This window comes from Pollachius pollachius (assembly GCF_949987615.1).
Source record: "Pollachius pollachius genome assembly, chromosome: 17".
Taxonomy (NCBI): Eukaryota; Metazoa; Chordata; class Actinopteri; order Gadiformes; family Gadidae; genus Pollachius; species Pollachius pollachius.
In genome coordinates, this window is record NC_136950.1 from 9399679 (window position 1) to 9468428 (window position 68750).

The 68750-nt window shown below is 46.0% G+C and overlaps 7 protein-coding genes across 7 annotated transcripts in view; 3 read left to right on the plus strand and 4 right to left on the minus strand.

Moving 5' to 3' along the window:
* Positions 1–12818: 12818 nt before the first annotated feature.
* mrpl15 (mitochondrial ribosomal protein L15) lies at positions 12819–17884 on the minus strand. Its single transcript, XM_079754344.1, has 5 exons — positions 17747–17884; positions 17444–17601; positions 14622–14787; positions 14009–14132; positions 12819–13485 (listed from the first exon to the last, which is right to left on the minus strand). The coding sequence occupies exons 1-5, from the start codon at positions 17849–17851 to the stop codon at positions 13148–13150; spliced, it is 891 nt and encodes a 296-aa protein (XP_079610470.1). The 5' UTR covers positions 17852–17884; the 3' UTR covers positions 12819–13147.
* A 362-nt stretch (positions 17885–18246) lies between these two features.
* LOC307088483 (acyl-protein thioesterase 1-like) lies at positions 18247–21879 on the plus strand. Its single transcript, XM_079754384.1, has 9 exons — positions 18247–18476; positions 18591–18622; positions 18741–18806; positions 18903–18950; positions 19111–19181; positions 19275–19348; positions 19683–19784; positions 20240–20416; positions 20671–21879. Exons 1-9 carry the CDS (start codon positions 18408–18410, stop codon positions 20719–20721), a joined length of 690 nt encoding a protein of 229 aa, XP_079610510.1. The 5' UTR covers positions 18247–18407; the 3' UTR covers positions 20722–21879.
* A 1475-nt stretch (positions 21880–23354) lies between these two features.
* LOC307089016 (regulator of G-protein signaling 20-like) lies at positions 23355–27321 on the minus strand (the record flags this gene model as incomplete). Its single annotated transcript, XM_079755101.1, has 5 exons — positions 27296–27321; positions 25786–25947; positions 24226–24306; positions 23687–23921; positions 23355–23543 (listed from the first exon to the last, which is right to left on the minus strand). The coding sequence occupies exons 1-5, from the start codon at positions 27304–27306 to the stop codon at positions 23355–23357; spliced, it is 678 nt and encodes a 225-aa protein (XP_079611227.1). The 5' UTR covers positions 27307–27321.
* Positions 27322–29557: 2236 nt separating this feature from the next.
* Positions 29558–33366, plus strand: chmp5b (charged multivesicular body protein 5b). The gene is made up of 8 exons (XM_079754323.1): positions 29558–29736; positions 30358–30462; positions 30553–30599; positions 30851–30944; positions 31134–31205; positions 31325–31433; positions 32491–32606; positions 33047–33366. The coding sequence occupies exons 1-8, from the start codon at positions 29668–29670 to the stop codon at positions 33095–33097; spliced, it is 663 nt and encodes a 220-aa protein (XP_079610449.1). The 5' UTR covers positions 29558–29667; the 3' UTR covers positions 33098–33366.
* Positions 33367–33428: 62 nt separating this feature from the next.
* On the minus strand, positions 33429–37335 carry fastkd3 (FAST kinase domains 3). Its single transcript, XM_079754322.1, has 7 exons — positions 37310–37335; positions 35423–36862; positions 35046–35131; positions 34595–34769; positions 34246–34315; positions 33987–34101; positions 33429–33553 (listed from the first exon to the last, which is right to left on the minus strand). The coding sequence occupies exons 2-7, from the start codon at positions 36840–36842 to the stop codon at positions 33455–33457; spliced, it is 1965 nt and encodes a 654-aa protein (XP_079610448.1). The 5' UTR covers positions 36843–36862; positions 37310–37335; the 3' UTR covers positions 33429–33454.
* Positions 37336–38109: 774 nt separating this feature from the next.
* On the minus strand, positions 38110–41098 carry myl12.1 (myosin, light chain 12-1). The gene is made up of 4 exons (XM_079755226.1): positions 40989–41098; positions 39649–39849; positions 39298–39459; positions 38110–38579 (listed from the first exon to the last, which is right to left on the minus strand). Exons 2-4 carry the CDS (start codon positions 39830–39832, stop codon positions 38407–38409), a joined length of 519 nt encoding a protein of 172 aa, XP_079611352.1. The 5' UTR covers positions 39833–39849; positions 40989–41098; the 3' UTR covers positions 38110–38406.
* Positions 41099–44438: 3340 nt separating this feature from the next.
* myom1b (myomesin 1b) overlaps positions 44439–68750 on the plus strand; it is a gene marked incomplete at both ends in the record, with an annotated part of 28070 nt that continues 3758 nt past the window's right edge. Inside the window, 35 exons of the mRNA XM_079754659.1 lie at positions 44439–44677; positions 46434–46562; positions 47671–47845; positions 48739–48896; positions 49378–49470; positions 50739–50827; positions 51297–51338; positions 52498–52512; positions 53286–53447; positions 53867–54028; positions 55529–55670; positions 56721–56920; positions 57079–57132; positions 57457–57581; positions 57726–57909; positions 58225–58399; positions 58863–58984; positions 60190–60711; positions 62140–62336; positions 62639–62765; positions 62907–63091; positions 63183–63297; positions 63963–64119; positions 64234–64340; positions 64584–64628; positions 64952–65088; positions 65288–65432; positions 66008–66067; positions 66169–66236; positions 66905–67018; positions 67611–67685; positions 67899–67986; positions 68120–68158; positions 68240–68345; positions 68632–68750. The exon at positions 68632–68750 is cut by the window's right edge and continues 45 nt beyond it. Coding sequence (XP_079610785.1) covers positions 44439–44677; positions 46434–46562; positions 47671–47845; positions 48739–48896; positions 49378–49470; positions 50739–50827; positions 51297–51338; positions 52498–52512; positions 53286–53447; positions 53867–54028; positions 55529–55670; positions 56721–56920; positions 57079–57132; positions 57457–57581; positions 57726–57909; positions 58225–58399; positions 58863–58984; positions 60190–60711; positions 62140–62336; positions 62639–62765; positions 62907–63091; positions 63183–63297; positions 63963–64119; positions 64234–64340; positions 64584–64628; positions 64952–65088; positions 65288–65432; positions 66008–66067; positions 66169–66236; positions 66905–67018; positions 67611–67685; positions 67899–67986; positions 68120–68158; positions 68240–68345; positions 68632–68750 — 4672 coding nt within the window. The remainder of the gene's footprint in view (positions 44678–46433; positions 46563–47670; positions 47846–48738; positions 48897–49377; positions 49471–50738; positions 50828–51296; positions 51339–52497; positions 52513–53285; positions 53448–53866; positions 54029–55528; positions 55671–56720; positions 56921–57078; positions 57133–57456; positions 57582–57725; positions 57910–58224; positions 58400–58862; positions 58985–60189; positions 60712–62139; positions 62337–62638; positions 62766–62906; positions 63092–63182; positions 63298–63962; positions 64120–64233; positions 64341–64583; positions 64629–64951; positions 65089–65287; positions 65433–66007; positions 66068–66168; positions 66237–66904; positions 67019–67610; positions 67686–67898; positions 67987–68119; positions 68159–68239; positions 68346–68631) is intronic.

Below are 68750 nucleotides of genomic sequence, written 5' to 3' on the forward strand. Positions count from 1 at the left end.
CCCCTGCCCCCCACCCCTCTCCACCCCCTCACATCCCATAATCAGCGATGACAAACATGAAGTACTTTTCCAGATCGTTCTTCCGGAGCTCCAGCTGCGACTGGAACAGGATGAATAACACAAGCAGGGAATGTGGCGCGACATCCCCCCCTCCTCCACCTCTAGTACCTCCACCTCTAGGACCTCCACCTCTAGGACCTCCACCTCTAGGACCTCCACCCCCTCCTCCACCTCTAGTACCTCCACCTCTAGGACCTCCACCTCTAGTACCTCCACCTCTAGGACCTCCACCTCTAGGACCTCCACCCCCTCCTCCACCTCTAGTACCTCCACCTCTAGTACCTCCACCTCTAGGACCTCCACCTCTAGGACCTCCACCCCCTCCTCCACCTCTAGTACCTCCACCCCCTCCTCCACACCACCACCACCTTCACTATCGGCATATCCTCCAACGTCTCCTCCAACGTCACGCCAACACACCTCCAGCACCACCCACCACCTCCACCACCCCAACAGCACCTCCACCCACCACCTCCACCACCCCAACAGCACCTCCACCCACCACCTCCACCACCCCAACAGCACCTCCACCTGCTCCTCCACCACCCCAACAGCACCTCCACCTGCTCCTCCACCACCCCAACAGCACCTCCACCTGCTCCTCCTCCACCCCAACAGCACCTCCACCTGCTCCTCCACCACCCCAACAGCACCTCCACCTGCTCCTCCACCACCCCAACAGCACCTCCACCTGCTCCTCCACCACCCCAACAGCACCTCCACCTGCTCCTCCACCACCCCAACAGCACCTCCACCTGCTCCTCCACACCATCCCTACTTTCACTACAATCATATCCTCCAACACCACCCCGACACCAATGCAACACCACCTCTACCTCCTCCACCTGTCCACCATTAACAACCCAACAACACCAGCATCACCCCTCCACCTCTACCGTCACCTCCACCTCCACCAACATGGCCACCACCACCCTCAAAACCATCATATTTTCCCACTTCTCCAACATCTGTACAAAACCGCCTCTGCATCCTCCACCACCTCCACCTCCACCATCTCCAGCCCTTCCAGAAGCCTTGTGACACGGAGGGAAGTGAGTCTACGTCATGCGACCACCCACACACGCTCACACTCACGCACACGCAGACGCACACACGCACACACACACACACACACACACACACACACACACACACTAATCCCACAATACCACCAACAATGAAACGCTGTTTGCCCTGAGTCATAGCACCTGCCAATGGCAAACAAACACACACACATGCACACACACACACACACACACACACACACACACACACACACACACACACACACACACACACACACACACACATACACACACACACATATGCGTACACACACAAACACAAGCACACATGTGCACACCACACACACACACATGCACACACACACACACGCACACACACACACACACTCACACACACACACACACACACGCACACACACACACACACTCACACACACACACACACACACAACACAACAGAATAACCCCCACAATATCTTGGAAACATGTGTTGTCGCTTTTCGCAGCTAGAAGGAAGCTCCACATATAGACGGTGGATTCTATGCATACTAGCAGAATGTTGTCATTAGCACACAGTATATCAGTACAGAGATGCTAACTCTCAGAGCTTCCCCTTGTGCAGGCTCTCTGCACCGCTGATGTACTGTATGCTAATGCTAGCATACAGTGCATCAGTGGTGTGGAGAAATGCTAACTAGCTCCTTGGGTCCCAGCAGGTGTTAAAGAGACAGCTTTAACCTTTAGGACCGGAGAAGGAGAGGTAGAAGAGGTGAAGGATAGAGAGGAAAAAGTGCAGGAGGAAGAGAGATGAAGAAAAAGGAGGAGGGATGAGGAGAGAGGAATGAAGGAGATATCAGGGGATGGGAGGAGACAGAGAGGTGAGGAGAGGGAGAGAGAGAGAGAGAGAGAGAGAGAGAGAGAGGTAAAGAGGCTGATTAAGTCATTGAGAGAGAAAGGGGAGAGAGGAGCGGTGGTGAGGGGAGGGGAGTGAAGAGAGGTGTAGAGAGCGGAGGTGTGAGATAGCAGTACCTCCTCTCTCCTCCTCTCCTGATGTTACATACATTAGCTATTGGCGCTGCAACTGTATGGAAATACACACACACACACACACACACACACACACATACTTCTTAATTCTTAATATAACAAACCAAACCCTGAACTGCGTGTTGATTACTCTTTCTGTTGTCTGTGTGGATTACTCTTTCTGTTCACCTGGGTTCATGTTATTAAAGTTGCCCAGTAGTTTCTGCCCCTTACTGGTGGTTCTATACAAGGACCCCACATCAACTGCTTCTACCAGTTACCCATTGCTTGTTTTGCTTCATATATTCATAAACCCTTGTGTTAACATGCCTCGACTGAACGGCTGGCGAGGTGTCAACGTCACAGTGCTTTAATCCAAAGAAGAAAAAAAAAAGTCTCCCCTGTTCACTAGGGTTCCTTCTCCGGCCTTACTTGGCCTCTCCAATATGAGGGCGACGTTGACTTGTGATCTAAAGGCGAATGCAGTGTCTTATGTATATGTCTATGGTTTGAGCTAACCAACTAAAGCTTTGTTGCCTGGTAGTCCTCTGAATAACGTCCATGTATACCCTTTGCAGAATGAAATCAACCTGTGTGTGTGTGTGTGTGTGCGTGTGTGTGTGTGTGTGTGTGTGTGTGTGTGTGTGTGTGTGTGTGTGTGTGTGTGTGTGTGTGTGTGTGTGTGTAAACATGTTTGTGTTTGTGTGTGTAAGGGGGCGGAGGAGAATTGTGTGTGAAGGTTGGTGTGTGTAAGGGGGGCAGAGAAGGCAGGTTTGTGTGTTTGTCTGTGTGTGTGTTCTGGGGTCAAATTCTGGGGTCACACCCGGCTGTTCAGCAATATAATATAGATATAATGTAATAGGATAGAATATAATAGAATTACACATAATATAACATAATAATATTATAGATCTATAATATAAATGTAATGTATATAAATAACTTAGGGTTTATGATAAAAATGTTATTTGTTATATTTAATATGTCTGTAATATGGTATATTTGATAAGTTATATCCATATGTTAAATACGATACATACAACTATAACTATAAATGTATTATATATATAAATAACTGAAGCTTTATTTTCATTAGAGCCTGTTTGAGGGCGGGGGGACAGGAAGTCCTCAGAGTGACTTTCCAGACTACTTCCTGTTTGGCCTCCAGTCAGGGAAGATGTTCCTTCATTATCTACACACCACACATTTACCCAGCATGCACCTGGGGCAGGAAACCCTGCACGACCTTCATGTTTGAGTTAAGAGAAGATGATCTAATTATAGCCCAGGCCATCTGAGGAATGTCCCTATGTGCCTTTAGGTGGAATTATATACCTCAGCTATTCGCGTGTCAGTATCCTAAATATTGACATATTTAATCCCTAACAGAGAAGCGATGTACTTCCTGAAGAATGTGCCCTCATCTCTTACGACATGGGGGACTTGAATTCCACAGATTCTTCGCAGCTGATAACATGCCCAAATGTCTCAAAGAGGTTGTTCTTGACTATCAATAAGTTACACATCTTGATATGATCGCATAACTGTTGCCTAATCTATAAAATAATAGTATACTGATGCATGAAGGATGGCTCAGTAATCTTGTTCTTCATCCATCGGTATGTCATACATATTACAAAACTCAAGTAGCACACGACCACTTATTTCTACTCTGCTGAATGACAACATGTAATGTAAACGTGAACGTGATCTTCTCACACAAGCTCACGAGATGCTCCTCAAGGAGCTGTGTCCACACACACGTCTGACCTCTGACCTCTGACCTCTTGACAAGCAGGACACACGAGTAACCCCTGGGCTGGTCCAGGGCCGCCGCTTCACGCCCAGAGAGGACATAAATGTCTGGTTTAAGTAAACGTTTCTCGTAATGAGTAAACATTTGTCCGGCTTGGAGTGCTTGCTGGATATGGTTTGTATTTATAGAGCCTTTGTCAGATGTTTTCACATGAAGCAGGAAGTGTGGAGGCTTTTATGGCGCTGGCGCCAACACGACTCCACCCCTCCCCTCCCTCCCCTCCCAGCGGCGAATGACATGGCAGAACAGATAAAGACTTCTGTCTACTTCCTGGTGTCCGCCCAGAGCCGACCAATCCCAAGCCACAGATTGGAAAAATCTTCTCAATAACCAATCAGTATTGACAACGGAGCGTGTCGCGGTGTCAACAGATCTGACCGATGGTGCGTCAATAAGAACACCGAGGTTGGTTAATTTTGTTTCATTCGATTTATTTATCTATTATTGCACAATAATTACACCGGAACACCGCACGGGCTGATCCCATCCACTGACATATAAACAGACAAAATGTACAGATTGCAACGAGAAAACAAGGTAACAGACAGCAGGGATACAGACAGGCCAAGACACACAGCGTCCAATCACAGGCGGGGGGGTTTGGTCGGTCTTCATGACAAGGAGCGGTCCTCCCTGTAGCCGCCGCTGTGCTGGTGCTCCCGGTAGCCACAGGGGTCCACGAGCTCTGCGGTGTGGCCCTGGCCGGGCCCCAGGTACTGCTCGAACTCGCTGCGGTCCAGGTCGTACAGCATGTCCAGCTGCACCTGCTCCAGGTACTGCTCCATGCAGGGCAGGGCGGGGTACAGCTGGCCGTTGTACAGCCAGTACTGCTCCTCCTCCCCCGGGGCCACGGGCCGGTCGTACCGCTGGCCGGGGTTGCCGTGGTGACCGTACGCATGGCCGTCGGCCGGGTAGGGGGCGGGCCGCTGGTACACGGGGGGCTTGTTGTTGTAGAAGCAGTCGGCTGTGCTGGGGCACTGCGGCAGGGTCTGGTGGGCGTAGCCGGCGGCGGGGGCGGGGTGGCTGGCCGGGTTAGCGTAGGAGGGGCCGGGGCTCGTCTGCTGCTGGTGCGGGGGGAGCGGCCGGATGTAGCTCAGGTCGTAGGGCCCGGCGGGGTAGCAGGAGGCGGGGAGGGGCTGGGCCTCAGGGGAGGGCGCCTTGGGGGTCTTCTTGACCTGCTTGCGGCGGCGGGGGCGGTATTTGTAGGTGGGGTGGTCGACGGTGTGCTGCACCCGCAGCCGCTCCGCCTCCTGCATGTAGGGCCGCTTCTCCGCCAGAGACATGGCCTTCCACGAGCGGCCTGCAGGGACACACGCACGTTAATAACCTGCTGCACAGTGGTACCACGGTCATCCTCCTCATCATCGTGATCATCATCCTCATCCTGAGGATGGTTATAACGTTTGTGTCCTTTTCCTCTATTTTTAAAATCAATTGGTTAATAAATTATTTATAGAAATAGAAATATCCCAAATAATCATTCAATAGATAAACCGTTCATGAACAAATAAAAGATATTCAACAAAAAAAGGACATATATCACATATATAAATAAATATATAAATATCATCATCATCCTCGTAATGATCTAAAAACCAGGAGGAATGTGAATTATTGATAATTACATCGTATACATAGGTTTAAAGACTATTAAAATAACTAACGGAGAGCCGTACCGAGCATTTTGCTGAGGTCCGTGTTCTCCAGGTCGGGGTTGAGCTGCGCCAGGCGCCTGCGCTCCTCTTTGGTCCAGATGATGAAGGCGTTCAGTGGCCTCCGCACCCTCTGCTGCGCCGCCAGCGCCGCGGCGGAACACCTCTTGACGTCGGGGCTGGAGCAGCTGGTGTCCGAGTGCTCCGACAGCGGGCTGCAGGGCCCGGAGCTCGGAGACTGCATCTCCAGTATCGGTTCGGTGTCGGCAGGTCGCAACTCAAACGTCATGCTCTTGTTCTTGGCGCAAAGTTCGTACGTGTCGGGGTAATGCATGGCGTTGGACGCTGCTTGACGTTTTGTTTTCCCTGAAGGTCCCTGTCACTCTCTTGGTGCTGGTACTGGTGGTGGGGTAAGGGACGGCTATATGAGGGCCCTCCACCAATGGGATGCCGGGAGGGGGACCCGAGGTGTGAACGTCCAGGTATCTCCCCCAGCTCCTAGCCATCATGGCCCCCCAATCAACGAGTCTCAAATTTAACTTAATCTAAAAAGGGTTAGAGTCCTCAAAGGGGTTACATTTAAACCAGGATTACTGGGGTTTATATCTGTAGCCTATATATGATTGGGACTTTTATAATTATATTTTTTTATAGGCCTGCTGTACATTTCTGTCGTCATCTCCAAACGTAGTTTCCTGCTCATTCATTTATTTAAGACAATATTTGATGACATTGTATTTCCCCTCCTGTTTAGCCCCCAGTTGAATTAAATAATGTGACGTACTGCTAGGATTACCCCTGCAGGCCTACAGTTTATATTTCAAGTTTCTAATTAACGATGAAATTATTTTCCATCCTGATGTACTTATAAGGCCTTTATCAGGTGACTTTGTCTCTCGATTTTTCGATGTGTGATTGGTGGACTTTAATCAATGTTGTGCTGATGGGTCAGATATTGATAGTTCAACATCAAAGTTTTGAGGAGTACATTCCACGGATCACGTGGTCTTATCTGCTCTCATTGTCTCCATCCCAGACCGTTTACAGGACTGAAGCAAACATGATCAAGGCGCCTTTATTGCGGGCTACAGCACACAAATATTTGTTCGACAAAAAAAGGATAGCCATAAATATCACGTTTGGATAAGAGCTCGAGGCCCTCTGACCTTCTTATTAGGGTCAGAAACCTGTGTTTAAATAATAATGGAAGTACTTATAATTAGAATAAAAAGCCCATGCCTCACGCCAAGGAAGGTCTGTGTCCTAAACATAGTTCAAGTAACGAAACGCATACATTTTTATTTTGGAAGTCCATTGCGGTAGCCTACTTCATCATGATAGTTCTGACAAGGATGATTCTGCGAAAGTAATGCCATTTTGTGGTGAATAAACTTCTGCCATTATTCCACAGGCACTTCATTCACACCCATTCTCTTTAACAGGCTGTCGACAATACACGTGCAGGCTTGACATGCACAAGTTTCAATGCATATGAGTCCTTTCCATCCTGGAAAGGATGGCCAACAATAGACGTGATTAGGTTGGAATACACGGAGCTGCACCTGCGGTCCACACATGCCCCAAGGCATGTTCCACAAAGACCATGCCTTAGGGCGTTTTACATTAGGACACCGATTTGCGTTAATACACACCCAGATTTAAGGTAACTCGATCCATTTCGTATACACATTCATTGGTAAGCTACACACACACACACACACACACACACACACACACACACACACACACACACACACACACACACACACACGCACACACACGGGCCACCAGGTGTCTAGAATGGGAGTTGACACCTTGTCAGCAGACGGCTGGATGGTCTATGGATGGATAATTGAATAAGGGTCTAACCAAGGTCCAGTTCAGACTGCTGCGTAGACAATAAAACACTTAATCTCTTTAAGATAAACTGAAACGTCGCGAGGTTTTGTGTGTTCGTAAACCTGCAGCGATAGTAAAATCCCATAAATAAATCGCACTTTGACAAGTTACCTTTGCCTAAAAAGTTTTTTTTATCACAAAAAACTTTTTGGAGAAATACAAATGGCCAGACTTTTTTGTTTTTTGTGTGGTTTAAAGTTGTTTACAGCACGTTGTGTTGCATTACGTTACGTGAAATTGGCTTAAATATCCTATTCTTAATATTTGTAAACATTTAGGCCTATATAAAATATGATTTACCCAAATATCATGGAGGTATATCTATCTTCCGTAGCTATACGTTTCATACGTGTCATAAAAGCCTCCGATGTCCACCAAAGGAGCCGTGTTAGTTGGCTCTGTTTGGACACGTCGTTGAGACGGTGAATCCACATCGACGGGGGCCGCGGAGAGCACGCGTCCCCGGGGTGAGACCACTAATGGATTGAATCAATCACGTTGAATGACTCAGCGTGAATAGAATAATGTTAGTTTCGACTGAACACCGCGCCGACAGAGGCCCACACCTCGCGAAGGAAAAATAAAACCCATTAATAATCATTAATGATCCACGTTGCTCATATTGATAACTTAATAATAATGTATTTAGATCAATAATATAACATGTCTGAGATCAGATTATTTAATCTAAAATGAATACCACAAAGCATCGAAAATAGAATAGTAGATAGCCAACTTAGATAGATAGTTAAGTCTAATAATATCATATAGACCTTAATATAATCAAAATAAAAGTACGATTCTGTGATGATCGGTTTGATTATGTAATCTTAAGCCGCTTATTGGGATGGTTTGCAGGACATTGTGTGTGCGTGTGTGAGTGTATGTGTATGTGTGTGTGTATGTGTGTGTGTATGCATATGTGTAAGTGTGTGTGTTTGTGTGTGTGTATGTGTGTTTGTTTCTGTTTGTGTGTGTGTATGTGTGTGTGTGTGTGTGTGTGTGTGTGTGTGTGTGCGTGCGTGTGTGTGTGTGTGTGTGTGTGTGAATAGGCTCTGTGCTGCGTGAATGGGGATTGTTCTTGGGGTCTATGATCACAATGTTCCATTGTATCGGACACCACTCATATAGGGGCCCTCTTCCGCGGGGCCCTCACTCCTGGGCCGACCGGCACAGGTGCAGCTGCTCATCCAGTGCTCACCTGGGACTTCCAGGGGTTCTCACCAAGGGGCCCCTTCTGGCATCAGAGTGGCGCCCGATTCGGGCCCCTGGCTCCTGGGATAGAGTTGACAGGTGCCACAGTCCCAGACTTTTCTCCTTCAGAAGTTGGACTCCTGGTCCACTCTTTAGCTCCAACACACACACACACACACACACACACACACACACACACACACACACACACACACACACACACACACACACACGCCTAACCCACACACACACACACACACGCTTCCAGCAGAACTGTCTCAATGGAATGATAACCGGTCGGATGTCGTGTTCTAGCTCAGGTCGGAGGATCCCAAGGGATGAAGCGATGGAGGTTTACCTTACGGATCATCTCCGAGATGCCCCCCCCGACGCCGAGACAAGCTGGACTTAAACCCTGTTTAATTTAACGTACCGGACCCTGAGAAGACTCCTTGTGGGAATATTGACCGTTAGGATTTATAGTCTGGGGGTCCGACCCGGATCGCACCTGGATCCACACCACCCAACCCGCCAGCCCCCTATCCCCACCACCACCGGACCCCTACCAGACAGGACATTCACAGGGACGAGGAATGCAGGTTATTTCTGCAGGGACGCCTTCATCTAACGACGCACTGTCTCTTAATCTTCGGCCTTTACGATTCTCCCACGCATTGCCCCGGAGCTCCCCGTCCGCAGCCCCAACACTGTGGGGCTCCAACTGGGGCCTTTTACTGCCGCTCTGCATTCAATTCCACATTGTATTCCGTGGTGGGCTTTGCATTGTATCCTGTATTGTATTCTGCATTCTGTAGTGTATGCTGGATTGTATGTGCACCGCAGGCTAGCATCAACTACCCAGGCAGGGGGGGGGGGATTCAGACTGGGCTGTGATCAGGTGTGTTGTCGAGTTGATGTGTGAGGCCCCACACTGTTGTGCAAACAGGGGCCCGGCCCCGGCTGACGTCGGGGCCGGCGGAGAGGATTACGTGCCCCCCCCCCCGGGAGGCCTGGCTTAATGGGGCCTCATTAGGCTGACGCAGTGGGGCCCCCACCTCTGAGCACGGATAAACAATCAGACTTCAAACATCTCCTCCCCCCGCCCCCCCCCCACCCGACCAAACCAGGTCCCCGGCTAATACCTGGAGCACAGGCCAGAGAGATACATGTTGTTCTAATGCAAATGGAGAAGGTTTCTATTACGGTTACAACAAGGAAGAAGTAATCCAATAACACTTTGTAATAAATCACACTTAGTAAGCCCTTAGTAAAATCAAACCGGTAAGCTTTGCCAAGCTCTGCCACAACGAGTTTTAATAACTTTTCAGTAAGTGAGTAAAAAGTTGTAAATTATCACTTTAAATAACGTTATGGTCCCCTCAGAGCAAGCTCTCCTGCTAATGAACAATAATCCTATTCATTTGGCCACTGCTCTGTATGTAAAACTCTTTCTTATAAACAGTCATCCCATTCATTGTAGAGGAGGAACTGTACTCTGATAAGACTCTTATCTGAACAATTGAATCACTTGGCCGCGTCTTGACTCCGTGGCACAGCATGTAAATTCATTACATCCTTCAGGCCAAGTCCACACTGGGCATCGAACAGTGGTATCATTTCCGTTCCCTTAAGAGTCCTCTGTATGTAATTTCCCTCGGTTGCCCCCCCCCCACCTCCCAACTTGTCACCTGGGCAGACAAAGTGCCTACCCTGCCCCTAATTAACCTTCATTATGAATTAGATATGAAGGGCTGCGAGACTAGCTGATATCAGCTCTCTACTGTTAAACGACTCTCTCAATTCCAGTAGATAACCCACAATAACTAACAACACGCCGACGCAGCTGACACACTGAAAACACACACAGCGACCTCGCTCTGCCTGCCAGCGCTGTAGAGTCTGGAAGGGGAGTGGTGTGAAGGGGAGAGACCCAGACATTAGATTAATAGCTGATAAACCACAACAAACCGTTGAGTCTGAGCAGAAGATCCCTTTCTTAACGGGAGATACAGAGACAGCTTCCAATCGTGTATGCTTCACAGTTTAGTCATCATTTAGTTTATCCAAAGCGGCTTACAGGGAGTTCAGATACATGTCGTTGAGGAACAGCTAGCGGCCAGGGCCTCATCTTACATGTTGCGGACCTAAGGAGTTTGAACCCAGTACCTTCTGCATGGAGTCGAATGACCTGACTTATCACACTATCCTGCCCCTATGAGGTTCTGTGCATACACACCGTAATAAGCAGCTAGTTGGCTGTGGTTGTGTATCCTACACTGAGGGCTCAGTGTTGGGCTGTATGTTCCCAAGTGTCTATGAGACCTGGGCCCTGTACAAAAGGATCTGTTTCTTTGAAGATAAGGCCTGCTGTGCAGCCCTAAACAATCACTGTTCTGGTTCTTTCCTGTGCCCTGATTTATTTTAAGTATTATGCGTAAGGATCTGTGGCTGGTCCTTCCTGAGCGGCCTGGTGGGTGAACTATCCACTGCTGCTGTACTTTATGAGCTTATTATGGGCTGCATGTGCTGGATGTGCTGGAGGGATACACTCTGGGGAATATCGTGTTATATAAGTTACCACATACACTGGCACAGTGGAGTGGAGTCTGATACTGGAAATCATGCTTTATGATTGTAAAACGGTTTCCTATCTCAAACGTATCAATGTTTAGGGCCAGGATTGTCTTGTGTGTGGTCAGGTTTTAGGGTGAGGTTAAGGGTTACGGTAAGGATTAGAGACCAGAACAAGTCCCCAGACCATGACATGGACACCACAGTGTGATGAGACTTTGGTGCAACAGTTGCCGGTGACAACAGAACAGCAAATTAACATCAGCACCACTGGAGTACCACATTTGCCAATGTATAGCAATACTTCCAACAATGATACATTATTTGCTTTCATCTATAAGGTTATATGCTTTCTTTGTCAACTTAATGGGCTTATGTTAAAACATTCTTACACCGTGCTTTCAGCATTTTGTTTTTGTGTTCGAACAATAGTTTGGATAGCTCTATTTGGCCATTGTTGTTAATGTTGGATATGTTATCTTTGTTAGAATTGTTCAAAGGCCGAGGTGTCCCATTATTGAAAAATTATGCCCACCCTTGGAACGTTATTGAACAATCAGGATCAAGTATTAAAAAATGATGTGGTTTAACAGTGAAATATACAAATAGAAAGGGGTTATATTTAATGAATTCATTAATTATGTATTTAGAGTCACCCGAACAGTTCACAGAAATAGCACATAGACACACACACACACATACCACACAGTATACGCACACACACTGTATACGCACAACCACACACACACAAAAACACACACACAAACACACACACAAACATATGCTTCCTACGATAGTGTTTTTATATCTGCAGCATTTCTATGGCCGCGTTGCTTAAGACAATATCAGCGTAAAATACCAAGTTATTTATAGTGACTGTGCCAGTTAGGGAAAATAAACACAAGCGTGATGGAGAAAGTTGAAATAGAAGGGGCCCATTATCTGGACTTGGTATTGCAGTCCTTTTGTACTAATGCAACAACTCTCTTTGTAAACATGACCGGCAGGCCTGCAGCTTAAGAATGCTCCATTGGCTTGTTTGGTTTTTTTACTGGTTGTCTGCCAAACAAAAACAACAAGTGGGTCGAACTTTAGGAATGTCGTGGAGGTTTCTGTTGGAAAACTGTGTGTATTGCGGACGTCATTAAGTGCACTCATAATTATTTTCACTGCGCATCAAAGCTCCTCATGACATATTATTGCAGTGCATCCTCACATGCACGCAGCAAAGAGTGTGTGTGTGTGTGTGTACGTTGAGTCGTAGAGAGGGGGGTTCCTAGCCAGGATACAGCTGCCTGTGACTAACACTAAGCTGCCCTTCTCACACGTAACACACATCTGCTTCCTGTTTTCATTCTTTGAGTTATCTTCTCCTGCTTATTTCCCGCTCACCTGTTGCACTGGACATTACTTCCACCGTGGTGACCACGCCAGTGACTCACCGACGGTAGCTATCCCGGCTACTGTAGCGAGTTATAAGGTGCTGATACGCGTCAATCGGTAGGATGGATAGAACGCAACGTGGGATTATTGCTACTGGGGCCCCTGACTTAAGTCTTCAGCAAAACAAACAAAGCGTGTATAACAATGATATTTATTCAAACAACAAAACTTTACAGAGAAGCTGGATTATTATCTTTACATTGCATGAGTTCAGCTACGTCATCATGTGTTTTGACCAACTTTGTTTTCGGGCAGAATGACGATTGCCGGAGCAGACCAGTTTTCACAAAATAACGAAATAATTCCTCAAAGAGATTATCAGGGAACTGTGACAAGTTTATAACAGTATTCCATAAAGGTTTCGTTAGAACTTCATGTTGGTCTGTTAGGCAAAATGTTCATATTTCCACAAGGTTTCCATAATAGAAAAGCCAAGCGCACATTCGCCCAGCCTCTCCCTCCTAGGAGCCGTAGTACTGGAGGAGTTTCTCGTCGGTGGGCTTGAGGATCTTCCTGTCGGCCATGTTGACCACCCAGCCGGGGGACAGGCCGAAGAAGATCTGCCTGGGGTCCTTCCTGGAGCTCAGCATGTGGACCAGCTCGTCCCTGGAGAGGTCAGGGAGGACGTAGCCGTACTTCTTGGCAAGGGCCAGCCGGGCCTCCTGGACCCGCTCGGGGGGGGCCAGGTAGCCGCGGGCGCAGGGGTCCATGTAGAACGGGACCATCTCCTCCCCCGGGAGCATGCGCTTGGGGATAGGCTGCCCCCGCTGGAAGAACGGCACGGGCTTGATGAGGATCGCTGGGAACCAGAACACGGATTAGACTCCAGGAATAACCACCAAACACCTTTCATTAAATATACTGAACACCTTTAATTACAGCACTGAACACTCCCAAGATAATTTATCTACAAAACACAAAAACAAAATTTATTATCCTTTTAAGCACCATGAAAAATACCTTTTATTAAAATTACTAATCACTATCAAAAATGCATTTCATTAAACAAAAGAAACAAAACCACAAATGAATAAAAATACATTCAACTACTTATTGGTCTGACATTTATGAAACAATTACCTTATTTCAGAACGTATACAGATTGTTTTTGGAGGCAGTCAAACTCCAGTCATATACATCACGGTATCAATACTATCCCACAGTGAACTTTGACCCCTGCAGCATATATCCTGCGAGATTGGAGGTAGTATAGTCTAGTGGTGGCGGAGAGGTTTGTTAGATCCCCAACGTCAAACATACTTCAGCAAGAAGCCCACCTAGCCCTACCTGCTCAGTTAAATGAGTGAATGGTGACTAGTTACCGAGGCTGATGGGGTCATAGAAGCTGTTGGTGAGGACCCCGCCATTGCGCTCCACGGCAGCGATCGCTGCCTCCGAGGCACGCTGGACCTCGATGTTGATCTTGGCTGAAAAGAGCTCAGCGCCCTGAGGAGGAAGCAAAACAACTGACCCGGGGAACCTCAGGAAGAACACAACATAAATAACAGGAGATCACAATGAGCAGGTCAGTGTGGGATGTGGCGGCGCTGATCTTAACCGTGTGATGCAGTGACACCTAGTGGCACGGCAGTGCAACTGAAACTAGTCTAGTTACACGCAACACATTATCGTACTGTAGAATAGGGTGTTTAGAAAGAAGACAATACAAATACATTGTCACTTCTACATCAGTTCAGCCCTAATAGTATGTTCCGAAGAAAACCAGGACTTCTGTACGTAGACTACCTGTAGGACGGCTTTAGTACAATGGGGTTTGAACCCAGAACCTTACCCACATTAAAACATCTGAACTTATATCAGACTGTCAACAGACGGTTTTTGTGTTGTAACGGTCGATATTCTAATTACTATGAAATAAGTGAAATAGTTAAATGAATGTGTTGCATTAGTAGAAGGGCTTTGATCGGCAGTCACCTCGTCTACGAGCTGGACCCCGAAGTCCCTCTTCTGGGGCTGGATGGTGACCCCCCGGGCATTGACCAGCTGGGTCAGGTCTATGGGCTGGGACGGGTCCAGGCGGCCCACGTCGATCAGGTACTGCAGACGCTTCAGAGACAGGGGCTGGTACTGGGGCCGGCGGCTGGCAAATACAATGAGGAAACATTAATGATAATGGGTTATGATAATACAATTAGATAAATAACTAGAAAATGCATTTCCTGCAGAAAATGCGGTGAGTGCTGTAGTACAAAGTGAGGTTGAAAATATTTTTTAATAAAGCCACATAGATTAAGTTATAAAGAAACGTTTAATGGCTTAAATCAAGTGAAGGGATTTGAACAAAATTTCAAAAGCCTAAATGGAGTAAACAATGTAAACATGCACACCATTTTAGAAAATGTAAATGGTTGGAAACAAATAAAGTGACAGCTGAATGAAAAGCGCAAAGCATTGCTAAAAATGCAGAAATGTAAAATGAATTGAACTGAAGAATCTGAAAGGTCAAATGTATTGCCCTGCACTGGTGTGTGTGTGTGTGTGTGTGTGTGTGTGTGTGTGTGTGTGTGTGTGTGTGTGTGTGTGTGTGTGTGTGTGTGTGTGTGTGTGTGTGTGTGTGTGTGTGTCTTTAAGAGAATAGCGAGCCGGTGCATTACTAAAAGTAGCCTGGGAGCGGGAAGAAACGCCCAATCTGGCAACACTGCCTGAACGTCCTCCAAAATCAGCCCAATCTGCCGGGAACAACCGCCCAATCTGGCAAAACTGCTGAACGTCCTCACGCTCCAGCGTCACGTAAATCAATGAGACCAACTGAAAACAAATCCGGTATGAAATTAAAACTGTGATTCTGAATGAAGTATAAATGATATTGAAATTCCGTTTTGATATTATTGAAGATACAAGTGTTACGATTTGTTAAATGGTTTGAACAAAGGTAAACGGTTGAAAATGATTGAGTTACGATCAGTGTTGGGCAAGTTACTTCTTCTAATTACTTTAGAGTAATGCATTATTTATTACTTGTTACTGTCATTTCAAAGTAATTAGTTACATAACCATATTTCTGTCTTTGAATTGTAAGGCATTACACTTCTTTAACATTACTTTTGCATTACTTTCACCAAAATAACAGGAAAAATGGATTTGGTGTTCTCAATAGATCTTCTTGTGTTCAATGCAGCTCATTACACAGCAGGAGGTGATGTGGTATGGCATAATGACTGAGCTAGGCTTAAGGCTAACAAAATTACAATATAATGGTCGCAATTATGGCTCATGGTGCAAAACATTTTATAATAGAAATACTGTAACTTTAGGTATTCATATTGAAATCAATAGAGCTAGAGCCTACTACAGTAGATTGTAAAAAAACAAACATTGAGCCCCCTTTTTTGGTTTGTCTAGGATGAAATAGAGTGGTTGACACCGAAATTTTGACTATTGGTCCTGTCTCGGGTATTTGGCTCATTTCGAATCGCCTCTGCCTGCTTCACAATAGCTGGCTATCGGTATTCACAAAACTGTCCTTAAATCAACCCTTAACGTTCGTTTTCAGAAATGTGCAACTCACTGAGTGGTTAGTGATGTTCGTTGATGTTCCAAATCAAGTAGGTGTTTTATTTGGCATTTTATAAATCCATTGATTTCGGTTGGAAGACTCATTGCTCCTTGACCGGAAACGGAAAGGCGGGCTGGTTGTAGTCTTTTCGCTCCGTACTAGCCCTACTGTTGATACGGAGAACTGGGCGAAAAGACTACAACCAGCCCCCCTGGACTCTGCTGCTGCCGTGATCTTCTCCTCTAGCAGTAAGAGGAAGTAAACATTTGTGCAGATTTATTTCTCCTCTGCGAATCTCGCGGTGTTGGCAAATTTGTATAAAAACAACACAAGTAAATTTCAGGTTTAAAATGCATTGTAACGCGCGTTACTGAGATTTGAACCGAGTAAAATATTGCCTTTTTTTTGTAATGCCTTACATTACCACGTTACAACAAAGTAATGCATTACAGTAATGCATTATTTTTGTAACGTGCAACTCCTAACACTGATTACGATGTCATAAGAAGTAGGAGTGTCAGAATCGGCAGACGTCTTAAATGAAAACAGCTGAAAACGAAGCCGGTATGAAACTAAAACTGCGATTCTGAAGAAAGTATAAATAATATCGAAATACCGTTTAGATATTATTGAAGATACAATTGTGTAGATTTGTTTATTTGTTTAGAATATCTTAAAAAGTATGAAATATTAAAATAATCTGAAAAAAAGCACGCGATTCCAAGCTATTCTGAAAATTTGGATGGAGTCTCTAGGTGAAAAATTGAGGAAGGAGATTGGTCCCAAAGTTTGTAGAGAATAAGAAAGAAAGAAAGAAAGAAAGAAAGAAAGAAAGAAAGAAAGAATAAAACTTAAGAAGAACAATAGTTGAGTGCTGCATGCAGCAACCACCTAATAATACCACTAATAATGTGTTACAGTACATTGGGCACTGGGACATTACAAACCAGCTGTTAGGTCAATATAAGTATAGTAATTTACCACTTTAGTAAGGGTTTGACATAACTAATTCCCGAAAAGAAATATACAGAGGGAATTGTTGAAGGTCAATACAGCAGACATTCATTCATTGTGTATCGTTAGAGATTGTTTTGTACACATGTGCGCTTAAAGGGCTACATTTTGGTCCGTTTTGTTGAGATCACCTGTTACCAGATCGTTTGTGCTGGACCAGACTTCATTGTCACACACAAACATTGTATAATGTTTAATAATAATATAGAAAGACAGGTTTGGGTACCTGTGCCCTTCGTTGTATCCATATTTTGGGATAATCAGGTAGAAGGGAGTCGCTCCTCCTTCGAACCCCAGGCGAGGACGAGTTCCCCTCTGGCGTTCTCCCTTATGGCCGCGGCCGCTCCGATTGCCTCCATACTGACCCCTGCCTCGCCGTGTCTCCTGAAGACACAAACCAGACAAGTCACACAGGTTACCCCTTGTCCAGTCGCCGTTGTTAGCATCAGTCCATTGACTTCAACTGGACTCGGCTAACATTAGCTCAGTCTGAATGCTGCTGCATTAGTGACATATAACAAAAGCTCACCTTTTGCTTTGACCCCGGCTCGGGTCGCAAGTTTGCTAAAGTGATGCGAGGTAAATTCTGTAAAACATCCAAAGCTTTTCCGCCAGGCTTTTTGATAAGAGACATGTTTATGCAGCTCACATGTCACAGGGAACAGAACCAAGGACACATTGGTCACGTGACAATTGCCCCCGGAAACCCACCGACATATTCCTTAGAAATAAAAACAAAGATATTATACATTTCAGACGAAATACCTAATTTCATTCATCTTTATTGATAAAAAATTATATAAACTGATTTACTAAACTATAACTTGATTAATTCTTAGTATGATCGTGATTTACCAGGAACCAATGTCTGCGTGCTTGGAACAGGAAATCACACGACCTCCAATCATGTCGCAATGTGGGCGGGACTACGGAGTGTTTTGCTAAACCAATCGTGAGTGTGGTTCAAGGCCAGCAGCAAACCGGTGCTTTGGTTGTTATTTTCTCAGGTAATAATTCAAATAACGGCAATAATCCTACCCGTCCCAAGGATTAAAGTCTGTCGTTTCCGTCTCATCTTCTTATATTCATCATTAGTCCACCTGTCAGTGAAACCGACACATTCGGCGGTCACTTTGGCAGCTCGTCGCTCCCTGAAGGATAACGTCACATGACAGCAACTCCAGCTCTGCATGTGCGGTAACAGCATGTCAGCTCCTCTACCTGCCGTCGTGCCTGCCGCGCGGAAAGCCACCGCCGCGGTAAGACGCGTCCATGTGTAATACTCTTTGTTTACATGGTCATACTGTTGATTTGTTGATATGGAGCAATACTGTGCATTATCAATTCCTTTGTGTATTATGTATTTATCACAGGTTATATTTCTACATGGTCTTGGTGATACGGGGTATGTTCTTCTGGTGTTGGCATATTGATATATTATACCAGAAATGATTATACCAAAAATAATAATGTGTGGACATATTGCTGTATTACATGTATGTGCATTCTTTCTCCTTAACCAGACATGGGTGGGCAAGTGCTTTCACAGGCATCAAAACACCCCATGTGAAGTACATCTGTCCGCATGCGTAAGTACAGTACCCTGGACACCATTCATATACAACTTAGCATAACTATGTTGTTCTGGACTGTTCTGGTTTTAATGACGCTCTCTTCTTCTGCAGTCCAACGATACCAGTTACCTTGAACATGAGAATGTCCATGCCCGCATGGTGAGTCAATTAAGACTGTTTTTCCCATGAATAATTCTTGAATTCTCTCCCAGGATTGATAGTGTGAAGTGTTTGTCTTATAGGTGTCTTTGAATAGTCAGACTGCAGGAGGCTCATTCTTTTGTAAATATGTAGGGATTTTTACTTGCTCTGTTGGCAGGTTCGACATTTATAGCTTGAACCACGACGCGGACGAGGACACATCGGGTATCAAACGAGCGTCAGAAAATTGTAAGCCTCGTCTGAATATAGTCACAGTGTTCTCAGTTACATAAAAACCATTGCAGTCACACTGTTTAAGATAAACCATTTCCCCCTTCACAGTGAAAGCCCTAATAGACCATGAAGTGAAAAATGGAATTCCCTCTCATAGGATAATGCTGGGTGGTTTCTCTCAGGTACCATCTCACACCTTGCTCTGTCAAACTTTTATCTCAAATTACAAATTGTATAAGGAGCTTTAGTTATGACCATGCTGTCATATAATTATCCAGATATCTTCTTACAGACAAAGACATTTCTTAGTCAAATCAGATGTTATGGCGGAACTAGATTTAGGAATAATGTGATTGGTTTATTAATGATTTGATTTGCGGTAGTGGGTGAGTGTAGGAACCTCATACCAGGCTTCAGCTGTCTTACTATTGGTTGGGATGCTGTGAATCCCCTCCTTGTAGAGTTCTGTAGAGCTCTGTGAGACAGATCACAAGCCTGTGTTGTTTTTGTTGGCAGGGTGGAGCGCTGTCTCTCTACACCGCTCTGACTTCTCAGCACAAGCTAGCCGGTGTGATCGCTCTGAGCTGCTGGCTGCCTCTACGGAACTCCTTCCCTCAGGTAAGGCCACGCCCACTCACCTGGACCACACCTGGTCCTGCCCTAGCCCTCATTAGGAACAGCAGTTGAAACTCTCTCCATTGATCAAAAGAACTCCCTCATTAGCTCTACATAGGACGAAGGTGGATAGTTTATTGGTCAGGGTCCGGGTTCGATCCCAAATGTCTGCAGTGTAACCTGTAAGCATCCTAGAGAAAGTCAACCCCTAACCCCTACATGCTCCTTGAGGACCTGTGCCCGAATTAACTGTAAGCATCTGCTGATTGAATACTTAGGAAATAATGAGGATAAGTGATTAGATCAGAACCTTGGGATGGACTTTAACTCCCAGAATCTGCTCTTCCCTCCTTACTGCCCCGTCCAAACAAAAGACGGTTCAGGGAAAGCCCCCTGGTCCGCAGCACTGTACATTGTAATCTGGTGCTGATCCTAATCCTAATCTCTCGTGTTGTCAGGCCTCGGCCTGCGGCGCCAACGCAGACGTGCCTCTGCTGCAGTGCCACGGGGAGGCGGACGGCATCGTCCCCGTGCACTTCGGTCGCCAGAGCGTGGAGAAGATGAAGAGTCTCATCAACCCGGCCAACATCACCTTCAAAACGTACCGCGGCCTGGCTCACGACGCCTGCCCAGAGGTCAGCCCGGGGACGACCCTCAGGACTGGGCACGACAGGACGACATATTGATGGATGTTTTGTTGCTTCAGCAGGCATGATTTTTACTTTTTTTTTTTTTTTCTCTTTCCCTCTCTCTCTGTCCGTCTTTCTTGGTTTCTTTCTGTATTTGTTACATTCTATCCCTCTCCTTTTCTTTCTCACTTGATTCGTCTCTCCCTCTCTCTCGCTGTCCATCTGTCCGTCTGTCTCTGTCTCTCTCTCTGTCTCTCTAGGAAATGGTGGAGGTTAAGAGGTTCATAGAGAAACAGCTCCCGCCCATCTGAGTTGAGCCTGTCTGATTGGCTGAGCACTCCCCACGACCGCTGTCCACCAGTCTATGCTACCGCTACCTGAAGAACCCACACTGACTCAACGCGCAAACCTCCGCTGCTACCGCTACATAGAGCCATACTGGACCGGGGCTAACGGTTAGCCTGGATGTTAGCCTGGACATTCGCCTCTACATTAGCCTTAGAATTAACCTTGAAGTTAGCTTGGGCGTTAGCATCCAGATTAATCTGCCAGCCTGGATGGTACTCCTAACTGGGATGACCAGAAGTACGCCCACCTCAAGTGTTAGGACACAGGAAGTAGAACTACCACAGCAGAGTGCAGACGCCTGCTGATGAGAGCACAGGCTATCTGCTGGATTACCTTAGGCAATATCTGATCAATACTTTTTAGTATTATAATACTACTGCACCATCTAGTATAAGTATACTTATGATGATGCTACCAGCTATTTTGAGTGATACTAAGTAGTAATATACTACTTGATATAGGTCAAAATATACAAGCGGTATGTTCATTTATATAGTATTATAATGCTTTGAGTCATCTCAATCATTGTATTTTGTAATGATGTGATTAAGTGAAACACGAAGCATTGACAAAAGAAACACAGTTTACGAATTTACATAGGTTTTTATAATATTCAGATTGATATGCATACATATATACATGCACACAACCCACATACAAAATCTGTAGGAAGATGTAGTATTATATTAGAAAGAATAGACTATTCCATTAATATCCATGCAAAACAAGGGCAAAGTGTGTTCAACATAAACATTACAACTGTGCTTTATTCAAGTTGTGAGAAAGGTCAGCACTGTTTCACACAAACGTTTTTATAAATACACAGATAATATCAGTGGTTATGGTCATGGACTCACCCCCGTGCTAAACCTCACAGTATTCCAACGTACAACACGCGCTCCACTTCCACCTCTCGCCCATCCCTTTCTCTGAGGAACTTATCTTTGACCAGAGCTGAGAGCACCAAACGTATGATGTCATAGTGTCACCATTCAGATCCACGGCGGAAGTGCGTGAGAGAGCTTTGTTCCAAGGCACTTAAATAAAAGAAGAATAAATCAAATTTATTTTCTACCAGGAGTAGTTTTACGTGGTGTGATGTGTCCTAACACAAGGGTGCATGCTGTCCTTCAGAGAACAACATAGAAAAGTGCAATATCAAGCGCTTATATATATATATATATATATGTATATATATATAAAAATATAGGAGGTTCTTTTGTAACAGGTTTGAACTGGTTCTAGCCGGGCACCTCAAGTGGTTTGGTGAGCTGTCAGAAGTTACCTCTGGATAAAGAGTGTAATTAGGGTGGATTCTCTTTTCTCCCATCTATTTAGATAAAACCAGACAGACTTATCTGGTGGTTAATCTCCCATGATGCATTGCTCTCTCCTGACTTTAACCTTACCCAAACCATAAACTCAAACCTACACTAAACCATCACTACTGTAATCTCAACCTTGATTACAAACTTCAAGATGTCCTGAAACTGAAATATAGTTCTACCTTGACGGCCCTAAAACTGACACGTGATGATTTTCCGACACATAATGTTAATATGCACTGTTGGACTATCCTTTTGTAACTCCTGTTTTCACAAATCAAACTGAAAGAAACCGTAAACATCAGTTTAGTCTGATATCCTACATGCATTGTATCACAAGTGCATGTTTATGTCTATTTACTATTTCACGTTTAAGTCATTAATCAGGCTCTTTTATCTAAAGCTACTTCAGATACATGCCGTTAAGGAGCAGGTAGGGGTTAGAAATTACAGAGACAGGTCATTACGGAGCAGGTAGGGGTTAGACAGTACAGAAACATGTCATTAATCTGCAGGGAGGGGTTAAACAAAACAGAGACAGGTCGTTTAGGAGCAGGTAGGGGTTAGACAGTACAGAAACATGTCATTAATCTGCAGGGAGGGGTTAAACAGAACAGAGACAGATCGTTTAGGAGCAGGTAGGGGTTAGACAGTACAGAAACATGTCATTAATCTGCAGGGAGGGGTTAAACAGAACAGAGACAGGTCGTTTAGGAGCAGGTAGGGGTCAGGGGGTATGTCGCTCTCAGAGACCTACAGGTAGAGGCTTGGAGTCAAATACCCTGATCACTAGATTATCCTGTATCCAGTCTTTCTGACCCCTTTACCGTATCCATCCTGTGTCTGTTGAGCGTTCTGTCAGCTTTTTTATCGACTTGTCATATTCATTTTTGGAAGGTGCCAGAAACAGTGTGTCTGAAAGCTCCATCCATATGAAAGAATTGCCGGGTTCAACTCAACTTCACCTCAACTTACCACTTTGACTCATAAAAGTTGACCTCATTCTTTGTACATGGATTGTTTTCAATTAACCAAGGATCGTTTGCCGAGGCTCCCTTTGGAGCACAATTAGCGGTTAGTTGGCCCAGCCCTGATGAGAAAACAACACAGCGTTTTCTGCGGAGCCCTAGGTTTGGAATATCCTGATCTATTGAATGAACCCATCTCTAGTGCATCATGGGAGTTAACCAGTAGAGTGCTAGCTATTGTTCTACCCGTCTACTCACAACATAAGGGGGTGCGGGGGACTAGGTGCCCTAACCTGGGACCCCCTAGGGCTCAGTCTTGGGCTCCTCCAGGTCCTTGAGCAGGTCTGTGTAGGCGGAGGAGTTCATGTAGCGTGGGTACGAGTCCCGCTGCATCAGGGTGTAGATCTGCTTCTGGGCGTCCTCGAAGGTATGGGAGGTGGGCTCCAGCATGTTGCGGTTGATCACCTCTCGGACCCGTGAGTCAAGACTCACCTGAGGAAGAGGAAGAGGAGGAGGAGTCTTACAACACGAGCCACTAGGGGCTGCTAATGGAACAACGTACATAGTGCAGGTTTAGCTATCTCCCTCTTTTGACACGGCGGCGAGAGTGAAGATGACAACGCTTCCAGTCTCACCTCTTTAGGGGACAGGATTGAGATGAAGTCCTCGTAGACCTGCCGCACCTTCTCCTCCACCACCGTCTTGTTGGTCTCCTTCTTCAGCTCCTCGCAGGCCAGCCAGAACATCATGTTCTCCTCGCTGAACTCCGTCCGCAAGAACTGCCGGAAACATCCTCGCCCAGCCGCGCTCTTCATCAGACGCTCGAAGGACATGGACCATGAGCGAGCATCCTCCAGGGTGGGCTTAGGGCTGGGGACAGGAGAAGAGGAAGAAGAAGATGGTGAATAACGATGGAGGAGATGAACAGAGAGAAGATGGATGGAGCGAAATGAAGATGATGGTGATGGCTTTGATTGTCGCCTCACTTGAAAGTCACTTCAGACCTAAATACATACTGCACAATGCTAATGAAGTTCTTGAACTCAAGAAAATACATTCTTACAACCAGTCTTGTTTTAAACTGTTCAGCTTCCACTAGGTGAACGTCCTCTTTTTGAACTGGAAGGTATATGGTGAAGCCGCCAGCCACGTTTGTGTTGAGGCGTGTCCTTACCTGTCGTCACACACGGCCAAGGCGTCTGTTCTCCGCTCGATACCTCTCGGGACCGTCTCCTCATCGCTGCGAACTGTCAGACTGGAAGAGACAAGGAAGGGAATAGAGTGTATTTTAAAACTTCTCTAGAAGACAAGGAACAAAAGAGAACGTCTCCAAAGGGAGAATAAAACAAAGTCACATGCACGTTCCAATAACGACTCAATATCTTTCACAATGGTTACATCTTGATCTGCAGCAAGTAGAGCATGTTAGTATGTCTAAATAGCATGTTGTATAGTACGTTAGCTTATAGCATGTATATCATGTTATAAACCATATGTAGCATGCTGTATGGGTTACGTAGCACATGTTACGTGGTGCCTGAATTCCAGATCACATAGTGATACTGTGTTTCAATGGAACTCAGTAGGCTTTGGAAAGTACGTTGTTAGTGCTATGCTCAAGATAGTAGCCGGGACTACGGCTATCCTACAGGGACCCTGTGGCCTCTCGGTAGAAGCCAGCCCAGTGTGTGTAATTGAATTGTTGTGCACACCTGGTGTTGCCTTCGCCTATAGACTAATTAAGGCCAGGTGTGCGTGATGTCAGCTGAGCCCCCTGGACCCGTGGCTCTTTGTGACTCTGGAGCAATTAGGTGAAAATAATTGAGGCAGAGGTGGCAACAGAAGTCAAAGTTGACCCCCAAGGGCCCAGCAAGCACCAAAGTCAGGTAAAACCCCAGAGGCTGGGGCCGGGAATCAGGGAGCCAGAGGAAGAAACACATATAGTCCAGACATGAATGGGAACACGGAGGAGGCTTCAAAACACACAACCATCCCTTGCGGTTCAGGCTGTGGGCTGTTGTTTTGGTGGTGAGGTGACCTGAGCAGTGAGCGGAGACTTTGGTTTTGTTTTCGCATTTTTATTCACTTTATCAGGCAGGACTGTATATCGAGGGAGGTGTGGGGGGGGGGGGGGGGGGGGGGGGGGGGGGGGGGGGGGGGTAAATCTGGCAGTTCTCAATCTGAATTTGGGGCTGAAGACTTGTGAGATCAGATAATAATATTAGATACATTTTGCAATTCGTAGATTCCCCGCATTACTAAATTGGACAGGACTAGTGTTGTCAAAAGTATCGATTTTTCAATACAGTTTCAATACTCATTTCCCGCAGTATCGATACAACAGTACCGGCTGCGCTTTCTCGCTCTCTCTCCTCTTCGCCATCGAGTTGACAGACACACACGAAGCCCCGCCTCCTCTCATGCACTCGCGGTGCTGTCTCTCACACTAATTGGTCACTTTTACAGTCATTCTAATGTCGTACCTCGTAATCTCGTTAACAGTCTTGTTATAGTGATCTTATTAATAAAAATAATAAATTAATGTCATTTAATAAAAAAAATAATAAAATACAATCTCACAATGTTATGTACATTTGTCCCCCTTGGTATCGAAACTGGTATTGAGCATCGATATTTTCAAGGTATTGTAGGTTGTATCAGAGTTAGAAAAATCCAGCATCGTGACAACACTAGTCCCGGACCCGATGGCCTCGTGCATAGTAACGTGCGTTACCAGGAGCAGCTGCAGCAGCAGCACCAGCAGAAGCAGCACGCGTTGGACGCGTTGTTGGGAGGCGTCTTGCGCATGGCGTCGCGTGCATGCAGGACGGTGGCGGCCGCCTCTTGGTGAACCTGCATCTGCCTCTTCCTCTTCTCCAGCCACTCCGAACCCATAAACCACAGAGGAAGAGCTGTACGGGAGAAGGGGGCGGGGGGGGGGGGGGGGGGGGGGGGGGTGCAGAGTGTATACTGTTGTTACCAAAAAACTCTTAAAGGGGTACCATCATGGCTCTTTGCTAATATGAGGACCTACTGTTTACAACTTGCGGTCTGCAACATCAACTTTGTGTTTGTAAGAAAGAAAAAAAAAGAAAGCACAGAAACGTTGGAGCATTGACGTCACTGGTCCGTGAGTGGAGTTCTCCCTTTGTACGATCTGGAAAAGTGACGTAAATGGACCAACTTCCCACTATTTAGCTCATGACAAGCGATGCTTGTGTGATTATTGTGTGACAGATCCCCAAACATTAAGCCAGTGGCAGCCAACATTTCTGACCCAATTTCAGGCGACCACACTCCACGTTCAGCAGTCATTGTAGGCTACATGTTGCACACTTATTACGACAACACAGAATGAAGGATACACAGAACAGGGTCTGGGAGTCGTGCGCAGACTCCTTGAGACTAAGTGGACTGTGGGAGCACATTGAATGACAGTGGGTGAATATCAATAATGATTTCACAAAGACTAGTTTCTGATAACGTTCAGCCGGACGCAGCGTTGCTGCATTTCAAGATGAAGATGAATCGGGCTTGCAGAAGATGCTAATCAACATTAAGCCAAAAAATTAAGTATTGCCATTTTTTTTAATAATTAGCATCTCTCTCTCTCTCTCTCTCTCTCTCTCTCTCACTCACTCACTCACTCTCTCTCTCTCTCTCTCTCTCTCTCTCTCTCTCTCTCTCTCTCTCTCTCTCTCTCTCTGAGCCTCTCTCTCACTCTGTCCCTCTCTCTCTCCCACCCACCACAGGGTTGACACTAATGGAAGCGACAAGGCGTTACATTTGCACCGCAGCCTCCATCAACACCATCATCATCTCAAACTGTGGTTAACCGACACCATCCGCCTCATCAAGGAAACTAATACATCCCGTCCTGGTTATTGTTTTGAATAGCCATATTTCCCCCCCTCATAATTGTTCCTCGGAATGCAGATTGATTGGAATGCAAACAGAAAAATTATCCGAATGCAGCCATACATCGAGCTAATCCACAGATATTCTACAATTAGAAGGCTACACAAACTATCAACAAATAAGCAAAAGATCAGGTATATTCAGTATGCAAATAACGTTGACATGCAGTATTTTATAATAGGCATCCTATCGGTAACATGTCGTTCAGTGACCAATGCTGATGTTCTGGTCCAAATGAAGGCGAATGCTCGTGTGCTTTTTTAATCGTATACGCATCACTGATAATCAATAATCAATGTAAATGATGGAGACAGACATGTACTCACTGTGTCACCATGAATGCCAGAATCCAGGTGATATTTGTCTCGAGCACATCTGACTGCTTCTCCTTGGCTTCGCAAAGCAGTGGGGTACCCCTCTGCGCATGCGTTTAATTCCAAGCGTAAAATATGTTTCTGCGCCTTGTCCAGGAGCCCAACATCGCGTGCCTCATCACCGCAACGCAACAGATACGCGATCAACAGGTTAATTAGCCAGGTTATGGACGTGGAACACAAACGGGTTTATAAAGTGGTTTAAAACGGATAACATTGTTCTAAAATGGGATGTGAAACAGTGTGGGTCTATATCTGGTGCTTGTGTCCTCAGTGCGTGTTGAGCGCATCCGGTGGAGATACAGCGGTGCCGCAGCTGGCTGGTGGGACCGCTAGAGGGCAATGTCGGACTAATAGGTTTCAGATGGTTGTGTAAACTCTTGCGTCGGACGTTAGGGTTCATATGGTTGGTGAGACTCTCGTGTAGGACGTTTGGTTTCAGATAGTTGGTAACAGATAACTGTTTACATGGAATCATATTACCAACTCCTCTCTCCTCCAGGATGATAATGCTGCTCATTGGCTCACCAGAACCATGTAATTTGACCCATCTTAAATGGGTGAATAAGCAAATAATCCTTTCTCTATTAGTGTGTGTGTGTGTGTGTGTGTGTGTGTGTGTGTGTGTGTGCGCGTGTGCGTGCGTGTGTGTGCGTGTGCGTGTGTGTGTGTGTGTGTAGTGTGATCTGAGGCGTGACTCAGAGGTGAGGCCTGAGGAGTCATTCTCCTCACCTCAACTCTTGACTCGTTCACTGGTCTCTGATCAGCAGGCAGAGTCCTTCAGCTCCGCCCTGTAGGGCCTCGAGAACCCAGACCGCCCGTCTGTTCCCAGATGATGAACGTTTGTTAATTTAAAGAAAACTTAATGGGCAGTTTACCATCTACGTTTAAAGACGTTTTAATTGACTAATTATGAGGCGATTATGAAAATATAATGCCGAATTCTTCGTTCAAGACTGACCCATCCCGTCGTCAGGTTTATTTTTGTGGTAATTTTTTATACTTTAGCTTAAGAAACCGTTTCTCTAATTATAATGGAGAACATAGATATTGGCTTAAGGGTCGAGCAATGGAACAAACAGCTAATCTAATAGGATCAGGAGAGAGCTATCTTCCGAATCGTTCCCATTGCGTCATCAGCAGTCGGCCTGATTAGTTTCTGCTGAACCCATTGGCCAGTTCACCATCAACTCTCAACACTGTCGATTTGGGACGTCCCTTATCTGCGATCAGAGCCGTAATCAAATGACCAGACATGGACAAGAGACCAATTTCCTTTTATAGGCAAATTAAAGTTATTTTATTTAATTGGAGCGAGAGTTAGATTTAGTCAAATATTTATTTGATAGGTATACATATTTGTTTACATTGTGAGGATTACAAATCCCATTTACTGTATGCATTTTTCTTCGTTTTCATGAAATATATTGCGTGTTGAATATGTTGTTATACTGATTCAATCACATCTTCCAACCGCTCCTCCTCTGAATTAATGAAAGTGATGCTCCAATCGCATCTTCTCTCCTTGATGACGCGCAGCAGATACTCCAGTGTGACGTCACAAGGAAGACCACAGCTTTTTACTTTAAGCCAGAACCATCGTCTTGAATGTCAGAAAAACACATCTCACTTATGCACCATTAACTTGGTTATTCTAAATTTAAAACATGCGTCTCTCTGACTCAGGGGGCCACTAGATAGTAGGCAAATTATGCAACCGACCCATAATAAGCACGACTTTCCGTAGAGACTGTAAAGGTCTAATTGAGGTAGAATTCATCGCGCAGTCACTGCAGGTCAACAGCGCCGTCGCATGGCCATGGCGGGAATTAAAAATAATGTATTTAATCAATGTTGCATAGTGATTTCAGTACAACGGTTTAGAGCAGACACATTAACACTATATACTCAAACAAAATATGAAATTCACAAATATTGCAATCATTTGCATAATAGGTTCTTTCAAACACTCCATGACAAACATGTACAAACTAGAATTAATATGTGAGAGTGGTGTATGTTAATAATTAACTATGTTAAATTACTAAACAAATAAACAATAAAAAAAACTTCTGGGATGACACAAATAAACGGAAAATCCTGATTAATAATAGTCCAAATACATTGGGTTCAATTGTGGAAAACAACTGTTCTCTACTGTTCTGTACAGGCTGGACGACGCAGGGCGTGGACGCATGCGCGGTCCAGACAAGTTACTGCAGTGACGTAAACACAACTTTTCTTCCGGGTGTATTCTTTCTCGTCGGTCAGTGAGCGTTCTTAACTAGGTTATTTTCGCTGTTGTTAAACATTTTTCAGCAATAATGAATCGTATATTTGGCAGTGGGAAGCCTAAAGCCCCCCCGCCCAACCTGACGGACTGCATCGGCACTGTGAGTATCAACCTTAACTTGTTGAACGCTGCCATCGCAAAGTAAACAAGGAGGCTTTTGGTTGGTTCGTGTAATCAGCTATTCGTGGTTTAAAACACATTTTTACCCATTTTTTAATGTCATCTGTGTACTGCGTTTACAATTCTAACACTATCATGTAAAGAGTGTGTCCATGTAGTATTGGTGGTAATGCGCTAAACCCTGGAAAGAGATGGGGAGAGAATAGGATCCCCTCTCACAAGCTTCATCATGTGAGATTAAACAAGGAGACGATTTAAAAACAATTCTTGTTTTAGACAAAATCCTTACATCTGAAACTAAAAATAAAAACACAGCCATCTTCCTGCTTGGATCTTGTGTTGAACTGGTTGGACAGGTTTCAGGGCCAACTAACCCCTTAGCTATGCCATTCACACCAGGGGGTAACCCATTATGAATCTAACGTCTCGTCACTTCTGTCAGCTTGTATTAGTTTTAAGACCTACAGTCGTATGTGTTTTATTTTTCGTAGCGTTCAGTCACTCTGCAACGGGTCTACTCAGGGGGTTTAACCTATACATCCCCACGTTAAGTTGTCCCTATACCCGGTGACATATAAAGCATCGCTCTGTCTCTGGTCAGGTCGATTCTCGGTCAGAGTCTATTGAGAAGAAGGTGGCCCGGCTAGATGCTGAGCTGGTGAAGTACAAGGACCAGATGAAGAAGATGAGGGACGGGCCCTCAAAGGTAGCTCATCAAGGCTTGACTGGTTAATACTTTGGAACATAGCTGTAGTGTTGTGTTCTAACACGGCGGCCTGTCTCTCCCCCCTGCTAGAACATGGTGAAACAGAAGGCCATGAGAGTTTTAAAGCAGAAGAGAATGTAAGTCATCACAGTTAAAGAGCCTGTATTCTATCTCCAGCTGTGATGTTGGAGTGGCTTGGATTGGCTAATAAACATCACACTTCAAATCCGCTGTCTCTATCATTCAAATGTAATGTTATTTAAACCCTGTCACACAGCACTGTTGATCACATGCTTTAAGTGTTTGCTAAGGGAAAAGTGGCCAAGCGAAATCGATAAATCTAATCTTTCAGCGTGCACCAGTCTCAGTGTTTGATTTGGTCTTCCAGGTATGAGGGTCAGAGAGACCAGCTCATGCAGCAGTCGTTTAACATGGAGCAGGCAAACTACACCATTCAGTCCCTCAAAGACACCAAGACAACCGTAAGACCCTCTAGATACTCACCAGCTGACACTCCTTCATCACCGCTACAGTCTGAAGGGCAGAGAGGCTGAACAGGAGGAGAACTTGAAAGGAACCTTCATCTTAGGGATGGCTGTAGAGTCCTCCTCAACATACTCGTACATTCTGTGGTTTATGGACTTTGTGTTTGACCATTATTTTCCCTCCAGGTGGATGCCATGAAGGTTGGAGCCAAGGAGATGAAGAAGGCCTACAAGAACATAAAGATTGACAAGATCGAGGTATTGATCTTTGATTATTTAAAGCTCCCTTCTCCCTAAATGTGGTCAAACTAAAAGCCCAGTTCTCTTTTAAACATGCATCCAAATGATGTCTGTGTCCCCCCCCTCCCCTCCTCCAGGACCTCCAAGACCAGCTGGAGGACATGATGGAGGACGCCAACGACGTGCAGGAGGCCATGAGCCGCAGCTACGGCACGCCCGACATCGACGAGGACGACCTGGAAGCAGGTGAGCGGAGCCCACCAGTCACCAGGAGGGAAGGCGGCAAACGGCCCCGTTTTAAATCCTGTCCGTTAGTGACATCACCAGGGGGCGAGTCCACTCAGGAGTATAATGGATTGGTCAGCCAACCAGTTGGTACAGTCCACTGAGTAAGCTGCTCTGTCATACTGGGTGGACACTTCCACTTATGATGTCACTTCTGGATAGATTTTGTAATGGCTAATCAGCATCACACCTGGCCCTTTTAAATGTGATTATGTTATTCATTGTGTGTCTTTCAGTCTGGATTATAATTGACAGCTGGGATTTCCCCTGATTTGTGAAATGGCATTCAGATTCAGATTCAGACAACCATATTGATCTCAAAAACGGCAACTTATTTACAGTTTACCAAGTCCATACCAACAACTTAAAAGACATAAAAACTCACAGAAAAGACAAGATAGTGACATGTCGGTGGCAACATATCATGTTCATAGGTCAGTACAACGAGCAACAGTAAAAAAAAACAACTTTGATTTAGTTGGTATAAATAACCACGTTTAGTCATTTAAAATCAACACTGTCAGGATGTAATACAATGATGGCAGAGGGAATGAAGGACTTAGTGTAGTGGTTTGTTCTCCTAAGGGGCTCCTAACAACGCCCGCCTGAGTGAATTCACAGGACAGAGCATGGTCCGATTGGCTGATAATTCACGACCATGGTCATGTGATTGAGCTGTGAACTACATTCATTCCTTAGCTGGTCCGCTGATTAAACCAGCCTGCAGCTACCCTCCTCCATGTATTCAGGACCTCTGGTGTGTGTGTGTGAGTGTGTGCGTCTGGTTCGGTTGATTCTAACAGTCATTTGTTCCCGTTTTAATGTCTACAACTCAACCCAGACGGATTCCCGTATTTGTCGTTGTATGGGGTATTAAAGTATTGCTTCTGCTGCTGTGTTTGGTCCACAGAACCGATGTTTGTGTGTGTGTGGTGTCTAGGTCCCCAGAACTGATGTGTGTGTGGTGTCTGGGTCCAGAGAACTGGATAATGATTATTTGTGGTTTCTGGGTCCACAGAACTGGACGCACTGGGAGATGAGATGATGTTTGACGAGGACAGCTCCTACTTGGACGATGCCTCCACCGCCCCCTCCATCCCAGAAGGTCTGCCTGGGGACAAGTCCACCAGCCGGGTAAGGAGCCACGGGTCCTCCACCGTCTCATTAGATACTGCTCATACGGGGCCATCGACTTCTTATTTACCATTAGGGCCCCTATGTTACATTTTCACTCATGAAGTCCCAAGTGGGAGAGTTCACCCAGATGCATGATGGTTGGACTTCAGCCTAGCAGTTGGTAGAGGCCACCAACCACACTTCTGGGTGGAACCTCCCACTTGTGAGGTCACAATTGGAGATGCGGGCTCTGGAGAGCTCTTTTATATTTACTGTTTTTTTTAGGACTGGTGATCTCACAAAACTTAAGTTTTGTGAGATCACCAGTTGGGAGTGTTGAGCCAGAGGTTCGTCAACTCATGTCTGGGTGGACCCTTCCATTTCTAGGTCACAAAGCGGGGATCTGGAGCCATTCATCATTGTGCCATAATCCTGATATTCCTATTGTCTTGTTTCAGGACGGTGTGCTGGTGGATGAGTTCGGCCTCCCCCAGATCCCAGCCACATAGGACGGCCTGCTGGGATTTGACATGTACCAAAGCCTTGTATTTAACACTCCTGTCTTTCACCGCCAGCCCACAGGCGCCTTAATGCTAATGTTAATTTAGCATGCAATATATTATATTGAGAAATCATTTAGTAATAATGTGATTGTCTTTCTGAAGAACAAATGTTCTGGCTAAAGTGATTCTTGGAAGAAAAAAACGCCTTCTGTAAACTTTCTACTGCAATCCAATAAATTATATTTTCGGACAACCCAACTCTTGCTCAACTAAAAGAGTCTTGGACTTTTATACAAAATCAACTTTATTGTACAGTGAAGCGTGGATGATTAAATAACTTAAGAGGGAGGGGTGATGTGGGCATCACCAGCTGAGGCGGTAGCTTTTGGGGAAGATCTTGTTGTGGAGGTACTCCACCACCTCACTCTGGTTCTTCAGTTTCTCAAACTCGTGGAACGGAATCTGGAACAGAATGAACCATTGATTAAACCTTGGTTGTGCAACCACAAGTCAGAGTTACTCACATCAGACAAACAAGGAGACCGTACTGTCGGTTTAAATGGTATCAACGCCCATGTTAAATGAGGTCTACGTCTGCTATTATTATTGCTAGCAAAAATACCTCCAAGAAAAACATTATGGTGAAAGGATTCTCGGTACAATCTTGACGCCTACCTCAAGACCCATGAGCAAGATGCCCCTACCAACTCCATAATGACATCCTGTACTATATTTGAGACACCATTTAATCTTTTATCCAAAACAGATTTAATGAGATGTAATTAAGGAACATGCAGGGGTTAAATCAAACCCTACAAAACAATGTCTTCCTCTTTAGAAATCAGCACTTTTCCCTATGAATAGATGCCATATTGAGGAGAGGAAGTGACCTCACCTGAACAACTTTGTATCCCAGCAGCCTCAGGTGCCTCTGCTTGGTGGCTTCCCTCCCCAGCAGCTTGCGGCTGCTCAGAGTGAACCTCTTGTGTCCGTCGATGCACAGCGCCACCCTGGAAACGCGCAAACACACTTAGCTCGGGTTCTGTCTAGTGGGCGGGGCAACCAGAAAACAACCTACGGCATTATTATGATTTGCCTTCTGTAATGGACATTAAGGAAATGGTAAATATGTTATACACAAATCGAGTGTTTACCTCTTGTGGACGTAGTCGTTATGACTGGCGGGGAGAACATAACCTTCCTCATCCAGTTTAATCTCCACATCTGGAGGAGAAGAAACACAGGTGGACTTCAGAAGATGTAGAGACAATGGAGGAGGCTAGCTGCTTGCTTCCTGGGGTTTATCACAGTTAGACGAGTAGAACTGGCTAATTTAGCTACAGCACTGCAGTACATAGTGAGGAAAGTGAAGCTAACAGTTAGCTCCCTATCGTTTAACAGTACAAAGTGAGGGGAGTCAAGCTGGCCGACCCTCACTTAGCATTTAGCCATATAGTAATGTTAGCCGACAGGCTAGAGCTATACAGTGAGATAAATAGCTACCTAGGGTGTAGCAGTAGGGCGTGAGGACTTTGGAGGCGAAGTAGGTGCGGGCCCCCAGCAGGGTGACCAGCCCGGCTCTGACGTGGTTGTACAGCTGGACGTCCACCAAAGTCTCCAGCGAGCCGCCCGGCATCAGGAAGGACTTCACCCGGTACTTGGGGAGCAGAATGGGACCCTGGACAGTGGCCACAGAACACCCCGTTACTACTTCAGCATCACTTAAAAAAGCACCTCCCTTTTACCAACAGGTGTTTATGCAGATAATAAGTCCCGAACACAAGCCGATCCATATGCTATCCCTTTGTCACATCACAACTAGATTTTTGCTGGATAGACCTAGCATCAGTTATATATTTGGGTAATAAAACGGAGGTATTTCAAATGCCGGCATTCACCACAACTCTATTGTTACATAGCCGTCGATGGGCCAGTAGAAACAATGCATGTTTACCCCGTAGAAGGGACACTCCAGCTTCACAGTCATGTAGAGCTGGGTCAGCTGGGCCAGAACCAGCCGGTCCATTGCGGTGCCCGGCTCTAGAACACAGAGGAGGAGGGAGGAGGGGTTCCATCATGTTTTGGGGTTTGGAGGCGAGGAAGAAAGCCAAGACAAAAAATGTCAAAAAAGACAATGAAAGAATGCAGAAATGTTTTTAAGAAAGAATACTGAAAATATAACATTAAATAAAGTATACAGAAAACTTCATGAAACAGAAATTGAAGAAGAAAGAAAAGTACCCCCACAAAACAAGTCTGCTGTTTTTTTAGGGGGTTCAAGGGGAAAGCCCCCCCCCCCCCCCCCCCCCTACAGACAGAGGCTTTGCTCACCTTGCAGCTCCTGCAGGAAGTAGCTCTTGAACACCTTGGAGACGAAGTTGACGGGGAAGCGCTCCACCAGAGTGCAGGCGTGCAGCAGGCTGAGCAGCGTGCGCGGCTGGAACTGGGAGAAACGTGTGTGGAGGATGCCCTCCACCTTCCCGAACACCTCGCCCGCGTTGGGCGGCAGGTATCCCAGCTTCCCCAGCGGCAGGATCTGCCGGGCCACGTGGCCCGTGTCGTAGTCGTCCGCCCGGTACACGAAGCTCTCGGCCAGCGCGTCGAACACGGGCCGCGACAGGATGTTCCTCTGGCCGAAGTACTGGGCCACTCGCGTGACCGTCTCCGGCCGGGCCGTGAACGCCACGCGGGGCACGTGCCGCTCCATGGCGCTCACAAAGTGGCCGTCGCTGTGGCCGAAGTGCATGAGCACGCCCAGCACCAGGCTCAGCTGGTCGTCCGTGAAGCTGCCCACGTGTCGGACCGCCTGCCTGCACAGCGCGATGACCAGCGGCGTGGCGTTGCTCTGCTCGAGCGCCACCAGCGCCCCCAGCAGCCCGCTGACGGCCGCTGCGTCCATGCGGGGGGCCAAGGTGAGGGCGTGGGCGTGCATGCCGTGCAGCAGGGCCTGCTGATGCCCCCCCTCGGCGGCCCCGTCCTGCAGCAGCCGGTACACGCCCACCAGCTCCGCCAGGCTCCACGCCGCCGGCCCCCGCCGCTGGACCTGCTGCATCACCTGCCCCAGCAGTCCGCAACCGGGGCCCTCCAGGGCCAGCAGGGCCCGGCCCAGCGTGCACAGCTCCCCCACGCTCATCCGGCCATGGTCCAGCCGCTCCTGGCTCTCCGCCACCAGCCGCACCACCAGCGTGCTCCAGGGGTCCAGGAAGAGCCGGGTGCAGGCCATCAGCGCCGATACCAGCCCCCCGTCCGTCAGCCGGCCCGAGTCCTGCTCCAGCTGGAAGCACAGGGAGCGCACCTCGTCCTTCTCCAGCACCCCCGGGTCCCGCAGCGAGCAGCCCTCCTGCTCAAGGTCGGCCACGCGGTGCAGCGCGCCCGCCGCCATCACGTCGGACAGGGTCTCCGCGTGGCGAAGGAGACGCAGCACCTGCCGCGAGGACGAGCAGCCGGCCAGCCGCTTGCCGAACAGCCGCTCCTGAGCTTCCGGCGGCGGGTGCAGCTGGGTCAGCCGGAAGCGGAAAACCGACCCTTTGTGGAGACCCACGGACCCGCTGGCCAGGAAGGACGGGTCCCTTGTGATCGTCGAAAAGCCCATCCTACCGAGGACGCAGTTGTGGTGGATGGGGCGGTCGGCTGCGGTCCGCAGCTCAGAAGCACAACATACATCTCCCCGACGTGTGTCACCGAAGAGCCGCGGGATGTAGCGTCCAGCCCGGCCCAGACTGTGTAGCCTCTGGGCGGCTTTTAGCGCCATGAACTCTCCCTCATCAGGACCTGCTGGTTCAAAATAATAAGAATCTCAAACAGAACTCTGAAGCGTGATGAGAGTAATTAAATATCCTTACGTAATCTATATATGTAACATGTAGAATAACTTAACACTCCACTCACTGCCAGGTTGGTGTTGACAAATTGTGTGCCATGTTTACACCAACTTGTACGTCAAACAAGTTTACTCTGATGAATGCTGCATTCAAATGAAGATCTGGACCATCAAACCCGCCCGTACACCAGCTAAGACACTGCTTTATAAACATCAAACTATAAACCACTTGTCCTTGCCCTGTCAGTGAGCTAGCGTGCTAGGAAGATATTGCCTGTACGTTACTACTTCACCAGGGTATCAAACGTCTCTGTTGATCACTGTCGGCTTTGTAAACATTATAGTCATTGTCAAATCATTTGTTTAACCAAATTCTCTCAAGAAAGGGAAAACCATACCTGTAGCCTCTAGGTCACGGTCCAAGCGCCCCTCATTCAGGATCACATATAACGTGGTTCCGTAACGGCGTGAAACAGCCTCTGATTGGTTCGCTTTCAACCTATTGTATAAACGGTGTAACTTTAGGTGTGGCCACTGGAGGGCACCACAGCCAATCAACTCTGTGGGTCACTGGTCTAAAATAAACTTATTAAAAATAGTTCAATGACCCAGAATAATCCAGTACGTTCGGAGAGCGTAATCTTTATAAGTGAATCGTGTACTAGTTAAATTCCTTTCCAAGTGGAAGCTTATATCCACAATATTGTAGACATTTGAAACACCACAGGAGTATCTAGGTAGTAAATCATTGAAGTTACTTAATACTTGAAGCATTTAATTGTTTCAAGTTTATAGTTTTAAAGTTTCCAACAGAAATGAATTCACTAAAATTTCCCATCTCAAATTGTTCATTTTAATAAAGCTATTATAGTCAGCCTGCCAGTAGACACACCATCCCTTGAGGTCAAATTTCTTCTCATCTTACTGCTATGTGTAAATAAAGTTGAATGCATGAGAAAGCTGTGGTCTAGCAGCTGTTTGAGCATCCTGATTGTGAAGAGCCGCTGCGCGTCCAGACAAGCCAGAGCTCCTCACTGTGTGCAGACTTCAGGTGTTCAAACAAGCCAGAGCTCCTCACTGTGTGCAGACTTCAGGTGTTCAGACAAGACAGAGCTCTTCACTGTGTGCAGACTTCAGGTGTTCAGACAAGACTGCTCCTGTTTCACAGGCCGTTCACAAAACACACAACACAACAAACTACAACTTGATAGAGGGATTTATTCCAAAACGTTTATATTATAAAAAGGTAAAAAGCCACAGAACCCAGATCACAAGTCCCTTAGACCCACGTGGCAAATTTTCCTAACACAGAACATTTGTGCAAACCCCCACCCTTCAGAAAAACCTTTCCCCCTTAAGACACCAGGTCGGAACAAGACCAGGTGGACAAAGTATTTCAACCGCTTCCTAGAGCAGGGACATGCAGCCTGGAGATCTAGCAGGTTGTGGCGTGGGTTTAATTTGTGTGTGTGGTAGAAGGTGTTGCTGGCTCCCTTTAATCGTCCTTGTCTTTGGCCCCATGCTTCAGGATGCGTGTGAACTCCACGTAGTTGAAGTTGGCCTTGTTGTCGATGGGGGCCTCCCTGACCAGCTCGTCCACCTCCTCGTCGGTGAAGCGGTCGCCCATGGTGGTCAGGAGCTCCCTCAGGTAGTCCTCCTGGATGAAGCCTGAGAACACATGAGCAGACCGATCAGACACCAGCAACACTGCCCCATGGAGCAGCAACACTGCCCCATGGAGCAGCAACACTGCCCCATGGAGCAGCAACACTGCCCCATGGAGCAGCAACACTGCCCCATGGAGCAGCAACACTGCCCGGACACACCCAAACCGTTGGATGAAGCCATATACAGAGACTAATCAGACAACATTGGCCAATATAAACGGTAGAGCATGCTTCCTGGGTCCACCCATACAAAGCGCTAGAGGTCAATCAGATAAGACTTGATTGTTCATTATCTCGTCCATTCCAAATCAAGCTGAAACAGTCCAGCTCATTCCAAACATTCCAGCCGTTCATGAATGAGTCATTAGTCGGTCATCCCTTACAGTGTCCGTTCACCACCGAGTCAGCCCTAATTCATGGTTCCATCTCCCTCATTCTAGTCTCCTGAATCATTTTCATAGCATGCTCTAAGCAAGTTCAGACATCCACTGTTGTACGTTGTGCATTTATATGTAGTGGTTGCACAAGTGTAAAACCATATATACAATTTAAAGAGAGTCAATTCTGGACAAGGTCCAGTAGTCTGGACTGAAGTGCATTAAACACATTTCTGTACTGAAATGTAGGTCAGACAGCTGTTCCTGGGCACTCCTATTCGTATGCGAGTTGCACTATGTGTATCGGTGTGCAAGAGTACTTGTACTGTCGTGGTACCGTACCTGTGCCCTCCTCATCGAAGCAGGCGAAGGCGTTGCGGATGACGTCCTCCGGGTCGGTCCCGTTGAGCTTCTCTCCGAACATGGTGAGGAACATGGTGAAGTTGATGGGTCCGGGTGCTTCGGTCATCATGGCCTCCAGGTATTCATCGGTTGGGTTCTTACCTGTGGTCAGAGCACAGCGGTTAAACCCGTTGTATGAGTTTTAAACTATGTGGTTTTAAGATTAAAAGAAAACGTTTAATCTAAAACACTGACATTGTTTGAAACTAAACATGATATGTACTTTATTAACGTCTTTTTTAGTTCGAACTAAGTTGTCATCACAGCCAGCCGTCGCTCCCCTGGACTCACCCAGGGAGGCCAGCATGTCGTGCAGATCCTCCTTGTCCACGAAGCCATCCCGGTTCTGGTCGATCATGTTGAAGGCCTCCTTGAACTCCTGGATCTGGGACTGGTCGAACATGGCGAAGACATTGGAAGTGGCGCGCTGGGGGCGCTTCTTCGTGGTCTTCCCCTTTGCTCGTTTGCTGGACATGATGACTGTTGGTGGGGCTGGAGGAGAAGATACAGCTGAGTACAGGATATTGGCGGACCAACTGTTATAATGGTAAACTAAAGAGTTTCTACAGGCGGGCAGGGAGACATCATACTACAGTCAATTCTGATATATTTCCCTGAGGATAAAGAGGATTTATGGGCTCAGAGATGCCTCAAGGTAGAATGCAGACATGGGGCTAGGGCTCACCATAGACCATAAACTTTTAACTGGGAGTCAAACACTAACTAGTACCATAAAGTAGAATGAACAAGACATCTTAAGTTCAATAGGCAAACTATAAACACTGTTTGTCAGACAGCAGATTGTCAAGATATTACACAATAACCATATAAAGCCATCATAATATGCCATCTGGTATGTTGTGCACATCTCGTTCTGATCAGCACATGAACAACTCCAGCGCTGCCAGTCCCTTGGTGGGCTGACGCATCAAGCTATATATGGAGATATTTAACGGCTCTGTGGCTCGTAGAATCCCATTGTATCTTTAAGGACTGGAAACCCAGCGATGCGAGCACGTATGCCCTTAAGAGGAGCTACGTTCTCCTGTCAGCTCGTTATTCATCTCCTGACGGAGGAGCCGTTTGCTAGAAAGTAGCTCGTTTATTTTGTACAACAGCACCGATGTATGAAAGCACTTGGTTTCAGTTAGTGCTCCCCCTGTATAGAGGATATGATTTAGGATATGATTATGATTTGAAAAACGAAATTACTTGACTCTCTTGGCCAAGAGATGACGGCCTAGCTTGAAGTGCGTAACTCACCTTGTAGGTGATTTCCCCCAATTAAATCATAAAACATCCCATACCGTCTAAAACATTTCCTACATGCAGAGAGATATTTGAACTGACAAGCCGATTACATATCTACAACTGCAATTTTCCGCTCCACTAGTTATATTTTTACTAAACTAGAACCACAACTTTGAGTCAGTCAGACGGATTGTAAAGACGACGTCAACATTAGCATCCGTGCTAATACACAGCTAGCGAAGTTCTGCGCTGACCTGAAAACAGGCCATTCAAAACTGTGGCAATTTGAGTCGACATTAATCAGATCCACCGCTTAACAATGGATTAGCAGTGCGACTAATTGTCCCTCTGTAGATGTATGAACACACGAAACGTCTTACCTGACAAGTATGGAAGAAAGATGCGAGAGGGAGCTGCTCTTCTTCTGACCACCGCCCGAACTTCCTGATATCGACGTTGGTTCCGTAAAGGAAGTCTGGGGTAAACCAAGTCTCGCACACATGGGGGGGTGTGAAGTAATCAAACAACGATCATGAAGTGTATTATTTGCCTTATATGGCCAGCTAACTCATCGCATGTACTTAAATCGCATACATATTGAGATACGTGTGGAATACTGTCATGTTCATTGTGATTTTATAGATATTTGTAGTCACATATTAATTATCAAGTATTTGAATAACCCTAAAGTGTATTTGCACATATTTCGAGAAACACTCCCTTACCCACATTGACGTGCATGGATTTGCCCTTTTATGGACAAGAGGAATGCAGGAATCCTCTCTCCCTAAAAGCCCTCATAGGGTTTGTCAACCAAGGACTGATAACAACTTACAAAGATGGCCAGAAGCAAAAGCTATCCTAAACTCTTCTTCAACCTTATATGAACTATAACTATACAATTGATGTGTAATACAATATAAATACCGACATACATACTCACCTACATTCACATCCATGCTCCTTAATTGAACTTTTGGGACTTTTACGCACATGCACTCACACACACACACACACACACACACACACACACACACACACACACACACACACACACACACACACACACACACACACACACAGGTAGTTATTAAAGATATATACAATGATGACGGTCGGTTGGTTTTGTAAATAATTGAATAAGATGGACTCAAGATATAATAAGGCTCATTATAGGCCCGATATGTTTACTAATCACATTACATGATTGAACAATTGGCTGTCGAACAATTCCTGACGTTTTGTCAGAACCAATCGACTGCTAAACGGCGCCCTCTAGTGGCCCTCAGATATAGTAGCATAAACGATTAAAAACATTATTATTAGCATATATATTATATATGCAAAAAAATATGAGTAGTAGAAATGTAGATACACATTAGGAGTAGACATGTATGCTACATTAATGAAACGATTTCCTTAGCAGAAACACTTATGTCTAAAGTGTATGCATGTTAGATGCATGTTATTGTTGTTGTAGTCAATAATGTAGGCCTATAGATATATAGATGGTTGGCTAGTATGTCTAGCATTTCTGTCGAGATGAAATTTGACCAAACAGATGTTAATGAGTTGAGGGTTTCAGCCTGTCCTTACAGAGGACAGCAACAGTGGATATATAAGAATGGAAACAAACGGAAATGGGACATCGCTCCTGGGACTCCAACGGGACTATATATATATGTAGGCTATACGTACACCCCCAGTGAGTCTTGATAAACGGTTTGTTCCATAGTGCGACACAGGGAACAGTTGCGACGTTTATCCAAAAATACATGATCGATTTCCTATGTTCTGTCTGTAAACAAAAACATATTTCGTATCATAATTACTACTTAATTACTATGGTTATAATTATCTCTACATATTTTTCATTAATATAGCATCATTTGGAGGTCGATAAGCCCAATGTTTGGATGCAACGGGATGCAGTGTTGAAGAAAACCGCCAGAGGGCGCTCATGGTGTTTGTTTAAAACTTTCTCTAGAGTTTTGCCTTTCCATCCAAGGTAATAAAATAGTTTATGTTCACCATGAAACATGGTATGCACTTATAAACTATAAACTGTTATGAAATATATAAAAAAGATTAAATGCAAATCTTCATATATATATATATATATATATATATATATATAGAGAGAGAGAGAGAGAGAGAGAGAGAGAGAGAGAGAGAGAGAGAGAGAGAGAGAGAGAGAGAGAGTGAGTGAGTACTGGTTGTGAAATAGCATTGTGACTGAGGTAACAATAGAGAAGCCAAACTTAGCAGCTTGCAGAGCGGTGTGTTGACCAGTGAAGTCATGTTATGTAACAATAGCGCCTCAGGCACGTTCTCGCATATAGACCCTGTTTTAGTTTAAACTGAAGTGAAACATTTACTTACTGACTGACTTAATTGTGTTCGTATATTTGAACCATTTAATGTTACATTTATCTTTTAAATATGTATTTTATTAATTGTCCTTAAAAAAAAGAATACTATTTAAATAAATAGGATTTTTGTCAATTAAAAGCATTATGACTAGCTTTCTGTTTGAAGGGTGCTATATAAACTTGTTTGCCAAATATAATATCAATATCCTGAAGAATATATATGCATCCATCCATAATTCTGAGTCGACACTGGACTGGATTTAAGCACAGGTCCAACTCCAGGCTACCTAGGTCACGATGAATGAATAAGCAAGTACGCCTTAGTCCAATATAGAAATACAAAAATACACTTATAAATGAACTGAAAAAGTTGGAACGCTGTAAAGTAGGCCTACCTCTGGTCATGACGTAGTAGCCCTATGATGCGACAGACAACTGTTTCAAACTGCAATGATGGGACAACGGACCATCAACATAAAAAAACTGAAATGATTCACATGTTTATCAATGGTATCGATTGTCAATATAGCAATAGCTTTGGCAGAGGCCCCTATACCACCTGACCAATGGGGCGCAGCGACCGGCCCTCCGTCCGCGTGGCTATATTTATCCGCGCCCTCGCCATAAAAGGACGCGGCCGTCCGCTCAGCATTCCGCCGAGCGCCGGTATTATTTCTGACGTGCAGGCCTCTGCCCGTTTTCCGCCACGGCACCTACCTGACGCGTCACCGGAATAACCAACGTAGTGTGAAGTAGTGAGGACGGACGTTGTCGTCATTTGCTGTAAAAATCGGAGTTTGTGACTTAACTTTTTTGCCAGGGTAAGTGTGTTGTTTAAACTAAACGATATGGCTGATTGTTATTTGTTGCATTTCGTTGTGTTGGACGTGCATGTTGACAAAGTGCTCGGTTGAGCATTATTTGTGTATCAATTGCAGTTGTTTATGTTAATTAAACTATAGTCACTTGAATGTTAAGATCATATCACCTAAGCATACAGGTGTAATAATATTTTATTATATTATTTGATCTTTTGAATTCTTGTGTTTGTCTTTACTAAACATGCAAGAATTTTAAAAAGGAAACTTTAATTTCAACTTTGGTATTAAAGCAATATGTATAATTGGCCGACATTTAGGTGTATTAATGCCCCCAAATACTGAGCTATTCCTTCTCAAAGGGCAGAAAGTCCATCTCCAAGCTTTCACTCACAAAGGATCAGGTTCACAAAGTAAAAGTCCTGCCATGTTTCAGCTCCTCCCACTGCCCCAGCTGACATCCCTCCTCAGCTGGATCTCTGGGTTGGAGCTCATAAACACAACGTTTGACTCCAAAACCTGGCCCAAAGTTTTACCTTTCATAAGCCAGTAGCAGCTTGACCTCTTAACACCCCCTTACGCCTGCTGTTGACCGCTGGGTAGACTGACACGGTTGGCAGGAGACAGATCCGGCTCCAGGATGTCGGGGTCCCTTCCGTTCTACCAGAAGCACCAGCGCCACTACGACCGCGACTACCGCAGCTCCGAGACCCAGGCGCTGGCTAGCAAGTACCGCGCTAGCAGCAGAAGCAGTAGCGGCTATCCTGCCCACACCTGCACCAGTGGTGGCTATCCTGCCCACACATGTAACAGTGGCTACGCACCCCACATCTGTACGGGCCACGGCCTGACCAGCGCCAGAACCAGCACCAGCAGGGGGTAAGGAGGAGAGCTCCATCCTTTCATCCCTCCATTCAAGATCATCTTAACCCCCTCCTCCAGGCCAGAAGCCCCTCTTAACTCCCTCTTCAAGGCTGCTGGAACCCAATCCTGAAGCCCCTCTTAACCTAGTCCTCCAGGCTGCCGAAACCCAATCCTGAAGCCCCTCTTAACCCGCTGACCTCCACGCTGCTGTACCCTGATCACCAGACCGCCGCCCCGTGGTTCCTGGATCCAGCACCGCCCCCCCCCCCCCCCCCCCCCTTCATTAAGTCACTCCATCGGATCCTTGGCTGGTTCACCTCCTCCTTGGCATCCCTTATCAAGTAACACCACCCCAAACCCCCCACCCACACACCCCCACTCCTGCTTCATTTCATATTCATATCCTTCTTAGAGACCGGAAACCTATTTTTTCTTGACCGGCCTCTGAAACCCTTCTAAACTTTGTTAAACACTGCGTGCAAGTCTTCTGCCTGCTGTCTCTAACATCTCTGTCTCGTCGGGTTTGTGGTGCGTCGCTAACCTAGGGTTGTGTCTTGTGTTCTGAGGAGCTGAAGAGGGCCACTATGCGATGACATGCCACTCTGTACAGTGGGACTGAAACAGGAGATTGTGCGGTGCATTCCGCATGGCGTAGCCAACGTCATGGTGGCCCCGCTTGGCCAGAGCTCCATGAAGCTACTGAGTTTCATGGCTTCATGGGTCAAGGGTTGTGTTAAGTCATTAGTTTGATGGGACCGGTGGGGTTAGTTTGTTAGTTTGGGGGGAGCCGATTAGGTTCGTCTGTTGGTTAAGGGGGAACCTGTATGCACATTTCTTTAAGCAAATAATCAGACTCCTATCTGTTCCTGACAAGGTGGTGGTGGTGGTTAGCTAGCGTGCTGGTACAGTGCAGGTTTGGATGGCAGTGGAAATGGGTAACTGTGAGCCCCAGTGCAAACCTGGCAAAAAGCAAAAGTGGATAGAACAGCACTGGATGAATGATACTGTACTTCAGGCTGTGACTTATATTTTATAAGAGGAATATCTGAAGGCTAAGGTACAATGTTGTTGACTTGACACTCGACTATATATCTTGTACATCCATACGATGAGCACCAGGACTTGAGCTGGATCGAGATAGAGATTCTGATCTCTTCCTCTCTTCCTCCCTATCGTCCAATCCGCTCTCACCTCTCCTGCCCCCCTATCCTTAAAACCAGGTCCTCCTGACATTAGAACCTACATTCAACCAAGCTGCACCCAGATCTCTCAAATGACACACATGTGCAAACATGCGTGTGCAAACAGAGAACCACACCGGGATTTGGAGGGTTGGACAGAACTTCTTCAGTCAAATATAAAAATCTGGAAAGGTTGCTTGAATGAATTGAGCGGAACAGGAGGAACGTTTGGTGTCACTCTATCTGCTGCTTTAATGCATCAGGTTCTGTAGCCCGCAGTACGAGATATGTTGCTGGCAGTGGCATCTCAATCAAAGTAGGGTATAATTGGAAAGGCAAATCTTCCCTGAGTTGCAGACAAAATGTCCACTGTACTCGAATATATCTAACATGTATCCACAACTAAAAAAACAACTCCCTTCACCTTGTGACTCCATAAACCTAAACCCACACTTCATCTAATCCTGGTCTAACCTCCCTCATCTCCAAAGAGATACTTACCTTGTCTGGTCGGTCCAGTAGGCCACCTGCCTCTGACTGAACCACAGACAGACTGACAGACAGACTGACAGGTGTTCTGTGCACCTCAGCCTCACAGCGTCTTCCTACTCCGGGTTGGAGCAGAGCAGCCAGCTGACCAAGAGAGCCAAGGCCACACATCTTGCGGTGGACAGGGAACACCACATCATCGGCTACGTAGTGCCGATCTTCAGGGGCAGGTATCAAAACAACAGCTTCAAATATCTCCCACCATGTGTGTGAGATCTGGGCAGATCTGTAGAATTGGGTGGGGGGGTGCTGTTAATACCCAGCATACATGCAACTTCTCTTAACATGGCACCTGGACAGTGATGCAAAGGGTGCCTCCAAACCTCAGCCTCTTAAACCTCATTCATAGTGGCTGCACGGTTCAAACGTGTCCGCACCTCTGCAGTATTGAAGCTCCGAAAACAGAGTGTACAAACTGCGCGTCAACAGCAATGTTATGGCGAATCAGCAACTTGCCACCACCGTGTGTGGCCGGTCCATCACGCGACTATTAATTAGGGCTGGGTATCATGGCCAATTTCCTAAATCGATTTGATTTCGATTCATAAGGTTCTGAATCGATTAATCACGTTTCGATTCGATTCGATTCAATCTGCTCTTAAATAATGAAAATGGCTCCACTGTGTTACAAAATACAAATGTATTTTATTTTTTCTCTTCATCTTAAACAACAGGTTTTTAGTGCAAACTTCTAAATTGGACAGTTTAAACTTGAGCTGTAAACAAAACTGTCTCAAGTCTCAAAGTGCAATTTTGAAATTAGAAAGGAATTGCAAGTGACGTTTACTTGAACTACAACATTCCATCACAGCAAATTGCATTTAGGCATTGTTTATTAAAGCGCAAAAATAAAAATAATGGTAACAAAACTAAAAAAAACTAAAAAGAAAAATATATATATATATATATATCGATCTCATGCCCTATGAATCGATATTTCAAAATTTAAATGAAATCGCTTAAATCGATTTTTTTACTCAGCCCAACTTTTAATTCCACTTTTGCCTGTCTCTAAACCATTTCCTAATATTAGGTAGGATAATCTAGTGGTTTGACACCCATGCCAAACAGTTATATGTCTTACCCACAATGTCCGCAGACTAATTGTAGGCATCCTTGAGCAAAATGCCCTCTAACCCAACCTGGTCCTTAAGGACATATCTAAAAAGTAGAAGGCATCTCCTGGATCTAAATAGCAGTATAACAGTTAATAGTCATACTGTATCGTACCCCTGCCCATGCTCTCCTCTCTGCTCCCCCTCCTACTGGACCTCCTAGTCTGGAGTTTGCTGGTGGTTATTCGGGTGTAGAAGATTCACGCTTGAAGGCGACGTCTGCCTCCATGTGGGGTCAGGATCATTTCACCAGCGGGCTGGAGATGGAGAGGTCAGAGGTCAGCTCCAGGAAGGTGACCATGCGCGAATCAGCTGAACGCATCTCCCTCAGCAAAACGGTCAGTGGTGGTGACATCACAACCCGGTGATGACATCACAACTCTGTGATGACATCACAACAGCGTGATTTCATGGTGAAGTTACACATAGAAGGTTTTCATGTAAATAGAGAGATAATAATGTGGTTTATTGAATACACATTTTTGTGGTTTGGTCAACATTTACAACCTATTTGTTTTAGAATCCATGAAAAATGAAAGTTGTGTGTGAGTGTGCAGTCCAACCATATTAGACGAAGCAGGTTAGATTTGGAGACTCTAGGGTTTGGTTCTCAGAGCCAACAACACGAAAGTCGATATGACAAGGGGTTAGCTTTACTGCTCCTGAGGGAGTATTTATCTTTAAACAGATCCACCACCCTGAGTTAGGTTCACCACCAGGGCTTATAAAAACCTCTGGTTACACCAAGATGCTGTCTCCACTATGCCAAGTAATCCACCATACAGGGCGAGACATACCACACCATATCCTGTTTCTGGGAATCACAGGAAAATCCTATAAGACCCTGCCCCTAGTCCAAACTCCTGACCACAGTCCCCAGGCCACCAGTGATCCATCCCCCCCAGTCCTCACCCCTGGCCCCAGTCTACCCCAGTACCTTGTCAGATGAGCGCCCGGGCCTCCGAGCATAACCCACACACTCACGTGCCCAGTATCTGGTTATCCACCAAGTATCGTTAATCGTTCACTGTTATTTTTAAATAAACTAAACAGGGGATACTTTTTTTATGGCCTGGTCATTTGCTTGTGCATGAAGCACATGATAGCATCTGTTTATGTGATGTTATGCTAACGCTAATTCCGAATGTAAATTTCAATGGTTTGGCTAATGCTAACGGGGGATGCTGATGCTAACGAAGATGCTAACGGGAGGTGTCTGCGATGCCGACAGATTTATGACAACGAGGAACACAACAAGAGAATGAACAAGGACAGCCTGATGCACGCGCCGGAGTTTGTGATCAAACCTCGCTCACACACGGTGTGGGAGAACCAGAGTGTACGCCTACACTGTACCCTAAGCGGATGGCCAAACCCACAGGTGGTGTGGTAGGTCTGCAACACACACGCGCACACGTACCAACACAAACACACACACACACACACTCGAATCGGGGTCATCCCTATGTTCCCCGGGTCCCGGTCACATACATATCGGGGAACATAGGACCCTTTTTGGGAAAAGGGTCCTATGTTCCCCTGTCTCATACAAAGAGGGGAACATAGGAACCTTTTTGGGAAAAGCAGGGAACATTGGACCCTTTTTTAAAAAAAGGGTCCTAAATTCCCCTGTCTCATACAAAGAGGGGAACATAGGACCCGGGGAACATAGACACGCTCCCCTTGAATCCATCTACTTTCAGTGCTCCTGGCTTTCTGTCCTTTACCCATCTTTCATTGTCCTTCTCTAGCTTTTCTCTTATGTTTTTTTTGGCCAAACTTTTTCTTTTCGTTTACTTCAATTTCTCTCTCTGTCCTGTCGGCTATCTGTCTGTCTGCCTGTCTGCCTTCCTCTGCTTTCCACTACAAGGTACAAAAACAATGTGACCATCGACCCCATTGCCCACCCGGGCAAATATAAGATAGAGAGCAGTTACAGTGTCCACTCCCTGGAGATTGACAGGTAGGTCCTCCTAGTCCACCTTAGACCCAATAGATGATCAGAATCGCCTGAGTTTGGATTATGATGTATTTTCCTGGACTTTAGAGTAGTTCCTAATTTTCGTGTTTGTTCGGATAGTTTTGATCATGAGAACTTTTTCATGATTGAAAAAAAAGTCAAAAAAACATGGCTTTTGTTTAAATTATACGTTTGCATAATGAACACACACTATGATAAACATGAACACGTGTGTTTAGTCTACATGTGTCAACAGAGTATGAGAGGTATTTCCTCCCAGACCCGGGCTGTTGAGAACACACACCCCAGGGACGGCTCTGTTCTTGGCCCAGCTCAATCGGACACCCCAGATAACAACAGGAATAGTCTAGAATGCAGCGCAGGAGCCCGCTGGACTCAGCCAGTCGCCCCTGCGGGTTATTTTAGATCTCCGACCCGAGCTGAGGGTCTCACTGGGCTTCTGATGCTGCTGCTAACTCAAACACACACACATAATGAGCTGGTGGTAAACGCCAGGGGGGCTTTTAATGTGAAGAGACCTTCAGCACCTGGCACTCATGACATCATGAGAGCTGTCTATTTAATCTCCTGGTATTCCTGGCCCAGGGTAACGGAACGTTCTACCGGGAGGGGGGGGGGGGGGGGGGGGGGGGGGGGGGGGGATGGGGGCGGGGGGCATAGCTGGTTTGGTTTACCGGTTCATAGGGGGGAGAGGGTAGAGGAGGATGGGGGATGGGAGACGTGTGTCTCAGTTACTGATTCGGTTTAGGCATGGTGGACGTTACAGTTACAGGTTTAGTTGAGATCAGCATTCCCGAATTTCCCATCTGCGATTAATAAAGTACATATTTTCTTATTTAAACATAGTGGATATTTAGTGTTGAGTTACAGGCATGGGCACAGATTAATTTCTGAGTTGATAATTCAATAATTGGTCAGGATATATTTAATAGAAACGACTCCACCTTCGAAATAATTTGCACATACACTTTTTAAAGATTCGGTTTTAGGTCCCTCCTATGTATCCTGCTAACCCTAACAGTTGGAAATATGATTGGTGCATTCGACCTCTAAATCTAATTTACTTAGAATTAATAGTGCTGTATTTGTGGATGTGTGGCACTGTATACCTTGGTGATATTACTGAATTGCCCTCCAGAAATAAAAAGTGCCATGTTTGTAGTCACCACCTTATTTGTAATGAGATCCGCCCCCTTTGCTACAGGTGGTGTTCAGTTAAAGTTTAAACATGGCGCATGTTGTTCTTCCAGATGTGATTTCGACGACACGGCACAGTACCACGTGTCTGCCATGAACGCAAAGGGGGAGCAGTCTGCTTACGCCTCCGTTGTGGTCAAGAGTACGTTTCACCACAAGATGTACAGCTAGATGGCTAGCTAGCACATAGACACGTTCAGTACATTGAGTCATTTAGCAGTGGCTTTTATGCTTTGAATTTAGACATTTCATCAAAGCATTTAGCGCAATTTAACGATTGCATACAATCATAATTGGAGTAGCTTCTAAGAAAGTGTAGTAGTGCACCATCTTAATATAAAATTCTATACAATATTTGTATAGAATATGTATTTTATGAATAAATACAAAACAAAGTTACGTTTATCTGTAATTATGTTTCAAAGGGTTGCTTAAGTGTAAAATTGTAATACAGTCACATTGTACTGAAGCAGTTGCCAATATCAAGAGTGCTAAATATCTGAGAAAGTAATTGAAAACATTGCTTTTGTTTGTTAGTGAGTGTCATAACGACTAACTTTTTTTTTTTATAAATTATTAATTGATAACCAAATTATTTTCCTTTATTTCAGGATTTAAAGGAGAAATGGACACATCAGCACCTTCACCCAGACGTAAGAGGAAATATGAAATGTTTATTCAATATAAATCTAAAAGGTCTATTTTATAATGTGTTTTACCATGCATTTTTTATCGATTGTTTTTTTAATCTATTATTTTTACACATACTAGCACTTTAATGCCTGGACTCTCTGTGGGCCATGGATGACTCATAAGTACATCCATGTTGGACTACTCGGGATGGTGAAGGTGTAGATTTTTGGGAGTGTGTGTGGGTGCTGGTAGTGTTGGTGGTGCTGGTGGTGTGGTCAGGTTGGTGGGGCTATTGTTGTCGTGATGGAGATGAGGTGTGTGTTTGGTTTGGGTTGGTGGGGGTGATGATGGAGTTTGTGGTGGAGATGGTGATAATGATGTGATTGTGGTAATGGTGAAGTTATGGTGTTGAGGGGTATTAATGTGATTGAGGTAATGGTAATGTTATGGTGTTTAGGGGTAGTGATATGACGCAGATGTTGGTGCTGTTGATAGTCTGGTGGTGCAGACTGCAGATGATGTTGGTGGTGCAGATGACAGTGGTGATGCATATGTTGGTGGGGATTTATATTATGTTGGTGAAGATTTAGGGGGTGGTGTTGATGGAGGTATGAGCGATATGATGGTGTTTTTGGTAGAGTGGTGGGTGTGATTATGATGTGATAATGGTGGTGTGAGGGTAATGTTGTGATGGTGTGTTGGGGGCGTTGATGGTGGAGGTGGAGGTAGTAGTGTTGATGATGTGAGGGCAATGGTGTGATGGTGTTGATGGTGTGAGTGTGGTGGTGTGGTGATGGTGCTATAGTGTGAACGTGGTGGTGGTGGGATGGTGTTTGGGGGTGGTGGTGTGATAGTGTGATGATTGTGATGTGATGGTGGTGGTGTGCTGGTGTTGGGTGGTGGTGCGATGGTGGTGGTGGTGATTATGGTGTTATAATGTGATGGTGGTGGTGTGCAGGTGTTGGCTGGTTGTGTGCTGGTGGTGTGATGGTGGTGTGATGGTGGTGTGCTGGTGTTGGGTGGTGGTGTGGTGGTGGTGTGATGGTGGTGTGATGGTGTTTTGCGGTGGTGTGATGGTGGGATGGTGTTAGGTGTTTGTATGACAGTGTTGGGGGAGGGTCTACTTGTGCTTCAGCTCTAACCCCAGTTCTGTTCCTCTTGTTGCGGCGGGCGACCCAGGGTCCTATCCTCGAGGTAACGAGACTCCCGGGGTCTCCTCTCCTAGTTAGATGTTTTTGGTGCAGTCACTGCTTGTGTGGCTCCGCATGCTCACGATCATCATCATCTTCGTCATCATCATACCTTGAGTCTCTGTTGCCGGTCTCTCCTCTACTAGAGTACTTTCTGATTCCTTCACTTCATGTCGTCTTCATTTTTCATGTTTGGCTGTATGGGAGAAAGGATTTCTCCTGTTGGGGTTTGGGTGTGATGTGTGTGTGTCAGCTGTCCCTCTCCTACCCACAGTGCAACACACATCTGTGTTGTTCTCGTTCACCACTTCCCTCCTTTGCCCATCTCTCAGTCTCTAGGGTCTGTCTCTGGTGATAATTGTTTTCATTAAAGAACTAATGAAAGTGTAAGTGTGATAATTGATTATTAGTTAGTGTGGTGAATCACTAGAACTTACCCTGTTGTCCATTAAGCTAGACTGCCCGTTCACAAGCTAAAGACGCTAAAGCGTTTGCTGTTTAAAGGGGGACCATCACACGAGTACTGTGGCCTGCCACATCAGCTCCCTTTCTGTGAAAACTAAACAGAAAAGGTCGACCACTGACGTCAACGGTCCAACATCTCTGGGATTTCTTTTCTCGCCAAAACAGAGTTCATGTGGCAGTCTGCGTTTCACAACACGCGGATGAAGCAGTGTTCCAGAGTGTGACTCCTCCCCTTTAACGGTCCAAAAGCATGCATGCGTACCTCCACCTCCTCCCCATCCCTCCACTGATCCAAATGTCTCCGTCCCCCAGTGGGCCTGGTGTCTGAGTACGGCATCACCTTCAAGACCCACATCGTGGACACGTTTGGCGTCTCCTTTGGCCGGGAGGGCGAGACCATGAGCCTGGGCTGCACCGTCATCATCCACCCCAACCTGGAGCGCTACCAGCCGGGCGTGGAGTGGTACCGCGATGGTGAGGAGGCTGCGCGCCTTGCCCATGGGTGCTTAGGCTATGAGTGTAACAAAGTGGCCGGCTGTAGTCCTGGCAAAGCATTCCCAATGTAAGAGGACTGTGACCTGCGGCCCTGCGGTCATTTGGCTTGGCCTCTTATTCTTGGGGTTGCTGGTTCGAGGCCCAGCTACGTAGCGGCGTGGGCATCAGAAAACTGTAACATTAGATCAAACTAGTCAAACAATTTCCATGAACAAAAAAAATAATGATAGTCTCATTGCATTTGGCATCATTATACCGATGACATCCACATATGTATTGATTGAATTAGCTGACATCATCACATTGATGACATCGTTATATTGATATTGAGTGTGTTTACGTCATCACGTTGTCATTGAGTCTGCTGACATCCCGTTGATCTCCGTCCCGGTGGCCAGACGTGCTGCTGGCGCCCAGCAAGTGGCATCAGATGCACTGGAGCGGCGACCGCGCCACCCTGACCCTCACGCACCTCAACAAGGAGGACGAGGGCCTGTACACCCTCCGCGTCACCACCAAGTCCGGATACGAGACCTACTCTGCCTACGTCTTTGTCAGAGGTGAGCAGTCGCTGCCGCCTCCAAAAACGAATCCCCCGTCATGCCCTCCCCCACACGGAGCGGCAGACACTGGCAGGGAACAAGGCATTCAGTATTGATTTACGCTAAAGAGAAGCAACAATCTGTCGTCTCATGACCCATCTGGGATGATGGATTCCTCTCAGACCTGGTGTCACAAGATAAAGACAGGTTGAAAGATATGACCGTTCAGCAACTTGTTAATTACTCTCCAGTATCTGAAAAATGACTGAATGAATCGTACGAAGCCACATTGTGCTGTCAAATGTCAAATTTGACCTACTCTTACAGATATGTCTCAAACATCTTTATATATTGGTCTCCGGAATTATCCATCGTTAAATATGTGTTAAATATGTTCATCGTTAAATATGTTTAGTGTTGGCCCTCGATAAATACTTGATGACTTTGATCAAGCTCCCAGTGTCAACCAAACACCTCCTGTGCCACCAGATAACTATAATAATAAATACGAACATGTTTGAATGGGCGAGGGCCTTAAAATGGATGCCAACAAAGTCTTTGGAAAGCCACACTCAGCTGCCACAGGTTGACATTAATATGGTTGATGCAGCCGTCTCTCTGTCGTCTGTCTTTCGGCCTACTGCTGCTATTGTATGCTGATGACCTGATATGTTACTGCTTTGGACTAGGCACATGGACCATGTGTTGTGTGAATAGTATTGAAGGTTGGAGTGACACAAAGCCCCTGCCCCTGCTACAGAGTTCAGGGTCAGCCAGTAAAAGTGGTGTAGAAAGAGATGGGGCTATTCCCAGAGGGCTCAGCCGGGGCCTTGCGGTAAACAAAGCAGGATTCCACTCGTATCTCTGATTAGAGGAGAGATAGTGTAGCTCAATATAGTCTCCATCACCTATGGGCATATTTTAGCCATGAGTCAGCTGGCCTTTTAAACTAGACAATGTTTTAAAGTAGTTAGCAAGCGTTGTAAAGTTGTCCTTTTTTAATTGGTTGTTTAAATCAGCCAGCTATTGTTTTAAAATAGCCAGCGTTTTAACTACTTAGCTTCATGTGTTTTAAATTAGTGCAGCAGTGTAATAATGCTGTCCTGTATTGAATATACAATACAACACCATAATACAGTAGTTTAATTGAACCCTTATGCTGCCTGATAGATTGGGATGCTGAGGGGTGCTGCGTATATTACAGTATTGAAGTATTATTACATTTTATTACACAGCCTTTTTTAAAACTCAATTCCGATGAGTCAATTAGAGCATTCTATGGTCTGTTATTTCTTCTATGAATAACTGACCGTTGCTATGGAGGCTATTTCCAACTGTATATTTTAGTAAGTAGCCATGTAATTAACGGGACTATGTACCTTCAGGGTATTTCAAGACCCCTCCGCTTCTGGTCGGGGTCCTGCATCACCCTTTCAGGGTGTGTTTTTTAATAAAGACCGGCTCGCTGTTCATTATCCCGTACATTACTTAATGGTGTATTTGTATACGACCGGCCAGATGCGGATGCGGAGGTGGAAGGGGCCCCTGGGGCTCCCCTGGACGTGCGCTGTCTGGACGCCAACAAAGATTACGTCATCGTTTCCTGGAAGCAGCCGGCGGTGGACGGAGGGAACTCCATCCTGGGATATTTTGTGGACAGGTGAGTCGATCATTAGCATACAGGGGGGTCACTTGTGAGTGTACAGGTGAGTCGCTCGTTAGCGTACAAGTGAGGCACTCGTTAGCATGATACAGGTGAGTCGCTTGTTAGCATGATACAGGTGAGTCGCTTGTTAGTGTACAAGTGAGTCGCTCGTATGCATGATACAGGTGAGTCTCTCGTTAGTGTAAAAGTGAGTCGCTCGTATGCGTGATACAGGTGAGTCTCTCGTTAGTGTACAAGTGAGTCGCTCATTAGCATGATACAGGTGAGTCTCTCGTTAGTGTACAAGTGAGCCGCTCGTATGCATGATACAGGTGAGTCTCTCGTTAGTGTAAAAGTGAGTCGCTCGTATGCATGATACAGGTGAGTCTATTGTTAGTGTATAAGTGAGCCGCTCATTTGCATGCAGAAGGGTAAGTCATTATCTTGAGCTAGTAAGTAAGAGTTAGTAATGTTTTATATATGAATGGACATTGCCTGCCCTCACAAGAACTGCCCAAATCAGGCAAAAAAAGTTATTTTAATCCAACCATCCTGGAACCCCGAGACCATATCCTGTGTTTGTTTTAAGAAATTGTATCTTAGGGGAGGATTTACGGACTCAAAACAACAGCTGTGACCCCATGGCTACAGGTCATCACTCACTTACACCTACCATCTGGAATACACAAGACCTTTGTCTGGACAGTTCATCACTCACTGACACCTACCAACTGGAATCCATAAGACCTTTGTCTGGAACAGATTAGGCCCCACTGGCCACTGGAAGGCACTGAGGGGCCTCAGGGTACAAACAGACAAACTGAAAATTTGATTTCATAATATATACTATTTAACTGGCTAGTTTAATACATGCAACAAATTCAATACAATGGAGAGGGGAGAGCCTTTAGGATTGTACTTGACGTGTTACGGATGAAATCTATACCAACCTACAGAGCACGCCCTGCGGCCCTCACCTGTATTAGGAATCCAGGGTGTTCTATCACCATAGCAACGTGACCGTGGCCCGGGACTGACCAATGTACCTGTTGGTCCGCTCTCCAGGTGTGAGGTTGGAACCAACCACTGGATCCAGTGCAACGACACCCCCGTCAAGTTCGCCCGCCTCCCCGTCACCGGGCTGGTGGAGGGGCGGTCCTACGCCTTCCGCGTGCGGGCCGTCAACAAGAGTGGCATGAGCCGCCCGTCACGCACCTCTGAGCCCGTGGCCGCCGTGGACGCCGCCGACCGCGCCCGCATGAGAGGTAGGGACACGTGATGAGGGGATGATATGAAGATATCGATGCAGTGACATTTCGATACTGTAAATAAGTTAATGTCAGTATTATAGCAGGTTTGCATGCGTCATTAGCTCTCGATCGTTTGAACAGGTGATGACATCCTGTGTTTGTGGTTATCGTAGGAACCTCGGCCCCCGTGACTGGTCAGATCATCGTGACGGAGGAGGAGCCAGCAGGTAGCCTAGCGTCCTGTTAGCATCACAGCGGAATCCAGCTGGTCTGGGAAATGGGAAAAAATATTATCATGATTACCATACGGGAGTTTACACAATATTGATAAATGTCCAGGGAGCTTTCCTTCTGACTCATGACTCATATTTTATTATTTTCAGGGCACACACTGGTAATCACCATAAATCGATAGCTTGATTGAAAGACGACACAACAATGTTCCTGAAATATTGCCCCGCCCTTACCTTACATCACAGCATCATGCTAATATCATCCTCCTCTGAGTTCAATTTTGGCCAATAATCCTCTGACCTATGACCCCCTATCAGAGGGTGTGGTTCCTGGGAAACCCCTTGAGCTGGAGGTGACCGAGGCAACAAAGAACTACGTGGTCCTGAGCTGGAAGCCCCCTGGAGAGAGAGGTCATGAGGGCATCATGTACTACGTGGAGAAGGTGAGCCACAACCTTCTTACTCAGCTCATGCTCTGGTGTCCTGGTAACCCCTCTGGGTTCTGGTTTCCATGCCCTACTAAAGCCTTTTTGTGTGCGTGTGTGCGTGTGTGTGTGTGTGTGTGTGTGTGTGTGTGTGTGTCTCAGTGTGTGTCCGGGACTGACAGCTGGCAGAGGGTGAACACAGAGATCCCAGTGAAGTCCCCCCGCTTCGCGCTGTTCGACCTGGCCGAGGGGAAGTCCTACAGCTTCAGGGTTCGCTGCTGCAACTCAGCCGGGGTGGGGGAGCCGTCCCCCCCCACCGAGGCCACCACCGTGGGAGACAAGCTGGGTGAGAATACTCACACAATATACACACACACTGCACACACACACTGCACACAAACACATACACACACACAAACACACTTATAGACAAACAATCATAAGCACACATACACGCATGAACACACACAGACACACACACACACACACACACAAACATTGAATTAAGGAATGATCAAATTAAGGTCAACTCTTAAAGTAAGATTACTGATTACATGACTGATTAAGATTATTTAAGTCATGTAAATGTACCGACCGTAGTTTGACGGCTGTTTTTAGTCTAAAGTCAGCTGACCGTGTCCATGTCCGTGGTGGTCTCCAGATGTCCCAGCAGCCCCAGAGCGTGTGGTGGCGACCAGGAACACAGACACATCGGTGGTGGTCTCCTGGGAGAAGTCCCGCAATGCCAAGGACCTGGTGGGCTACTACATAGAGACCAGCGTGGTGGGCAGCAACACCTGGGAACCCTGCAACAACAAGCCTGTACCAGGGTCCAGGTAAACTACATGTTTCCTATCTCTCCAGGTTCATCATCTTGTTTTCCTTGTGTCCTTCCACGGGTACCTCATTATGTTTTCCCTTTCTCTCCAGGATCCTCAACTTTGTTTCTCTCTCTCTCCAGGTTCCAGTTGTCTCCTCCCCTTGTTTTCCCTCTCTCGCTCTCCAGGTTCCTGTTGGCTCCTCCCCTTGTTTTGCCCTTTCTCCCCAGGTTCCTGTTGGCTCCTCCCCTTGTTTTGCCCTTTCTCTCCAGGTTCCTGTTGGCTCCTCCCCTTGTTTTGCCCTTTCTCTCCAGGTTCTTGTTGGCTCCTTCCCTTGTTTTCCCTCTTTCTCTCCAGGTTCCTTTTGGCTCCTCCCCTTGATTTCCCTCTGTCTCCAAGTTCCTGCTGGCTCCTCCCCTTTTCCCCCTCTCTCTCTCCAGGTTTCTGTTGGCTCCTCACCATGCTTTCGTTCTCTCTCCAGGTTTGTGTGCCATGGCCTGGTGACCGGCGAGACCTACGTGTTCAAAGTGAGAGCGGTGAACGCTGCTGGTATTAGCGTGAGCTCTCAGGAGTCTGAGCCAGTCCTGGTCAAGGCCGCTATTGGTGGGTGAAAGAGATAAGGCCCTCCCTTCTTTCATTTTTTTTACCAATCACTGTCCAGGATGTTTGAGGATTCATCTTGTTGTCATGCAGTGCATACATTATCAGTGAATACTAAGTAGATGAGGAGTGTTAATTAGATAGATTTCACGTAGAGCTAAAAGAGAGGCTAGAATGTCTTCCCATCTGCGTCTACATCACCTACTCTGTTTCCCATGACTCCAATGCGTCATCCAATCACACTGCGAGGCACGGTCACATGCTCCATCCACCCCCCCCCCAACCGCACCGCTGCTCGAGTCTTGTACACGTCCTCTAAATTGGGTCATCGAGATCCAACTCAGCAGGTGTTGCAAACCAGGCCGTCTCTCGTCTCCCATTGTTACGACCACCTCAATACCCACCCCCTGCCACCCACCTTTGTATCCACCATCCACCTCCCTCTCCTCCACCCCACTTTCCTCCACCTCTCCTGGGCACGACATGTGTCGACCACCCCCTGACCTGGTGCTACAGGTACCCTCCACTCACCCTGCACACACACACTCCCATCACCCCCACCGCAACCAGCATCTGCATGGTGTTTCAAACCCTGTCTCCTCCTGCTGTAGCATTGTTTCTTGTTCCGCAACACAACATTATTTAAGAAAAGATAGACACATATGAACACTTTTCCGCATCATTTATTTGAATGCTACTCGATTCATTTATAAATCTGACAAATTCTTTGATTTATACGGAGAAGCGTTTGACATTATTGAGGGAAAATGTATTGGCCTTTTTTCCCATGATAACAAAATATGTATCTCCTAATTACGAGGCACACAAAGCCTGTGCACATATTCCACATCCCTGCTATAGCTCACGTGCACGCGTATGTTACCTAACACGCTACCGTCCTCCTCCTCCTTCTAACTCACAGATGTCACCTGTCGGCCATCTTGTCTTCATTGACCAATTGTCAGTCAGATGAAGACAACCAATACTGTATCTAAACGTAAATGTTGTTAATATTGTTGTTAATGTTAATATAGAGACAAAGGTTTTGTAGCCAAGAGTATGCTCTGTCTGTTCTATCTGCCTGTTCTGTTTCTGTCTGTATCTTCCTGTCTGTTCTGTTTCCGTGTCTGTTCAAATGTGTGGGGTCAGAACGGACCCTGTGCTCAACTAAAATCGGCTCTTCTGCTCTTCTCCGCTAACTCCTGTAGGGGGCGGCATTCCTCACGGTGTGTTGCCGGAAATGGGGCCGGGGGGGAACAGGGGCGGACTAACCCAGCACGGGCCACGCTGGACGGACACGCATGACACTGTCCAGCCCCCCGCTGACACTACCATGCTAAGGGGCAACGCTCTGACTGACACGCCCACGGCTAAAGCCGAGGCGAGCGTCGCGGCTAATGCTAAGGCTAATGCTAACTCAGTTGAGTCCCAATATCCCGCCACTAAGAGTCCAAGCAAAGGCGCAAAGCGAGGCAGCGTCTCTTGGGCCCCCGAACTGGAGTTGGGATCAGGTTCAGTATCAGAGGTGGTCTCAAACACGCCCCAAGCGGCGCCCATAACGGCTCCAATAATGGCAGCCATAACACCGCCAATAACGGCGCTCATAACCCCGCCCCTAGCCCCAGCCTGCAATGGCGAGGAAGAGGCCATAGGGGGCAGCAGAGAGCCGTTAGAAAAGCGTAAGTTCTCTGTAGACGCCACGGCACAAAGACCCAGGAGAGATTCGACAGGTGAGGACTGGTCAGAGATGGAGAGACATCCCACACGGCACACACACAAAAAACGTTTCTTCTTTTATCCCCCTCCCCCCCCTCGAACCAAGGTGTTTTTAGTAAAATGTTCTGTCATTCCTTTAGACAATTGCAGAAAAGGTTGCTTCTCATTGAACCATTTTAAGAAAGAATTCTCAATCAGAAAATGCTGAATAATAATGTGTCTAAAAGTATCTTCAGGTGAGAAGGTTCTCCCAAAGGTAAGTCACTGTGAAGCTAACTGAGGTTAAACACCACCGCATAGTAGATAGTCCTCTGTCACAGCAAATTAAACCTTTAGTCACTTTCCCACTAAGGGCTGGTTCCTGTGTAGAACATCGCCCCCTATGGGTGGTCACACACATAACATAGTGATGATGCCATAGCAAGTAGGTCTATGTCATTACAGGAACTAGCCAATCACTGCCTTTCCCTGGAAGAGTGGCTCAACCAATCACAACTAGAACTGGACACTAGTGATAAATCATTCATATAAAAAAAGATAAAGCTAACCAATGCATACACTATATACAATATATTTATCTACTAAAATAACACACTTTTAATATATATATATATATATATATATATATATGAAATAGATTTAAATTACTCAAATGATTGAATATGTAATATATTCTGTACCATTAATGTTATTGTAGAAGCCAGTTATTAAAAACATTGTATACTTATGCTAAAATACTGTGACATTAAAAGACTACATCACTAGCTGTATGATTATCACTAGCTAATAAGCAGTGGCGGGAACATGTTCAAGTTAAAGCTGCAGTTGTGCTGTGGTTTGATGCTTTTCCTTCTGTGATATCACATTTAATGACTATAAATTAAAGAGTAATTTGATTACCTTTAATGAGGTATTGTGCCATTATTCTGCAGTAATATATGTGGTATGATTTTGGCTGTGGGTAAATGTGCTTTGAAATTAGCTTGAAACTGAAGCTTAAGAACGCTACTATACAAGAACAGACCAACCGGAATGATCTGGAATGATCTGGTTGGTCAGAATAGAGTGCAAGTCCTATCTAATCATGCATCTCATCATCATCCATATGTATAAATAGGTGTAATGTTTGATATGCTGTTAGTGTCTGGGAGGTCTTGCTCGTCCATCATTAGTTCCCTCAATGTCACCAAGGTTATCCAAGGGATCTTACAGTGATATCTTAAAAGAGCATCTCAAAGATACAGATATACCATGGACATTGGGGTTCAAACCCAGAATCCTTCAGCTGGAAGCCAGACACCCAGACCACTAAGCGACCCTGCCCCCAAACTAGAAACTACATAGGGACGACAGTTCAATTCCAGAGCTTCAGTTTCTACTGATCGGCCACACCCGTAGCACTCGGGTTTGGCATGCTGTCATGTGATGTCCCTTCCCCTCAGCCTCTCCTGCGCCCCCGTTCGGCATCAGCGTCCTGGAGTGTGTCCGGGACTCCATGGTGCTGGGGTGGAAGCAGCCCGCCTTTGTGGGCGGTTCAGACATCACCGGCTACTTTGTGGACTATCGCGAGGTCATTGGCAGCATGGAGGGCCAGTGGCACGAGGCCAACATTCAGTCGGTCAGCGACAGAGCCTACAGGGTGAGTCCCGGTCTCAACCAATCATCCGCTCAGAAAGCACCCCACTTCAAAGTAAAGGTCCCCTCCCTTGAGAAATTAAAACTTGTAGATCCTTTCTCAAGCAATCGGATTGTTGAACATTTAGTCATTTAGCTGAAGCTTTTACCCAAAGCAAGTTATAGTGCCGAACAACCTAGTTGCTGAAAGACATCTGGACTGAGTGCAGAGTAGGTATAGGAACCAGCATACCAGCCAATGTTTATCTATATATGGAGTTTAGGAAGAACCTTTACTGTGAAGGGTCTGCTGTCTTTCCTCTGCAGGTGTGCGACCTGAAGGAAAACAAGAAGTACCAGTTTCAGGTGCGTGCGGCCAACATGGCGGGGGTCGGCATCCCCTCGTTGCCTAGTGACACCTTCCTATGTGAGGAGTGGACCATTGCTGTGCCAGGTGAGGAGTTTTATGCTACCCAAACTTTCTCACATCTCTCAGTAGATGAGGAATGGTTTTCATCAAGAAAAACAGCTGGCCATTTTTTCGAGTAATTAAGTGTAGGGTCTGACCTTTAGCTTCCTCCCGACTGGTTCCCAGGACCCCCTCACGATCTCCAGGTGACCGAGGTACGCAGCAGCTCCCTGGTGTTGCTATGGAAGCCGCCGGTTTACCAGGGTCGCGACGCGGTCAACGGCTTCTACGTGGACATCAAGGAGGCGGGGGCCTCTGAGGAGGCGTGGCGAGGCATCAACAAGAAGGCAACCAACAGCAAGTTCATCAAGGTGAGTCAACATAATTTCCTCGAGCAAATACCCATCAGCCACCGGGGCCTTGGAATGGAGCCTACAACATGATGCATGTTTTGATGTGCAGATCGAGAACCTGAAGGAAGGGGAGAAATACGTGTTCCGTGTGCGAGCTCAGAACAACGCTGGTGTAGGAAATGCTTCTGAGGTTACAGAGCCCACCCTGGCCGAGACCAAACCAGGTAGGTAGTAACCCTGGTACCCAACCAGGTAGGTACTAACCCTGGTACCAAACCAGGTAGGTACTAACCCTGGTACCACACAAGGTAGGAACTTAACCTGGTATCATACCAGGTAGGAACTAACCCTGGTACCAAACCAGGTAGGTACTAACCCTGGTACGACACAAGGTAGGAACTTAACCTGGTATCACACCAGGTAGGAACTTAACCTGGTATCACATCAGGTAGGAACTTAACCTGGTATCCCACCAGGTAGGAACTTAACCTGGTACCAAACCAGGTAGGAATTAACCCTGGTACAAGACCAGGTAGGTACTAACCCTGGTACCAAAGCAGGTCGATACTAACCCTGGTACCACACCAGGGAGGAACTAACCCTGTCCCAGACTTACCAGATAGAAACTAGTCTTACCCAAGTATCAGTAGTATTAGCAGTACTACTTATAGTAGTAGTATCAGTAGCAGTAGAAGTACGATACTCTTATTTTAATAGTGGTAACATCTGTTGTAATAGAGGTAGTGGGAGCAGTTTTAGTCATATGTGCTACTTGTAATATGGTCGTATTCACACTCGTCATGACAATAGGTAGAGCAGTCCTGAGCAGAAAGTGTAAAACATGAACTAAGGAGTTATGAATATTTGAGGTTACATGTCTGTGCTTCAGGTACCAAGGAGATCGTGGTGGATGTTGACGATGACGGCGTAATCTCCCTGAACTTCGAGTGCTCTGCGATGAGCGCCGAATCTAAATTCGTCTGGTCCAAGAACTACGAGGAGATCTCAGACACCGAACGCATCGCCGTGGAAACCAAGGGAAGCAAGTGAGGCTGTTTCTGAACTTCTGGTTCCGTGTTGTGTGTTACTATAACATCTCAATACGTGCACGTTCTCCGCGATCCTGAGCCTGTTCCTCCTTTCTTCCTCCTTACCTGCAGGGCAAAAGCCTCTTTCCTCGCCCCTGGTGAGGAAGACATTGGTATATACTCCTGTTCTGTCACGCACACCAACGGAGCCTCTGCCAGCTACGACCTAACAGCAGAAGGTGAGCACAGAGGACTACAGTCAATTAACAAATTATCCAATCAATTAACAAATCAACTGACCTGATATTTTAATCAACTAATGTCCCAATCAATTATTTAACATACCTTAATAGAGCTCAATCAATTGATTGAGGAAATTGGCAGCAGTTTAGACCTGAAACAACAATTGTAGTGCATGTTAGATTTTTCCTGAGCTTTTACTTTGACACATCATTAATTATGTTCTTCTTCCTGCCCTACAGAGCTCAAGAAGCTTCTGGAGACCAGCCACGACCACAAGTTCCCCAGTGAGTGTCCATTGCATGGCCCCTGTCTTCAAAGATACTTCATTGGATGTTTCACAATACTATATTATTGTTTAGTCATTGATCAGATGCTTTAACACAAAGTGACCTAAGTAACAGTGAGTTCAGATAAAGGTCTTTGAGTAGCAGGTATGGGTGAGGAGGCATCATGCTCTAGGATGCCTACAGGTTATCCGCAGACATGGGAGCTAAGACTTATTGGCACTGTGTCGAAACACACTTTTGTTGTTCTGCCTCCTTTAGTCTGAGCGAAGAGAGTTTGTCCGACCTGTCCTCAGGTATTGTTTTCTGTTATTTTCGTTCAGTTATTCCCCTGAAGTCGGAGTTGGCGGTGGAGCTACAGGAGAAGGGACGTGTTCGTTTCTGGCTGCAGGCAGAGAAGATATCCGCCAATGGAAAAGTGGATTATGTGTTCAATGACAACAGTCTGTCTGCAGGAGAGGTCAGTGTACAACGCAGACAACAGTACTACCACCAATTGTATTCATAGTAACAGGTTTGTTCTTCGTGGCAACTTGAGTGCATTGCCACCCCATGATATTTGCCTTATTAAGTGTACATCATTGAGTGTGCATCATTGAGTATGTATCATTGAGTATGTATCATTGGCTATGTATTGTCTATGCTTCCCCATCTTGCAGAAGTACAAGATGAACTTTGACAAGAACACGGGCGTGATCGAGATGATCATGGAGTCCCTGACGCCGAAGGATGAGGGGACCTTCACCTTCCAGCTGCAGGACGGCAAGGCCACCAACCAGTCCAGTCTGGTGCTGATAGGAGATGGTATGTCTGCCCCCTGCTGGGGGGAGGACCTTAGAGTTACCTGGAAGTGTTCCTCACTATGAGACAGTATGTTGACATTATCCTCTCTTCTGGGCTGGAATCTGTTGAAGAACACTTGTGGTATTTGCTCCTGCCATGGTCGTCAGGGAAACTTGGCATGTTAGAAGATTAAAATAAGATAGTACTTTATTTAACCCAGATGGGAAATTTGGGTGTCAAAGTACAGCACATTATTAAAAGGGCCGGTCACGCTCGCAATTTGATAATTTAAGAGAGTTCTGCTACATAGGTGCGGTCTGCAACATCAACTCTGCTTCTGGTAACATTCCCAAGTTTGACAATTTACTTAATATTTCCATATCCGACCAGCCAACGAACAGGATACTCAGAATGCAAATCCCAGACCAATTACGGCAATGGTCAGACTTTTCCGCAACAAGTAACTAAAATAAAACAAACTTGGTGCCTCACTAGGTGGATAAACTACAACACTAGATAAGGAAGAGAGGTATATCTGTTGTGTAAACATCTCATCCTACGCTAAATGCTATAGTTGTTTTTGACTACTTGTTTAGTGTTCAAGGCTCTCCAGAAGGAGTCTGAGTTCCAGATGAAGGAGTGGGTCAGGAAACAAGGTAAATATTACTTTATTACATGTGTACACTACCGATGTTATTATATCTGTTTATTACATCTAGTAGACGGATGTTTTAAAGTTTCTCTGGTGTTCTCACAGGTCCTCACTTTGTGGAGTACCTTGGATTTGAGGTGACTCCAGAATGCTGTGTTATCCTCAAGTGTAAGGTAAGGAGGAGGCTGAAATGGTGTAGGGTTGAAGGTCCACTGTTTTACCATCAGGGCTGCATTCCAAAACCTTTTCCTTGACCTCGAGCTTTGAGAACCAGCCGTTCAACGATAAAGGAGCAACGTTGAATCAGGACCGATTGGAAGAGCTTAGCTGCTTTTGCGTCATTAAAGGCAATTTCGACTGTTGATGGTCTGACCAATTACAACCTTCAGACAATCGCAGTTGAATGTCTGATGACTTGGTTAAAGTATTGCTAAAAGACTTCAATACAATCGCTGAAAAGACAATTCAGTGCCTAATTCAGCTTGCTGTCGAGCATACGACAATTGGAACAGCAGGTACATTGAAGATATTAATATTATTCATCTAGCGGGTGTGTGTAGTTGGGTGGGTAAACCTTCTAAAAACAAAGGAAACTATGAAAAATAGAGATTTATCCTTATTTTTTCCTCACCTAGGTAGCATGGAGAGGGCATTTCCATGACACATTCATGGTTTCCCCAAAAAGCACACTAACAAATTTGGCCGATAGGTGAATGAGGTCTAAACAACATCACACCTGGTGATAAAATATGGGCCCTTTAAAAGGTTTAAGTTGGTAGTGATTGACCCACCTAGGTCTGTGTTAATATCGTAAACGATTCCCTGCTGTGTGCTCTTGAAGGTGGGGAACATCAAGAAGGACACAGTGGCGTTGTGGCAGAAGGACGGCCAAGAGATCAAGTCTGACCAGCAGCTCAGCTTCACCGAGGGAGTGCTGAAGCTGGAGATCGCTCAGGTGAGGAAACCGGGGGACACCAGTTACCATGCATCCCTGATATCGATGGGAGGAACCGTACAAAGATACCGTAGGTAGATATCTTTGTCTGGCCCGAAGTTATCGGAAGACACTTATATATTAACCTATTCATAAACCTAACCCTTGTGATAGAGATATGTTTAAAACATGTTCAGATCAGTTTGCTAAAAAGTACAAAATATGCAAAGGTCACAGCTCAGCATATTTAGTACTATGCTACTGTTCTGGCCTTGTTTCTATCCTTTTATGACTTCTCTACTAAGGTAATCATTAAAAGGTATTTGTTTTTAATTTGGTGTCAATCACTGTCTTTATCTTCATCCCATTGTTTCGGTATGTGTCTACATGGCCATAGTGTTGTTCTAGTCTCGATATACATTCACACTCTTGTATCTCGTTCAACGAGGCCCGGTAAGATAAGATGTGCTTATAAGGGAATGCCTCCATAGCCCTAGAAGACCCCCGTGGTAACCATAGCATTGAGTGTCCTGCTAGCTATCTGATGAGAGGGCGTCAGGCTAATGCTAGTAGCGGTAGCATATATAAACCTCTCACCTGTGTGCCGTTTCAGCGCGGCGTCCGTGCAGTCGCTGGTACAGCGGACACAGTCGACACAGTCGACGACGTTACCTGGAGACAACTTAAAGTTGGCATTGGTTTTGTGTTCATCTGTTCATCCACCAGTTCATCTGTCTGTTTGTTCTGTTTGTTGGCTTTTTTGCATCCGCGTCCTTTATCTGAGTCCTGCAGCATCCACAGCAGGAAGGGACAAGCCCGGCTTTCCTGTAAACTGGTCCTGTGTATTAGGCCTGAATTTCACGTCCTTGTGAGGAGCTCATGTTGTCACCTCTTCCACCAGATCTCCAAGAAGGACGCCGGTGTGTACAACATCGTCCTTAAGGACGACAGAGGGAAGGACACGTCTACGTTGAATCTGACGGATCAAGGTATATGCACCTCTGCAATAAAGAGTACACCAGAGCACTTTTGTGAGTTTGACGCCATCATAAGGCGGCGAACACATGTCTGAATCTGTATTCATTTGTATAATGCATTAAATGTAAACTGTCTCTTTTACAGGTTTCAGGGAGATGATGAATGAAGTGTTCAGTGTAATTGGTAAGAACCATTTTTTGCCATATAATTGTGTGTCCCTTTAGTTTTCTCGTATTAACTCACCTCTCGGCTGTGTTTTTCCAGCTAACTCCTCCACTGCCCTGAAGATCACGAGCACAGACGAGGGAATCCGCCTCTACACCTTCGTCAGCTATTACAACGACCTGCTCCAAGTCACATGGCACTACAAGTGAGTCATTTAAGCCATTTGGTGGATCCTTGTAGCTCCAAAGCTACTTCCAATACCAACCTTTTCGCTGAGTGCCGTCGAACACCCTAACCCCTAGACATCTATCAGTATGGAGTCCAGACGGAAAGTTCTATCAGGAATAACAGCTCGACCAGGAATAAGGCTGAACCCCCCCCCCACACACACACACCCCGAGAAGTTCTGCTATAACATAGTAGGAACGCTGGTCCGAGGTCATTCCTGGTTATATCACGACTCCACTCCTCCTCTGTGTGTCCTCTGACAGAGACTCCGCCATCTCCTTCTCGGACCGCATTAAGAGCGGAGTGGTGGGCGAGCAGCTGTGGCTGCAGATCAAGGAGCCCACGGAGAAGGACACGGGGAAGTACGCTATCGAGTTCAACG

Excerpts from the sequence above, each read along its gene's own strand:
- mrpl15 (XM_079754344.1), bottom strand. The coding sequence starts at position 17,851 with ATGTCTCTTATCAAAAAGCCTGGCGGAAAAGCTTTGGATGTTTTACAG. Across the intron at positions 17,602-17,746 it reads AGCCGGGGTCAAAGCAAAAG|GAGACACGGCGAGGCAGGGG; the intron begins GTGAGCTTTTGT and ends TTGTGTCTTCAG. Across the intron at positions 14,788-17,443 it reads GGATACAACGAAGGGCACAG|CCGCCGGCCCCAGTACCAGC; the intron begins GTACCCAAACCT and ends TGTATTTGCCAG.
- fastkd3 (XM_079754322.1), bottom strand. The coding sequence starts at position 36,842 with ATGGCGCTAAAAGCCGCCCAGAGGCTACACAGTCTGGGCCGGGCTGGA. Across the intron at positions 34,770-35,045 it reads TGGAGTGTCCCTTCTACGGG|GGTCCCATTCTGCTCCCCAA; the intron begins GTAAACATGCAT and ends GCCACTGTCCAG. Across the intron at positions 33,554-33,986 it reads TGGGATACAAAGTTGTTCAG|ATTCCGTTCCACGAGTTTGA; the intron begins GTGAGGTCACTT and ends ATTCTGTTCCAG.
- chmp5b (XM_079754323.1), top strand. The coding sequence starts at position 29,668 with ATGAATCGTATATTTGGCAGTGGGAAGCCTAAAGCCCCCCCGCCCAAC. Across the intron at positions 29,737-30,357 it reads TGACGGACTGCATCGGCACT|GTCGATTCTCGGTCAGAGTC; the intron begins GTGAGTATCAAC and ends GTCTCTGGTCAG. Across the intron at positions 30,463-30,552 it reads TGAGGGACGGGCCCTCAAAG|AACATGGTGAAACAGAAGGC; the intron begins GTAGCTCATCAA and ends CCCCCCTGCTAG.
- LOC307088483 (XM_079754384.1), top strand. The coding sequence starts at position 18,408 with ATGTGCGGTAACAGCATGTCAGCTCCTCTACCTGCCGTCGTGCCTGCC. Across the intron at positions 18,807-18,902 it reads AAGTACATCTGTCCGCATGC|TCCAACGATACCAGTTACCT; the intron begins GTAAGTACAGTA and ends CTTCTTCTGCAG. Across the intron at positions 20,417-20,670 it reads CTCACGACGCCTGCCCAGAG|GAAATGGTGGAGGTTAAGAG; the intron begins GTCAGCCCGGGG and ends CTGTCTCTCTAG.
- myl12.1 (XM_079755226.1), bottom strand. The coding sequence starts at position 39,832 with ATGTCCAGCAAACGAGCAAAGGGGAAGACCACGAAGAAGCGCCCCCAG. Across the intron at positions 39,460-39,648 it reads CGACATGCTGGCCTCCCTGG|GTAAGAACCCAACCGATGAA; the intron begins GTGAGTCCAGGG and ends CTCTGACCACAG. Across the intron at positions 38,580-39,297 it reads CTTCGATGAGGAGGGCACAG|GCTTCATCCAGGAGGACTAC; the intron begins GTACGGTACCAC and ends ATGTGTTCTCAG.